We start from the raw sequence: 71,427 nt of genomic DNA on the forward strand, positions 1-71,427 counted from the left end.
TATAGTATTTTGATCAGTTTTACATGTATTCCCTACTATAGACCAGGCCTCAAATCTAATCAGAAAGATATTACCCTCCAAACAGTCATATGACAATTTTACCGGTGGTCATATATTTCCTGGCAGGTCAGCATATAGGATCCACAGTTGGGTAAGATCACTAATGAGTAGTCTTCTACAACAGCCTGCACACAACATCCTGGCACTATGAAAGCTAGCCAGGAAAGACGCTTCCAAATCAGTTTCAACTTGATTTCTATATGCCTTGCAACCAAAATGGGTGGTTTCTTAACCAATAGGTTCTTACTATCTAGTCCTAATGGGCAACCAAGAGCAATTGCTGTATCCTGTATGATTTGGGGAGCTAGTGGGGCTTCCTTGGCCAACAATTCATAGAGAGGTATTTGTTTTTGTTTTTGAGACAGAGTTTCATGGAGACCAGGCCAGCCTGGTGTTGAACTCTATAGGTAGCTGAGGATGCCCTTGAATTCCAGATCTTTCTGTCTCTACCTACGAAGTACTGAAATTACAGGAATGAATTTTTTAAAATGAAAGGGGTAGAGAGATGGCTCAGCAGTTAAGAATAGTGATTGTTCTTCCAGAGGACCCAGGTTTGATTTCCAATAGCTACATGACAACCCACATAACCCCAGTTCTAGGGGACCTGATGCCCTCTTCTGGCCTCCATGGGCACTTCACACATGTGGTGCACAGATATATGTGCAGGCAAAAATCCCATGCATATAAAATAAAATTAAGTAAATATTTTAAAGAGTGAATCATTATAGGAAATAAGAAATATAACATGTGAATACAAAATAACAATGACGACAACAACAAAACCACAAAGTGACTCAAGTTTCAGCTTATACACCATAACAAGGAGTAATATTTTTCAAGGTGTTTCTCAATGCCTTTGTACTGTGTTGTAGAAATAAAACCACACTGTGCTGCATTGGATATTCTCCTCCTCCTGCTCCTCCTCCTCCTCCTCCTCCTCCTCCTCCTCCTCCTCCTCCTCCTTCTCTTCCTCCTCCTACTCCTCTTCTTCCTCCTCCTCCTCTTCCTTCTTCTTCTTCCTCTTCTCCTTTTCTTCCTTTTCCTCCTCCTCCTTGTTTTCCCCCTCCTCCTTGTTTTCCTCCTCTTCCTCCTCTTCCTCCTCCTTTTTCTTCTTTTGATACAGAGTCTCACTATGCATCCTAATGCTATGTAGACCAGTCTGGCTTTGAACTCATAGACCTCCACTTGCCTCTGCCTCCTCAGGATTAAAGGCATGTATCAACATGCTAGGCTCCAATATGCCTTATTTTCATGCAAGCCATATTTCCCTCTTCCATTTAACAATGTGATGTATAATTTCTTGTATTTAACTTGAGATCTAAAATCATCATCTTGATCAGCCAGAGTATCCCATTATAAATGTGGGATATTGTTATGGTTTTGAATGTGAAATGTTGCCTATGAGTGCATATGTTAGGACACTTGGTCCCCAGCTGGTAGTATTATTTGGGGAGGTTGTAGAATCTTTGAAACATGGAGCCTAGCAGAAAGAAGTCATTAGGTACAAGTTTTAAAGAACATACCCACACTGGGTTCCACTCCTGTACTCTCTATTTTCCTGGTCCATACTATGTGACAGGTACAAGTTCCCAGAACCTCGGTTCTGCTTTCTTCCCATGATGAACTGTTATCCTTTGTAACCATAAGCCAAATAAACCTTTAAGTTGTTGCTGCCAGGTATTTTAAACCTATTAATTAAAACTTGGTGGGTTTTGTTACTGTTGTTTGTTTTGTTTCAAAACAAAGTCTTATGTAACACAAAGTCATGATAGCCTTGAACTCCTGATCCTCCTGCCTCTGCCTCCTGAATTCTGGGATTACAAGCTTATACTACAATGCTCAGCATAAACAAGACTTTGAAAATACCAGTGGACAGTATTGTAGTGAGAATACCTGTGCTTCATTTTCCTCACCATGATGATGCAGGTGCAAACTAAGAATAAATATCTAAATTTATAAATTTAGGAACTCTTGTAATAAACATCTTGTATTCACTGTACTGACAAATATAACACATCTGGCAGTATCAAGTGTTGGCAAGGATTTAAAACACTAGGAATGCTGGGGCAGGAAAATTAGTATTCTATTGTCAAGTCAAACAGGTTTAGTACAACATCAATTTCAACAAGATTCTCTAAGCATTCTTGTTTGTGTGTGGTGTCATTTTAGTTGACACATAATAAATATGCAAATGAAGATACTGGAAAAAACATGAGATCCCAAAACCTGGAATTCAAGGAATGGGCTTGAATGAGAGACTAGAATTCAAAATTTCAAAGCCATCATTTTCTAGGTACTATTTAAAGCTACACAATGGATTGAAGTCACCATTGAAATGAGTATAGTAGATAAGAATTCCAAGGATTGGGCTGGTGAGATGGCTCAGTGGTTAAGAGCACTGACTGCTCTTCCAGAGGTCATGAGTTCAAATCCCAGCAACCACATGGTGGCTCACAACCATCCATAATGAGATCTGATGCCCTCATATGGGTGTCTGAAGACAGCTACAGTGTACTTACATAAAATAAATTATAAAAAAAAAAAAGAATTCCAAGGATTGAGTCCTGGATACCTCAAAATTAAGAGGGTGTGGTCTGAGGAGAAAGGAGGAACTGAGAAGGAACTAAAGGAAATAGGAGTGACTGGTCTCAAATGACACTGGTGTCCGGTAAAATATGAACTTTAAAAAGTAACCATTGGATTTAGCAACACAGCAGAACCCAGACCTTGACAAGAGCCACTTTTGTCTAGTGATACAAATGAGGAAAAGAACAGAAAAAAAGGAGAGCTAGAAGCAGAAAATGTAGATGATTGTCTGAAGGGAAGATGGGAATCAAGAGAAAACTGGCTTCCTGTGGTGAGAATTACAGAACACTCTCAGAATGGCCTGGTTAAAAGGGACTAATTGCTAACCCATGAGGAAGAAAGAAGTGTATTATGTGGCAGGATATGGGATGTATACCCTATAAGTTGGCCTTTCATCTGAGTCAGGACAGGTCATGCTCCAGCTCCAGAACAGAGGCTACTGGCATGGACAGATATGTATATGTATCATGTTATATATAATATGTAAGTATGCATATATTATATCACATACTAAAAGGAATCTGTACATGTTAGTACTTCTGGGTATTTTCCATCATGTGTTAATTGGCAGTTGTTAAGTTCTCTTTTTCCTATAGTCTGTCCCATTCTTTCCTGGCCTATTTTGCTGTTGGGTTAATTTTAAGATGAGAGCTTGCTCATCTATCATTTCTATAATGACAGTTATGGTGGGTTTTGCTGTACAGAAGTTTTTCATTTCTCCATCTTTTCTTATGGTTTCTGGTTTTCATGACATACTTAGAAAGGCTGTCCCCACCCCAAGATTCCTTTTAGTGCTTTTATGGTTTCATTTTTACATTAAACCTCTGAGCCATCTGGAGTTTATTTTCATGTGTAGTATGAATTGGGAAACCCAGCTTGCTGTTCCAACATGATTTCTTGGATGATAATGCTTTTAATGTACTGATTTGAAGTGCTACCTTGGTCATACACTGCATTTGAAATGAACCTTTCTTGCCTGCCTTCCTTCCTTCCTTCTTTTCCTCCTTCCTTCCTTCCTTCCTTCCTTCCTTCCTTCCTTCCTTTCTTCATTCCTTCATATTTGCGGGATGTCCCTGTGTGCTCACTCAGGGCTGACTTGGGAAAAAGGCAGGGTGAAGGAGAAATGGACGAAAGAGACAGTGATTGTGCCAAGTAGTAAGTACTGCTATAAAGCAGATAGAAGACATCTTGCCCTGGATCTTACTGGTTAAGAACAACTTCCTGTGGTGGGAGGTAGAGGGTGGAGAGGGTGTGAGGGACCTGGGAAGAAGAGAGGAGGGAGGGAGAAGGAGGGAGGATCGGGGTGGGAGGAGATGGGGGAGATGTACGGAGGGTCAGGAAATTGAACAGAGGTGTGTAGCAATGGGGATGGGGACCTGGGGGTAGCTACTAGAAAGTCACAGATGCCAGGAAAGAAAGAGGCTTCCAGGACCCAACAGGGATGACATTAACTGAAATACCAACAAAGGGGAGAGAGAATCTATAGAGACCAAATCCAAAAGTTAGGCACAGTCCCTGGTTGAGGGATGGGGCCACCTACCTTTCTAAAAAAATGTTAACCCAGAATTGCTCCTGTCTAAAGGAAATATAGAGACAAAGAGTGTAGCAGAGACTGAAGGAAAGGCCATCCAGAGACTGCCCCACCTAGGGATCCATCCATCTGCTGACACCAAACCCAGACACTATTGCTGATGCCAAGAAATGCTTGCTGACAGGAGACTGGCACAGCTGTCCCCTGAGAAGTTCTGCCAGAGCCTGACAAATACAGAAGCGGATGCTCACAGCCAACCATTGGACTGAGCACAGGACCACAATGAAGGAGTTAGGAGAAAGACTGAAGGAGCTGAAGGGGCCTTGTCTGGCATCAATGGAAAAGGAGGCTCTTGGTCCGATGAAGGCTTGATGCCCCAGTATTGAGGAATGTTAGGGCAGTGAGGTGGGAGTGGGTGGGTGGGGGAGCACCCTCATAGAGGCAGGGGAAGGGGGATGGGATAGGGGGCTTCTGGAGGGGAAGCCAGGAAGGAGGATAACATTTTAAATGTAAGTAAATAAAATAGCCAATAAAAATGAAAAGAAAAAAATCAACTTCCTGCTAGAAGCAATGAACTTGCCTTGAAACCTGAGCAAATGAGAGAGACCTCAGTCAATACTAAAGCTTGGAGACGGGGTAAGTCTTGGATGTGAACAAGCAGAAATCCAGTATGAACTAAGTGTGAGCAAGAGGCTGGGGCTATAGCTTGTACCAGTCCTGAATCAGAAGCTACAGAATCTCAGAAAGTGTCCTGTTGCCTGCTTGCATAGAGAGCACAGAAATAAACCCCTCTGGGTGCTTTGCAATGAATGGATACAGGGGATTGACACCAGCAGCCAAGAGAGCAGAGAAGAGGTGAGGACACCAATCTAGACTAGGATGGCAATGGGAATGGGTGTTGGTAGGGAGCACTCGAGAAGGTAGAGCTGCAGCAGGACTTGCTGATGGTTGGATGTGGAGGAACCATTCTGATAATGAAGTCAGGGAGAAAAGATTGCTTTGGAGGGCAACAGGGCACTATCTGAGAAGTTTAATCTCAGACTGAAGCATTCCATCTCCAAGGAAAGCTCCTTAAAACAGAAGGTAAACAACTGAAAACAGCTTCAGTAAGTCCTGAAAACTGACCAGATTCACTAGGCCCCTCCCTCCCAAGAATAAATAATAAAGACTGCTGAGACTTCATCTCAGACAAACCAAGATGCAGACAACACTGAGAACAGACCAGCTGCCTAAACACTCAGAAACCAGCTAAGCTGCCTGAAAGAAGTTTAGGCCAGCTTGGAGAGTCACTTGGAAGGAACACTCTCTAAGCCCGCCTGCAGGCTGTGCAGTTTCTCCAGGTTCCCAGCTTTGTGAGCTGTCACCCATGCTGGGGTGGGCCTTGGTAATGCAGTTGTCTTTGAGTCATTTCTGATTCTGTAAGTAATCCCTCACCCATGCTCCTGTAAGCAACTCCAATAAAACTCATTGGTTCACCAAGTTGGACTTGGGTAGCATTCATACTTTGTTTGATCTGTTATAGTCTCCCTATCTGGGATGAGGTGTGTGTGCGCGTGCGTGTGTGTGTGTGTGTGTGTCTATGTCTGTGTTTCTGTGTGTCTATATGTGTTGTGAAAGTCTGTCACAAAACAAGGGCTTAGAATGGAGGGACAAGAATATTTTTGAACATGTTAGTTTTAGTTGATTCTTAAACATCCATGTGGTGAATTCAAACAGCAATATTTGCAACAGCAAAAGTCCATTGAGCGCTGCCAAGAGACAAACTGTAGTATAAACAGAAGGCAACTTTACAATGTTTTCCATGTCCCACAAAGGCAAGTAATGGTATTCTTAATCCAAGTGTAGAGATATGAAATTGAAACACAGGGCAAGTAACTTGGCTAATTTGTATATCTAGTGTTTGTACCCACATAATCTAGTTCCAGAGACAGTGAACCTAACTTTCATATCTCCTGATAAGTAGAGTGTCAGAGAAGCCACATAAAACAAGTCTTTCTAGAAGGAAGGAACAGTCAGTTGTACCTATGAAGTAAGGGCAGGGATGTGAACGGTGAGTTTGGCAATATGAATTGCTGACAACAGTGATTTTAAGCAAGTGGTAGGGTTGAAATCCTGATGGGAATGAGATTGTGAAAGAATGGGAGAAGTAGAGGTAATGAGTCTAGAAAAGAAGTAGAGGTGGCAGTGGGGTTCACTGACTGATGGTGGTGGTGGTGGTGGTGGTGGTGGTGGTGGTGGTGGTGGTGGTGGTGATGATGATGATGATAGTGTTGATGGGAAATACTCCAGATAAGAGGGGTGAAATTTTTGAAATGCTAGGGATTGAGCTCATGGCCTTGAATATGCTAAGTGGGCATTCTACCACTGAACTGCATTCCCAGTGAGACAGACATTGTTATAGTACAAAAGAAAAGGAGATGGTTCTGGGAGTAAGGAGGTGGTTCTGTCAGTACTGTTTGCCATATAAGCATAAATACCTGAGTTCAATCCCTGTAAACTCTGTTTAAATTTTTAAAAAGCAGGTGCCTCTATATACACCTATAATCCCAGCACTGGGATGGTGCGGACAGGAGGGGACAGAAGGATCCTGGCACTCATTGGCCAGCTATTCTAGCTGAGCCAAAATGCTTCAGGTTCAGTTTTTAATCTTGTTTCAAAAACCAAAATGGCCAAGTATAGTGATATTTCTGATTCCAGCACTCTGGAGCAGAGGCAGGTGAACCCAAGGCCAGTCTGGTCTATATAGCAAGTTCTAGGCCAGCCACAGCTACATAGTAAGACCCAGTCTTAATACATAAATATAAACAAACAAATAGAGAGCAGTTAAGGAAGTCTTTGAGAAGAATTTAGGAAGGTGCACTGTTCTACACAGTTCTATGACCTTTGAAGCCCCTGTTCATTGACTTGGAACAAGTGTTTCAAAGATGGAGGAGTTTTATTTTGCACATATTTGATGCTGATACAGGGGTGGTAGAGGTGACAGAGGAGGATTCGGATGTTGTAAAACACTGTGGATGAAAGGATGGACTGTGAAGTTTATTAGCTTGGGAAACAAAGGAAAGGCTAATGAGTGAAAAGCAAAGAGAGAAATCGGGTTTGGAGTTCTGCAAAGCTTCATGGATATTTGTCCCTGAACCAACTGAACAAACCCTTAGAAATAGAAGAAGTTGTAAAAATAGAGGCTTATATTAGAGATTCTAGAAATCCAGACACCATGCCCGGTGTTTGAAGTGGACTTGACAGAGCCTTTGGAGACATAAAGGTAGGGAAAATTGGGAGCCTGCAGGTTGGTGATGGCCAGGCCCAGATATGAGTGACTAGTGTCACATACTTATTAGCCTACTGTTGTTCTCTAGTCATTTTCCCCACCTTCTGCAAAGCAAAGCAGACCTAAGTTTTTATTCCAGAACAGACTAGCCCATCTCAAGAAATATGAGTGTGGGGAGATTCTCCTGGAAAGGGTTTCAATTAGGAATGAAGTAGAGATTCCCTCCAAGGGGAGGTGCTCACTCAGAGCAGCATCTTTAATGATGGCTGTGGCTTCTGTCTGTGCTTTCTAACACAGTAGCTACCAGTCAATCCCATGGGCTGGCTGAACATTTGAAATGTGGCCGAATGACAGAAGAACATAATTTCCAAGAGTGACTCATTTAAATTTTAATAGCAGGGCCCCTGAGTCTAAGCTGCTGTACCTTAGAGGACGAATACAAGCATTTAGAAATGAGCATTTGTATGCACTCTGTAGCTCTCTGCCAGGTCTCCCAACCTAGGACTCCTGTCTGCTCAGGGATCCCATGACCCTCCCCACATCCCCAATGGAGATTGATGCCTATCTTAGTCAGTACAGCTCTACAGATATATATTCGTTTCAGGTTCCATCTTCACAGACTCCTAGGCCTGGAATGGGACAAGAGGAAGAATGGAAAGTACAATACCAGCCTAGAGCCATATGTTCAGTTCATGATCCACAGATACAGGTTACTAAAACTATATGCCATGAACAGGAGTGAAGAGCATCCCCAGATAGGTCTGTCTGATACTTTATGATGAGAGCCAGACCTTTGCCCCAAGCCTGCTTTTACATGTAGGGGCCAGGAATCTGGCCAGTGGTAACTTGGACAACAACAAGAAAGATGCTCATCTCAATTGAAAGATGGGATGGGTGAGTCATGACCCTGCTCAAATGGATAAGGAGCAAAACCCTCCACTTCTTCTGTTCTCTCAAACGTTGCTCCTCCCAGCCCTGGGAAGTCAAGGCAGCTAAGCATCCAGAGAAGTTTCTGAGAAAGATCAGAAAGGGGGCAATCACCTGCCCCCTCCTGGGTGCAGAAAATGCACTGAGGCTTCAGAAGTGTGCTGCACTTCCCTTTCCAAGTGTGCTTTACAAGTACAAGGAAAGAGCTCAACCCAAGAGCAAATCCACAGCTCTGGTACTTGAAAGCACCTCGAGTAGCTGTGACCACAGCTCTGTCAGACAGTGGCTTACCCCAGATCTGAGGTACCTCTTTCTCTGCTTTCCTGCAACAGATGAAGTCCTTAAGAAGTTCAAGTATAGGCTGCCAGGCCTCCTAGTGCAGGGCTCATTAAACCAGGAGCCCCACAGAACCCAGTATGGGCTATGCCTTCCTGTTTCTGAGCAGGTAGCAACTTCCAGACCTTTCCTCTTCCAGGCACTGGTTCACAATATCCAATAAGCATCACTCCTATGAGAGGGTCCCAAGAGCCAGAAACACTTCTGGGGAAATAATGGGGCTTCCTGGGAACTGATTTGGACTGGCCTCCAGGAAGAAGCTCCCAGCTAAAGCCAGACAGCCCCTGGGCTCCCAATGCTGACAAGCCCAAGCCCTCAGCATGGCCCCATGCTGGCCAGCAGTGGCTAAACTAGCTCAGGAGATGAGGGGGCGCTGGGCAAGGAGCCCACTGTCTCCTCCTCATGACTTTTCTTCCTCCTCATCCCAGGAGCCTCCTTGCCGGCCAACTGTACTAAAACTCCGGAAAACCATGGCGGGGAGGTTTTCCAATTAGAACATTCTTTTTCCGATCTGTGGATGATTCTTAAAGCAGCAAAAAGCCATTCTTCAGGGCATGTGAGGATTATCTGCCAGCAAGGCCTTGGCTCAGCTTGTGCACTCGTGCTCCGGAGGCCTGGCCTGGGGCAGCTTCAGAGCCAAAGAGAAAAGGCAGAGTCTGTTCTGGGGCATCAGGTCATGCAGACAGACTGCTGGTAGAAAGTGCCCTGCTTATTCCGAAGCAGTGCATTTGCAAGACAGCATAGCTTTAAGTATAGGGCTGGAGAACATTCCAGTCCCATTACTGGAAGATAAGCTCAAGATTCCCAGCAAAGTTGCAGCCTTTGAAGCAAACAATTCCTGGGCACAGAAGCTGCTCCTCAGAAAGGGACTGTTCTGTCTTGGCCACAAAACTGGGAGCTACTTTTTCCTGGGTAAGATAGAGGTGGGAGTGGAGTGGAAGCCCTTGACAAGTATGAGTGTTTATGCATGCTGGAGAAGAGGTACAACCCCATAGTGGATTGGTAGGGGGTCACTGAAGGCAAAACTCTATGTGTAAGGAATTCACCCCAAATGCTGAGAATCTGGGCCACCTCCTGGCAGGTGAGCTGATTACAAACACAGAGTCCTGGGATCACAAGCTCAGGCCTTCATAGGTCCATTCCTGGGTGTGGCTCTGCCTAGCTTGGGGACCCCTAGCCCCAGGGGACCCACCCTGCTGAGAGTCAGCAGTCACCCAGCAAGTGTAAACTGGTTGAAGAGCTTAGCAGGATGAGGCAGCAGGGTGGGACCTGAGAAGGAGGGAGGGGGAGCAGGGAATTAGGGTACAAGCAAGAACCTGGCACTCCCTATATAACAAACTCGAGCACCCCAGTTTCTACCAGTTGGACACATAGCCCACTCAAAGCCTCTGGAGTCCTGCAGCAGACTATTTGTGGGATCTTTAGATACAGTCCCTCTCCCTGCTTCCGTTTCTGTGTGTGTGAAGATGCATGGTTCAGGCCTTTTATCTTCAATATACTCTGGTATAGGAATCCTGCCTGCTCCACCTCTGTGTCCTGTTAGCTTTCAGTGTACCACCTGTTGTTCCTTTCCAAGCCTGGGAACTCATCAGCTAAATAGGCCTGCCTGAGCTCTGCTTCCAGCTTTGCAGATGAGAAGGGCCTACCCTGGGGAATCTAGTAATCCTGCTGGCCCATTCTCTCAGATAGTCACTTGTCCTCTGGCCCATCAGTTGGCTTCAGTTTGGCCTGCCAGAGAAGCTATTTTGGTTACCTACTCCTGAGCTGTGGCCCCTCTGAACAAGAATATCACCTACCATCCCATGCCTTTCCTAGTAGTCCAGCCTGCTCCTCGAGCCTTCTACACTTAGAACCATCTTCTATGCTTTCAAAGTAATGCCTTGTTGGTGGCATTCCTGGAGGCTCCTGCCCAGTCCCCTTGGGCACTACTACCCAAGCTGGAAGGATGCCAGAGCCAGAAGGAAAGGGTGGAGGGAAATATTGCAACTCTGAAAAGGGTTGGCTTCTTGGCCAGTCTTGGAGCTGAGTCAGGGGCTAAGGCACAATAGTGCAAAGGAGGGCCAGGGCCAGGTTCAGGCCAAGCATAGGTACATTTGAGTCTGGGAGACAGTAGCCACCAAAACCTTGGGGTAGAACTTAAGGGGAGTCCAAGGAAAGCTTCACGACAACTGAGAATGGGTACAAGATTACTGAATGTTCCTAGAGAGATATGTCATCTCAAACGAAGAGTCTTGGTCATATGACAGCACTTGGTTTATGTGAGTGCATAGCACCTGTACACACCTGTATCCTAGCACTTAGGGGACTGAGCCAAGAGGATTGTTGTGAATCTGAGGCCAGCATGGACTTCATAGCACCTCTCCTCCCCCAAATGGTGCCTGGCTAAGGTGACTGGAGGTAGCTCTGGAAGAGGTGGGGGTGGAAAGCATCATTGGAAGATTCTGTTGGGGCAGTGAACAGGTGGGCAGGGCAGGGCAGGGCAGGGCACGGCACGGCACCTACCATTCGAGTCAAACCCGTTTGCAGGCAAGATCCGCTGCAGGGCATGGCAGCCTAGCTAGGAGGGAGGAGTCAAAGCCTGGTCTCTTTGCCTAGAGCTGCCATGAGGTATCTGTCATGGACAAAGCCTGAGTCACTTTGGACAAGGAAAGAGCTCTTAATGGCCAGCTAGGTTATTGGATACCACTCTCACTCAGGCTCTACAGCTGGCCCATCCTGATTCAAGTCTCTGCAGCAGAGCTTTCTGTTTTCTGGAGAGCCTTGGGAGACAAATACTACCACCACTGTACTCCCTCACACCCATGGTGTATTACTTTGTGTTTTACATTCTGCCTCTTTTGGGGCTAGGTCCAAAAGGGTCTTGTGTTCCATCCTAGGCCATACAGTTAGTATGTTTGGGAGCTAGGATGCCAAGCCAAATGGAAGGCCTTGGTGGGGAAAGGGGAAGAAGCATTAGATGCTGGCCACTGGCCTGGGACTAACAGAATTGGAAGGAGAAAAACACCTGTTGGCAGGAGACAAAGATTAACCACTCCTCCAGAACACACAAGACACTTCCTTTCTGTCTGATAAACCCCACAAAGGAAAGAACCCTCCTTTCAGAGTTGCAATCTCGATTCTATCCCTTTCTTCTGCAAATGCCCCAGATCCTCTGGGCTAGTCTCTATGATCCAGAGATAATGAGACAGGGCACCAACCTCACAGAGCTCACCACTGAGAATAAAGGGTTATATACTGTCATCCAAGGGAACAAGGAGAGTGAGTGCACAGAAGGAAGTGGTCAACTTGACTAGGTGGCAGGCAGGAGAGGATGTCATTTGAAGAATGGCTGAGTTCAGTGGCAGAGGGATATAGGAAGGGCACCACAGAGTGTGGATGTGGGAACAAAGGTCTGAGGTGTGAGGGCACGGATGTACTCAGAAGACACAGGGAAGCCAGGGAGATTACAGCGGAGTGCAGGGTAGCCGGTCTTACAGACAGAGGTTGACCATAGTCAAACATTAGGCCTTCTAAAGGCCTCTGCTTTCATCCCAAGAGCAACAGGACGCTGTAGGAAAGAGCTCTAAGTAGGTAGCATCTGGTCACACACCCAGTGAAGATGCTAACTGTGTAATGGCTGAATGGGAAGGAGGATAAGTCACAGGCAAGAACACCAGTGGGTAGATTTGTGGGCCACTGCTATAAAATTGGCAATACTTAAGGAAGCAGGACATCCCCCTTCTTTTCTTTCTTTCTTTCTTTCTTTCTTTCTTTCTTTCTTTCTTTCTTTATTTCTTAGCCTATCATCCTGATAGGTTTTTGTTTAAGCTGGCTTAACTATCTCCTCTATTGGAAGGACTCCCCTACCTCACAGTGAGGGCTAGGAGCCTTTGTTGGATGTTCTCTTAAGTTCGACACCCCTACTACATCCTCAAACTTAGTGCCTTGCACACACTAAGTATCCAAAACCCGCAAATGAATGGCATTTATCAAACTGAATGTGTGTGTCTTCTGGCCTGCCCTGAGAGGTGGTCGTGCTTTGCCCCGCCGGCTCCAAGAATAACCTTCCAGGGTGCAAGTTTTCCCAAGCGCCAGACAGAAGCTTCTTGCTCACTTTTTTTCTCCTATGCCTGACTTCCTGCATGATCTCAGCCATCAGTCAGCACCAAACCCCCGCACCCCCCCAAGCTTGGTCCTTTCCCCGCCCCTGTCTGGGATCTCCATCTGTAAAATGGATCTAGGCACAGTATTTCTCGACAAACTGACCCGCCAGCATCTGTGTAAGTCGTTGTCCCAGAGCCTGGGCCAGATCTCGCAGGGCGCAGACAGGGACGCCACTAGGCTGCGGGGCCCCTTCACTTGGTGGAGTTCTCCTGGCCCCAGGGCAGGGAGCCCAGAGGAACTAGCCTGGAAGTTTTCCATGGCGGCAAAACTTCTTGGAGCTCTCTCTGAGCTGGGTGAGGGGAGCCCCAGCCTTGATTTCTCCAGCAGCTCCGTAGGGCGGAGCAGGGAAGGGGTAGGAGGACCGAGGACACTGGCGGGAGAATGTGCGGAATGTGCCAGGCGCATCTACCTACCCCAGGAGAGGGCAGAGGAAGGGGGCTGGCCAAGGGGAGGGGCGAGGGGCGAGGCTCCCGGCAGCCGGAGAAAACCTGTTTGTTCTCGGGCGGGCGGAGCCCAGTCCGTGCCTCGTTTCCCTGAGCGCTTCCCTCTGCGCCTTGCTCCCCGCGCCCGCTGACGCGGCCTCTCTGGGTCCAGCGCTGCCCACCCGAGGGAGCCCGCACACCACGCCCGCCTGACCCTCTGCCTATCACACAAGCCGGACACCTGTACCAGGTAGGGTTGTTGAGTCGCCGTCCTAAAGAAGTGGCGCGACATTCGGGAGGCAACAAGGAGCACCCAGTTTGTGTCCTCCTGGACACAAACCAGGGCCTCAGTTTCCCTACGGATAATTCATACTCTCTCCAAGCATCCCTCTTCGGGTTCCGGTCAGGGAAGCAGTACCCTCAGTTTCTGCTTTTTACAGCAAGGGAAGAAATAGGCAGTGTTCCTCAGAGTGACCAACAAAAGCAGGTGGCTCTCTAGCTGCCCTAGTCCCTCTGTCCTACTCATTTGTGGATAAGACTGATTGTTAGTAGACTGCCAGCGGGGAGGGGGCAGGGTGAGCCTAGAGTTGGTGTGTTGCAAGCATCACAGAATCCACATCCTCAGTCAAATGTGCCCATTTTGTAGATAAGGAAACTGAGGCAAACTTACTCAAGAATCCCCTCACTGGCCTGAAGCCCAGAGCAAAGAGACTTGATGGTGGTTTGCGATAGACATGTACTGGGCACTGGGCAACCTCAGGGCTGGGAAGGGAGCTGCTCATACTCAGACAGAAGGCGCCGAATCAAGTGTCACTGTGGTGTTATCAGCGGGATCTGCCGTGCACAGTCTCTGTGACTGGATTGTTTGTGCGGGAGCAGGGGGAGCCAAGAGCCTTGTCCTCTTTGGAACTGCTTAGTGATAACTTGGCCTCTGAGAAAGGCTGAAAACTCAGATCCTCCTGTCTGCTGGGACACTTCCTTCTGCACTGTGGCACCTGGCAGCTCCACTGGTGAAAAGGAGAAGCCTCCTAGGCCCACCTCCCCTCCAAGGCTGTAGAGTCCATAAAGTTTGTTGGGAGTTGGGTTCTTCACAAGCCGTTTGTACTGAGTTTTGACATTAAGGCAGGTGGTGACACCTGCTATTGGTCTTGTCTTGCTCTTTGGATTTCTAGTCATGGTGCTTAGACAGGGGCAGGAAGCAGGTTTCCACAGACCAATAAACTTGAATAGTGGTGAGGGGCTCTGAATTGGAGGAGGCTTATGAAGTTTTCATCTTCCCATGGCCTCAACTGGCTCATCTGCACAAACAGTGCCAGCTTGGGTGCCAACAAATCTCCAGGGCACAGGTGCACACACCAGGTATAACTTGCTGGAGGGCTTTGGAGAATGTGCTGTTCATTTCAGCACCCTCAGCCCACTCGCTACAAGATTGGAAGGAACAGAACCATCCTAACTGACTCGTTCCCATCAGTTATCATCGCTGGCTAGGGCTCTGCACTCAGTGGAGCGGAACTGATAGAAGATGCCTAGGTCAAGTCCAAGTCCACAACAGATGCTCCAAATCTGTTTATTTTCATCCTCTGGACACTCATGAGTAAGTGACAAACATGCATGGCTCATGACCACAGAGGGTGCTGCAGCTTTGAGAGTGAAACGCATTAATAGACCCCTAACCTGGATCAGGGGTGCAACCCAAGCTGGAAAGATTAGCAAGGCTCTCTGGAGGAAGGAAACTTTGAATGAAAGTTGAGCAGGTCAAGAGGGATAGAAGAAAAATTACCAAGAAGTCACCAGAGAGATAGGCTACTCCAGAAGGAGCTGCCATCTGGATCATAACAGGACAAAGCCCTCCCAACTTGAGAATAGTGGTCCCAGGAGCAACTAGAATGTAGCAGAGTCCTTCTTCAAATTGCGTTGGGCCTTCTAAGACCTCATGGGGCAGGGACTCTGGTTTCCTAGCACTTGGGACCTGGCTGAGGTGGACATTGGTACCTGTTCCCTGAACTGTCTTCAGTTGTATGCCAAGAAAACACCCCCCCCCCCAATTCTGGCTTTGATGCAGAAGCCTGTCCTTCTTTCTCATTAAAGCCTCCATATGCGACTGATCCCTTTAGTTTAGTTATGTTGCCTCAAGCTATAGCCTATATTATGCTGGGTCACACATAACACAGATTTTTTTTTTTTTTTTTTTTTTTTTTTTTTTTTTTTTTTTTTTTGCTTGCTAAACCCCGAGGCCCCCTGCATTGCCAGCCCTATAGTGACATGGAATGGGATCATTGCTGCCAGTCTGGGAGAGCTGCACTTTAGGGATGCGGTACTTGGAGAAACTTCTCATATTATGCTACAGACTTTGGGAACCTATGCTTGGTACTGGGCCTGGGTGCAGACAACTTGTCTGGCTTCTTTCTCCCAAACTAGGCCCCCACTTCACCTCTTGCTCCAATGACCATTGAGGAGGAAAATATTATCCTAAGTTAAACAAACTGCTTGAATACAAGGTGGGAAATCAAAGCCATAAGAGGTTAGGTGGTATGCTTAGGTCTGTCCAAGTGGATGGTTGCTGAGCTGGGCTCTAAACTCAGTGTGGTCTCTGGGCCTTTTTCTTACCCATGGTACTGTAAAAATACTATCTTCACTGACCACGCACCCTGCTACAGGCTATATGTTGGATAGTTTTATCACCCTGATCTGCTGTCAGAGTCCCTTTACCACACTGCCCTGGTCCTGGTATCAGCTGGTTCTCCATTGGCATAGCTGGTGTCAGTTCATTTTTCCCAAAAAGAAACTGAGACACAGCCGGGCAGTGGTGGTGCACATGCCTTTAATCCCAGCACTTGGGAGGCAGAGGCAGGTGGATTTCTGAGTTCGAGGCCAGCCTGGTCTACAGAGTGAATTCCAGGACAGCCAGGACTACATAGAGAAACCCTGTCTCAAAAAACAAACAAACAAACAAACAAAAAACCAAAAAGAAAAAAAGAAACTGAGGCACTGAATGAAGGCTTTACCTTCTTTTGTGGATCCACATAGAAACATTTGGCGGGTCTTTTCAGCTCACTGTCCCTGCTAGGATAAGCAAAGTAAGAGGGTGTGGGCAGGGAAGAGGGAGGGGGTCTGGGTAGAGAAGAAGCTGGAAAACGCAAAGCCTAGAGGCCCTGTGTGTGTTGTTCTCCAGGGCTGATGTGCAAATTCAAACTCAGAGGTGAGGAGGCTGGAAGGAATCTGCAGCTTAAGAAGATGTCCCTGGGAAATTTATCTGCTGAAGAAACTAAAAGGCTGCTCTCAGAAACACTGTCTGGTCTTTTCCTATGGGCAGTATGCACTTCTTGTTTTGAGGGGAAGCTGGGAATTTGAGGAGTACATGGAGCAGTTTTTTACTTACTTGTTAATGTCTGCTTTGTAGTCCCTCTTCTTGCCCTTGAGGTTACTGCTGGTGGCCTGGGGAGACTGTGGAGCTCTGGAAATACACCCAAGATTGAGAGAAGACTTGGCCTCTGGGGCCAGTAGTGAGCAAACCCAAGCTACTGGTGGTGGCTGTTGGTGGTCTCTGTCTTTGGTTCCATCTGTGGGCATACCTCAGGCATGAGGTTCAGCCCCTTTGGTCTGATCCCTGTGATGGTTTGCTCATAACACCACTTTCTGATGACTAAGTCACTTTCCCAGAGAGCTTGATGTGGCAGAAGGTTGCTATGGAGAGAGGAGGCACCAGGATTCCAGTCACACGAATGGGGATCCCTGTTGGAAATGCTGACATCAGGCATTGCCTGGTTTAGCTTATAAAGAAAGAGAGAAAAAACACACAAAACCCCCAAAGCAGAATTTGCTTCACCATTTCTGAGCATGAGCACACTCAGCTCCCACTCATTCTCTCATAGTTTAGGACCTGATCCAAGGGTGCCTCCTTGATCTAAGGGAAATGAAGCACTCTGGCAGGGGCCATAGGGCCTGTCTGTCTTCCTCTGACTCTTGTCTATCTCCCCAGCACCCAGCCTGACCAGTAGCTTTCTATAGGTTCTTGTTGCAGTAAAGAATGTGACCTTGGGGAAATGCATTCTCCTCTCCTGGCTTCCATATTCTTATCCCAAAATGGGGGTAGTTGTAGAAGCAAGGATGGAGTGAAGGGGGCTTTGGGCTTGAGCTGGACAGGAAAGTACAAGACAGTATAGAAGGCTTGGTGGGGAGAAGGCTGGAGAGAGAAACATTTTTGGGTGCTAGCGAAGCTAGTGGGTATTTTTTTTCTTTTTTCTTTTCTTTTCTTTTTTCTTCATTCTCAGGAGAGGATCACTTTCAAGAAGGACAAAAGCAATTTGGCCAAAGTTAGGAGCAAGTGGGGCTGAGTTCTTTTCATGAAGGATGGAGAGTTGTTGGTTGCAGGATACCCAGCCCCTTTGACCTCATGACATGTCCATCTGCAGATGGAGATAGCATCTCTGAGAGAGTAGGGCTAGCTTCAGACCTTAGATTTCAGGTTGCAGAAATAACTGTTGTGATGTAAAGATATGAGAGAGGTGCCCAGGCCTGTGGAGGAAGACTTAGGAGTTCCTCTGTGCCCCTTCTTGCAGGATAGCTGCAGAGGTAACAGCAGTAACAAGCTCATATGGGGAATTGGAGCCGAGATCTTGTTGGGAGTAAGATGCTTTCCACTATGCTCAGCAGGCTGGCCTCACCCAGATATCTCAGAGGCATCTCTAAGAGCTCTTCCCAGCAGCCCTTAGTAGTCCTGTAGGCCAAGGCACACCTGAAGTAGCCCAGCATCTTCAAGCATTTTTAAAATACCATTCCTCTGAGAGCCAGAACATGGTTACATGAGAGTCAGGGGATTCTAGGGTCTTAGGAATGGCAAATAGCTAAGGGTACTCTTTTCCCCCTTGGGGTTTCAGCTCCCTATCCCATTGGAAAGGACCTGGCCTGCCTCAGACATCTTCCTCCCAGGATTCCTCTAGCACAGACGCCAAGAAGTCTAGAATCTGGAGTTTGGGGATGGGATGGTGGGAGGTGAAATTCCAGACTTTCATGCAAAAGTCATTTACCTGTAAAGCACATTTGCAAATACCACCCCTCCCACCATGCTTGCTTTTTTCCATATTACATTTTTCCCTCTGCAACCCAAGGCTCTTCCAACTCTTTTTTTCCACATAGTATACCTCCTTCCTACTGCCTTGTTGGCTTGCAGGCAGGAGCTCTAGGGACTAGAGCATTGCAGACAGGCCACATGCTCATGCCAGAGGGGCCCAGCCTTCAATTCCTGGGACCTGTACACTGAGCAGCAAGACTCAGGAGCTCAGACTAGAGACAGCTGCTCCTCAGCCTCTACTCTGGTAGAGCCAGCTTTGTCTAAGGTCTCTAAATCACTTGCAACTAGATCTCAGCACCTCCTGGACCAGCGACAGTAGTGTTGGAAAGCAACCTACTGCTTTGGAACAGATGGTTGGAAAGCAACCATCTGCTGACTACTGCTGAGACTCCAGTGCAGGACACTGGGAATCCAAATGCCCAGGGTTACAAAACCTGGCCACAGGGAGCCTGTTTCACAAATGGAACATTTCATGATTCCAGTCCTTTTGGCCTGGAGAAAGAATCAAGTTGGCAGCTTGAGTGCTAGTTTAGGTCAGCCTGGGTTCAGTTTGTGGGCTAAGTGCATTCCTTGAGAAAGGATTGGACTAGCACAGCTAAGTATGCCGAATGCAAGTCAGCGGGGTTGAGGTCATGTTTCCTGAATTTTAGCATTTCTTAGCCCCTCAAACCCCTGTCAATGACCTAGAGACTGAGAACCCAGTGCCTTCTTTCATCCTGGCAAACCCAGTATACCTGCTCATCCTTGCACTTCCCTGTGCAGCCTCTAGAGGGAGACTGCCAGAGCCAAGATTTTCACTATTATGCTAACCTTCTACCACATAAAAAGCAGCAAGCTCTTCTTGGGCTGCATTGATGAACAGAGAAGCTGCTCTAAAGCCTCAGCTTTCCCCACAGGAAAAAAACATACAAGGGCTCAGTTGCATTTTGGGAACAGGGCTTCTCTAAAGCCATCCTTGCATCTGTTGGCATAGGTTGGATTGGGCAAGAAGGGAGGGGTGGAAGTACTCTGGCCAAGAAGCTGCCTAATCTGACTGGGCTCTGGGGCTCAGGAAGTTTGGATTCTCAGATTTGTCGAGCCCAAACCAAGCTCTTACAGGACAGCCATAGAGAACAGCTATAGCATCAAGGGTCTATTTCCTTGCAGATTTTGATTTTTGCAAGTTTGGTCCTGCACCCATACATGGTGGTGAGGAACCAAGGTGCTATGTGGGAGGATGGTTTGTCCAGGGTGATAGAACTAGTATGAGGATGCATTGTTCTTTCCACAGACCAACTAAATCTCTGAGAGTTCTCCTGACCTCCAAGCAGTGCTCATCCAAGAGATTAGCATTTGCTGCCTTCATCCATCTTTGATAGCAAGTTTCTGGGAGACTGGGGCTTAGTACCACTTTACTACTATCCTTATGATCAAGCCTATACCTCTTGAAAGCAAGTGGAGCCTTTGCCTTCAAACAACACAAAAAATGCTGTGGACAAAACTTTTCTATAACATGGCCCCAATGTAAGGTTGACATTGGGCACCTACTGTCAGAATACCAGCCTGATTGGATTCCTACAGATGTCACTTGATCCATCTGCAATTAGCCACTGGGTCACATGCTCTTGCTCTATCTTGCTAGTTTTTTCATGCCTAGGGAGTCTATCCAGGACTCTGTACTAGGAAACAGAACTGTAGTATGATCTTTGTAAACCTGGCTACTCTCAGGGTCCTTGCCTGGCAAAACCAGAGACTGACCCCTGCAAAGGGTTTGCATGCTTGGGGAAGTGGAGTTGGGCTTCCTCTCCACTCCTGGGCATAAAGTATCACAGTTTATCTTTGGGAATGAAGCTCTTCTCCCTCATACCTCTTTCCTCTTACTTGCACTCAGACCAGTGCCTAGCACACAAGCATGGAAAGAAACCCCATCACCTATAACCTTAGGCAGCATCACACTGCACTAAAATAATCACTATTTTTCTCAGTTGGTGGAGTGTTTGCCTACCATGAAGCTCTGGATTTAGTCCAAAGCACCGCATAGACCAAATATTCCCAGCACTTGGGAAATGTAGGCAAGTGGACAGAAGCTAACCGTCATACTTGGCTACATAGTGAGTTAAGACCAGCCTGGGGAAATGAATGGATGGATGGATGCCAGCCTGAGAAAATGAATGAATGAACGAATGAAAACAAAATAATGTTAAAGGCTTTGCTTCTTTCTCACTCCCAGTTAATCTCTACTTGACATTTACCACCAACTTCAGTTTCTAAGACTGGGAGCAAATTTGGGGTATCTTGACCTGGCTCTTTCTTTCAGTGAGCTGCCCTAGTCTTCATTCTATTTCAGCAGTGATCTTTTTTTTGTTGTTTCTCAATAGAGAATCTCAAATAACCCAGGCTGGACTTGAACTTGCTGTGTAGCCAAGGATGACCTTGCACTTCTGATCCTACTGCCTCCACTTCCCCTGTGCTAAGAATACAGGAATTTATGTGGTGGTGAGAATGGAACCCAGGTCCTCTCGGATGTTCAACAAGTACTGATCCAACTGCACTACATTCCTAGGCCCTTTCAGGTTTACTGTCTTATTAGAAGGAGAATTGGATTTCTGAGATGTAGTCAGGTCTGAGGGAAAGCCAGTGACATGGAAGCACCAGCCCCAGTTCTTTCTGGCACACATCCTTGCTCCGTTGCCTGGGGAGTGTCTTAGTTTGATAAGTGGCTTATTTGGTTCTAATGTCTTAGGAAACTTCTAGACAACATGACTATTGGATCTATCAAGGGGAAAACTCACAAGTTCTGGGTTTAATACAACACCTAGCATAGATGTGGCTGCTTTAGTAGGCATGAGAGTCACCTGCTTGCCCAGTTCCTATGTAGAAACCAGTGGCCACAGTCTCTGGGGTCTTAGTATGTCCTTGAGATAGATACCTTACAGAAAATAAGTTAAGACAGCAAAAAATGGCCTAGTATAATTTGAGGGACCAACCCACGGGGTGGGGGGTGGGGTAGGAATTTGCTTTCATGCAAAGAGGAGATGGACTGTTCAAGGTTTTCACATTTTCATTTCATAGCATGAAAAGACCTAGGGACTGAAGGCTCAGGCTTTAGTGGTCTGCGTACAGGCACTGACTCTACCATGCATTTTGGCTCATGTGGTCACTACACATGTCTACTAGGATGCAGACAATTGAGTTTATGCAACCATAAGAGCAATTGAACTCTGATATGGCAGCTTCAATGCCATGATGAGGTTGCATTCCTGGCATGTAGAAGGTTCAGCCTGCCTGGACTGCTCACTTGGTACAGTTTATGGGAGAGCAGGCTCTTGCTGATGTGGCTAATTTTGTTTGGTGTTGGCCTCCTTCCCTTCCTCTTTAGTGTGTCCCCAACTTTCATGGAAACATATCCAGGTCCTGCCAGCTGGCACCATTACTGAACTGGTCAGAGCCTAGCCCTGGAGGGACCCAGAGGGTGGTAGACCCCAGGGAGAAAGGCCTTTCTGCCTTAGCATCGCCAGGGCCTTGGTTTCTGTCCTTTCCACACCTCTGAACCTCCTAGGCTCTTATGTCCAAAGGAGCTGGTGTGGTTATTAAAGGCAATTTGCAAACCCACAGTCTAGGCCTTTCCTCTTCCTTGGCTTTGGGTCTCTCAGCCTAGAGAACAGACTATGAGGAACCTGTTGGCTCTGATCAGAGTCTCCTCATCTGATGCTAAGGCCACTCCTTAACACTGGGACCCTGTGACGAAATAGGATGAGGAGCCCACCTCAAATAGGGCTGCAAATACCCACTTTGTCCTGTACTGATTAGAGAACACTGGCTGTCTTTCCCTTAGCAAACAGATTTAAAGTCACTACGGTTGCCGGTTGCCGCCTGCAGCAACAGCTGAACGGGTTCACCTGCAAGAGAGGCTGAGAATAGGGAAACGGGTGGGAAGAGATGAAGCCAAGACAAAGTTCTCTGATCAAGGCTCGAAGTTTAATAATTTGCTTTCACATATAAAGGGGAAGTCCCACCCCCCAGAGTCTCTTCTCGGTTCAGCCCAGAGGCTGGGCAAGGAGATAGCAGTCTGGAAGGTGTCAAGGCTAGCTCAGCAGGCAGTCCATTCTTCCTAGCTCAGGTAGCCGGCTCCAAGGCGCCAAGGCTGGTAATGCAATGCATCTCTTAGGTCCTACTGTTGCTTGGTCTATTGTGGTAAATGACTTGCAGGCCTTCTCAGGCCTGGGGGAAGGGCACAACTACAACTTGGCTTATGTCCAGCTGCCAATGATATTCCTGACTTTCCTGACTTTACAGGAGTCCAGAAATGTAGATCATTTCACTCTAATCTTACAAGGTGAAACTGAGGCAGCCCAGAGAGATTGATTTGCCCAAGGCCTGATGGCTAGTGAAAGAAAGATGGTCGAGCCACATTCATCTCCATGACAGTGTTGGAACTTCCTTATTACCACAAGCTCCTTCGCCAGCATCTTTCCATTAGCAGTGTCTGTGGTCTACCCTTAATAACTAACTAGAACAGACAGTTCTTGACCACCCACATGTTTCCGTATTCTCCAGGTGATCAGCCATGGCTGTACAGGTAGGTGTAGCACCCAGCAGTGGAACATGTGCTTGCTTAGTCCTTGGCCTCTCTCATACATTCTGAATTCCACCAATTCTAGTCACCCCTGATACCTGAAGGGAAACCTGCATGACCTTGGTGTGCTAAGATTATACCAGGTTCATTTCTCTATTATGATGTCATGCCTGAGGCTAGGTGCTAGGCTAGAGAAAATATATTCAATTACTTTTGGAGACCCAGTGGCATAGCAGTAGCATCAGCTTTGTTCAGGTAAGGGTCTCATTGCTGGTGGCTTTACAGTGGCAGGCAAGAGAACCTGAGTTTGTGAGATGGAAAACCAGGGAAAAACCAGAGCTGGGCCAGACTTGCTTTTTGATAGCGAACACTCATGAGAACTAATCAGTTTCCCTCAAGACATTGATTCCATCATACAGAAGCTCTCCCAATTATCTAACCCAGCCTTATTTTGTGTGAGGGGTTAGGGATGGGAATGGGTGTGGATGTGCCGGTGGAGGGGGTGAGTATAGGTGCACATGTGTGTACATGTTCATATGCACACGAGTGTGCATGTTCATATGCAAATGTGAAAGTCAGAGGTCAATATGAGGTGCCTTTATCACTGTTTGCCTTATTTTATGAGATAGGGTCTTCTAGACTGACTGGCCAGCAAGCCTCGGGGATCCTCTTGTGTTTGCCTTTCCAGAGCTAGAGCATAAGGGTGTGTTACCATGGCCAGCTCTGACTGAGTCATTTTCCCATTCCTCAAAATTTCACTTCTTAAGTGTCCCTCTTAATACTGCCATATTGGGACCAAGCTTCCAACACAAGAGCTTTTAGGGGACAAACCATATCTAAACTCTAATGGTGACCCACAAGCCACTACAATTCATATATTGACAGATCTGTGTTTGTCTTTGTTCCCAGGAGCTCACTGAATACACTAATTACAGAATTGAAAGATAAACATCATGAGTATTTCTTCGTTAGGAGGTATTGGGAAAGGTGAGCCTGGGTTCCATGTCTGCCTGAATTATCCCAGGCAAACCTCTAGAGGGCTATGGACACTGCCCATGCAGCTAATGGATGACCTCATAATGGGTGGGCTGGCAAGGGCCCTGGGACTAGGGGCTGTAGTTCCCTGTTTAAGGCTTTTAGCCTTACCCCTGCCAGGGAGGCCTGTACCATCTGGCGAAGAGGAGCGCAGTAATATCCTAAAACAGATGAAAGTACGAACTACACTGAAGGGTGACCAGAGCTGGATCACCAAGCATGACGACTCTGAGGACCATACCATGTAAGTCCAGGACACAAGGCCGGAGGGGAAGGCAGCAATAGTGGAGGTGTGTGACCCAGCCTTTCCTGGGGATGCTGAGGACATTCCACCATTTAGCACTTCATCAGGCTGTGTGTCCTCTGGCCAGCCAGGTGACATGAAAACTTGAAAACCTGAACACAGCCACAAATATCACAATCCTATGTGCTGAGAGGCATGTGTAGTCAAATACCTACCTGTAAAGTGGGTCAGGAAAGGGGAAGGTGAGGTGCAGTGGTGGTACACAGCAGGCTAACTTTGGGATAGAGACACAGGGGTAAGAGGTGGTAAGGAGCATGGGAGCCACTATCTTCAGGGCCTGTCTTTCTGCAGAGAGCCACTCTCAAGTCAAAGCCGAGCCACACCCTTCTCATCCAGAGCCGAATCAAATGTCAGGTAAGAGGTGTTACCTAGCTGACTCTTATGTGGACCCCAGGAGCTCTTCTGCAAGGAAGTGTAGAACTCACAGAGGGAACATAGAGGGACCAAGAACTGAGAAGGGCATGGGGGATCTTTAATGACTCATTTGTAATGTTCTTTGAACTCACTTTTTAGTGTTTTTGCCCCTTCTCTCACTATTTCTAGCGTGCTCTTCTTAGTGCTCCCAAGACTTCTGAACCCCATCTATAATTGACAAGCGACAGGCCCCAGTACTCAGCCATTAACCAGGCCTTCTGCTTTCACATTTCCATTGCTGCTTGGGAATGAGTGCTCCAAGGATCAGAGCAGGAAACATTCTAGAGGAGTGGGGAGGGAAGGTTGTAGGGCTTTACCTTCTATCAACACAGCTCCAAGTTGAGGTCAGCCTGGTCTCTGACCAAAGGACTTTCAGGTGATACTGGAGAGAACAAACAGATCTCTCCTTCAAGTGCTCTGGTGCCTGACAGATCAGAAACTTCTGGAACTCTGCAGTAAATGTTCAACCATAAAGCAATCCTGGCCTGGTACCTGCTGTAAGTTAGGCTATGCTCACATGGTTGTGGAGGAGTCAACCATGGCAGTGTTCCTGGAAGAGACTGAAGGAGGGATAGGCGGGGCAGAGTGGGCACCTGGCCATTGTATCAGGACACCTATCAGCTGTTGTAGTTGGAAATAGGATGGAATAAGTGGTCTGAAATCCATAGTAAGGCTACAATTCCCTTTATGTCTTTTCTCTTAGCAGGTCTCCAAACACAAAGGCTCCTGCTGGTTACATCATCCGGTAAGTGACTTCCAGACCCTACCTGCATCCTCGTGCCACTATAGCCACAACCAGACTTTTGAATACCTTCTGCTGTCTCTTGTAGGGGAGTGTTCACCCGAACAATAGATAGCTCTTCTCACTCCCAGCATCGCCCCTCTAAGACCAACGGCACTCCAAGAAGGTATATCCTGGCTAGATGGCCAATAGGAAGGTTGGGAGATCCTTGTCCAGAGCCAAGTCTGAGAGAGGGCTAGCAAAGCAGTAAGGGGATGTCCTGTCTGGCTTTTTCCCAGGGATAGTGGCTGGGAAGGGAGGTCCTCACCCAGGAAGAGGGGCTCTGGACAGACATGTGGATTATGCCCACACATCTTCATTTTTCTTACCCTTCATCCCCTTGGTCTCACAGCAGGCACCTTGCACTTGCTGAGGGCATTGAGCCATGTGCTTAGTTCACCTTTCCAGTACGCCAAGGTGTCATGTTACCTAAACACCTTGATACCAGTCAAAACCGGGGCACTATTGGAGAAGATATGGAAAAGAGCCCAGTGGGCTCTTTCCTACTCAGTTGGGTCTGCCCTGCTCAGAATGCCTGGCAGAGCCAACAGGAAGACAGTCACCCAGTGGCCTCTGTCCTGTCTTTCCTGGGCTGTGTTGGTAAACCTAGAGGCAAGAGGGAACCTGTGGTTGGGCAGATGGAAATGACTTGCTCTTCTAGTGCTTCTGGGAAGCTGGGAACAGCTAATTCTGGTCGTCCTCTTCAGTCTGGCTATAAGATGACTACAGAAGATTATAAGAAGCTGTGAGTATACAATGATGCCAGATACTGGACCTGCTGAGGGCAGGTGGACACTTACCTCTGAGCACAGCCTGAGGAGAGCTATTCTTAGTGGCTTAACAAACTCTGCTACATATAGATGTGGCCTGGAACAAAGGATGACAAAGCTCTAGAAAAATGAATGGCCATACTCAATACACTTTTTATAGGAGGCAAAGCAAAAACTGTTGGAAGCTTCTGGAAGAAGCATATGGGTCTAGACAGTGGACTATGAGCCATTGCCATGGGGGCTGCTGTTCACTCTCTGGGTTTCCTAGATGAGCTCCCCTCCCTATTCAGGTCTCAGGTTCTTAGGCTGGGCTGGGCTGGGCTGGGCTATGCTTTGGGGCATGATATTTCTCAGGTTGCCACTGTCCCCATAGACTATTGGTGTGGGTATTTTATACCTAAAACTGAGCTTCCCTTGAGGTTCCTTCCAAGGGCCCCTAGACTGGTAGGGGGCTCTAGACAGATGTCTGGATTGTGCCAGCACTTCCCAGGAGTCCACATCTTTATACAGCTTTATCCTTGCCCCCATCATCCTGTTTCATAGCACAGCTGGCTGTTGAGGGACCAAAAACTGGAGAAAAGAATGCTGGCTTTTAATTGGGAGCAAGTGGCATGAGCTAAGACTCAATGTTGCAACAGAAATGTTAGTATTATTAACAGTCAACAAGTCAAGATGCTGAGGGTGGTAGCTTGTAGCAGGGAACTGGAAGGACATGGAGAAAGAAGAGCCATACCTGCATCTCTCCCCCACAGAGCACCATATAACATCAGGCGCAGTTCCATATCAGGGACTGAGGAAGAGGAGGTGCCATTCACCCCAGATGAGCAGAAACGGAGGTGATGGTGTTCATTATGGGCATACCCATGGGCAGGGCAGGGGCCAGAGTCTTCAGAGATTGCTGAAAAGAATCATATGAGCCAGAGTACAAAATGCATAACATAAACCATGAGGACACCCCCTTGTCTTTCCAGAAGTCTAGGAACTATCTCTCAGTGCTAGGCCAGCTCAGGAGGCATTTCTGAGAAACTTCTAGGGGTAGAATCTAGGAAACACAGGTCCACTAAAAAAGGGTCATGAATAGATTCAAAAGGTCCCAAGGAACTTGAAAACTATACAGGGCCAAGTGCCCTAGTAGAGGCCATCTGCATCTTTGGGTGCAGGAATGGATCTAGAGTTTCAAATGTCCCTTGCTTACAAAGAAGGAGTCCAGCTAAAGGTCAACATCTGCCAACCCATATGTGGTTTAGGAAGCATAGTGACAACCCCTTGCTAAAGGCCTTGGAAGACTGTCAGTTCTGTGCGAAAAGACCACAGTTGCAAGAGGCCTGAAATCTGGATAGTGCAGGGGCAGGCCAATGAATAAGAACCTCCGATGGTGGCTCCTGCTGAATGCTATTCTGTCACCTGCTTAAGTGTGTGCATTTAGTCAAATCACCAGAGCAGTAGCCAGGCTCAGTCACTGATAGAGTATCTGCATCTACTTGCCTGGGTTGGGAGAGTCAATGAACCAATGTGAAGATGTCAACATTCCTGAGCAAGGCTGGGTACATTCCACATGCTCCCTAAGTAAGGGTCCTCCCCTCAGTATCTGTTGTCCCTCTGAATAGTTCTTAGAGAAGTCCTACCCTGGCTTATCCTTCTCAACCCCATGGTGTACTCCTGAGTCAGCCAGTGAACATCCCAGGCTAGACTGACAGAGAGGCTAGGCTAGACTGATACGCATCAAATCCCCCCCGCCCCCCGCTTATACCCCAGGTCCCAGGCTGCAATCGGTGTTCTGAGGAAGACATCCCCACGGGAGCACTCTTATGTCCTTTCAGCAGCTAAGAAGACCACTAGGTGAGTTTTCTAGGAATGAGGTCCTGTGGGCTTGAGCCTGCCTTGGCCACTACTGACTCCATGTTCTGGACTCCTTTGCCTGGGGCTTCAGATTTCCTTTGACTAGTGAAAGAATGAGTTGAGTACCTCCATGAGAATTCCAGCTTGAGCTCCAGGGCTCTCAGATGCACTTATTAGAAAGATAAACAGACTAAAATTAGGGAAGATCCTGACAATTGGTAAGGTTCAGCACCCTCTTGGGAGAGGGGCTAAGATGACACCTGCCCTTGAGCTCTTCCAACATGTCCCCATTCTGCTTGCTTTCTAGCAGTCCTACTCAGGAGCTGCAGTCGCCATTCATTGCAAAAAGGTAAGTCTCAGCAAGGAAAGGTGCTATCCAGACAGTAAGCCTGCTGTCAGTAGGGTTGCCGGGGAGAGGAGGGCAGCTCTCTCTGAGCAAAGAGAGTCATGTGATGCCAAGTCAGGCATCTTTCTGGAGGCCAGGTGAAGACCTGGGTGACTGGTGACACATGTATCCCTTTTAGCCAGTTCTATGCAGTTAGGAGCCTGGCTGAGAGAATCCTTTTGCTTAGGGCTAAAGTGGCCTTAGCAGATGTCCTTACTTCTTCCACAAGGTGATAGGCACCAAGGAACCAACATAGCAAGAGTCCTTTCTCTTTCCCTGCTCTGTGCTCTTCTGTCACCCAGAACTAGGACAAGAACCACCAAGAGAAACTTCATAGGAGCTGACTGTGATGTTACTGATTGGTCATATGGAGCAAATGGGGTGAAAGGCAGAATAGGTCCTATGTCAGGAGACTAGTTGAGTGAGGTAAGGGTCTTATTTGATACAAGTCAACTTCTGTAAAGATGCAAACAGGGGAAGATGAGGTTATGCTAAATTAGGATAGGCCCTGAATCCAATGGCAGTGCCCCTCTGAGACCAGGAAATGTGGACACAGACACAAAGAAAAGTTCACATGAATGAAGACAGTGGCATAAACTTGAGTGAGGCAAATACAGTTTGTCCCAACCCTGGCAACACCTCAATTTCAGATTTCTGACCTCCACTTCTGGGGTTTTAAAGCCATTTAGTTGGTGGTACTTTGCTTTAGTAGCCACAGCTAAGAACTCACTATTCTTTGCTATTTTGTCTAGGGGGGGGGATGCTGCCAACAGCCATTTTTCCCCACTGCTTATTGTATTTTAGTCAGCCACTTTCGTTCAACACAGCACTGTATGCTCACTTCTGGGCCTTTGCATTGGCTAGGCCTTGGGCTTGGAACATTTGGAATGCTGGTTTCTTGTTGACTTTCTACCTACAGCTTACCCTCTTTGCATCTCTTAAGAGCCTATTTCTAAATGAAATCAGACTCATGAGTTCCAGGGAATATTCCAATGGTGATATCCTTCTGAGCTGGAGTGGCCATGGCTTTAGTCACCCGACTCATCTGGACACTGGTGAAAGCATATCCTTCAAAGGCCAGAAAGCACCGAGGTAGCTGAGAAGACCCCAAGTGCCACTTTTTCACCCACAGGGTTGATGTGGTAGATGAGGACGTGCTTCCTGAGAAAAAACAGGAACCATCTGCGCTGGCAGGACCCGATCCTGACTTAAGCAGGTAATCAGTCACTCACCTTGGGCTGTGAGAGACTGGCCACTGCAGCAGTAGCATCCCATTGTTAAGCTTGCAACTAGTACTTATATAACTTGGCCAAGTTCACCCTACCTAGGAGACACACCTATTGTCTCCAGCACTTCTCACATCTGCCTTCTTTGCCAGTGTGGATGGAGATAGGAGCCAAATATCTCAGGAGATTCTAATTGAGTGCATGCCAAATATGCCTAGCCCCTCTGGAAGCTAGGAACACAGGTACATGTCAAGAACCACGTCTAGACTATGAGCTGGTAATATGGTTTCTCACTGCTGGGTTTGGCAAGCAGGGAAGGTCTAGGAGTAGGATAACAGTGCAGTGCTGTTACTTTCAGGCTGCTACCCCAGTGACCTTTCTAAAATGTCAGACTGACCATGTCAAACCCCTTACCTCCACTTCAAGACCATCTTGCAGCTTCCCCTCACCAGGCACATGTGCTAGAATGTCTACCTAGAAGCTCCTTCATTGTCTGAGGGTAGCCTAGAATCATTTCTGGGTGGGAGACTGGTGATATCCATCCATGGCTACAGTACCAAGAAGACTTAAGGACAAAAAAAGAGATGAAGACAAGGTGGGAGAGGTAGATGGGTCTGGTTATCACTCTGCAGGGAGGCCCCAGAGGGCAAATACCCATGGATGCTAACACAGAGGGGAAGGAGAAGCATCTCTCCCATACATTCTCCAGTCTCTCCTTTGGCTTACAGCTTGACAACTGAGAAGATTGTCCATCTGCAGATCACAACCCCAAGAGCAGGACTCCACCTGGTGGCCCCAGATCTGGAAGCCCTGAGGTACTGAGGCCCCATTGCTGTCCTGTTTCTCTTTATACCTTTCTCAAGATAAGAGAGAAGCAGGAGAGTGGCTCTACCACTATAGGGATGACTAGTTTGTAAAAAGGTGTGGCAAACCTGGGTTCTCCATCACTGTCTTGATATACATTTAAAATAGTTATGTAATGAGTAATTATGCAATGTAATTTTGTGAGGCCAAAGACCTGGCCTTGGGATATAATGGTGATTGGGAGTTCCTGGGCCAGAGCTATTGACTTCGTCTGATGAAGGAGACAGATAGATGCTAATATGAAGGAGATCAGCCTGTACCATGTACCTCAGTGCCCTCAGAAAGTGACAGGACTGGTCAGCAGAGCTGCGTGGGGACACTGTGTCTGTCTAACTGTTTATTAAAACCAGAGTTTTAATTATGTTGCTTATGGGAGAAGGCATTAGGAACTGGGTGGGGTTCTTGGGTCTGCCTTTACAGTTGCCTTTACAGTTCACAATGCAACAATGCCCTGTACTTCAAATAAGAATAGATGAAGGGCCTGCATCCATCAAGGGGCACAAAGATCCAAGCTCCTTTTCCTTGAGGGTGGGCAGGCAGGAGACAGGCCAACTCTATCATCAATCTTCTCTCTGTCACCTATCTTACTGTCCCACTCCCCATGCTACCTTCCACTCATCTACCTGGGGACATTAAGTTGATAGCATGAAAGGACTATAGCAGGCTATGCAGACTGGGAAGAACACGCTTCAAGGACAGACAAGGGGGAAAAGATAAAAGGAGACCAAAAACATGTGACCAAGAAAACAGAAGGTGTCATAGAATTGAGGGAAGAGGTGGTAAGTCTGAGGGAGAGACCCACTGGTGACCCAAAATAGTGCTGAAACTGACTTCTGGAGTTGGTAACACAGGGATTCTGATGATCTCAGAATTGACTGAAGGGTTAGGACAAGAACTCAGAAGAAAGCTGAGTTCCAGTTCTTGATACTTGTGAAACTTGGAACACACCACTCAGGCCTTCTGAGCATCAGGTGGCTCATCTGGAAAAACAGGCATGGATAATGATATTGAAGTCGATGTGGAGAATTAATGTGTGGAAAGTTGGAAGAACAGAGTCTGGCCCCTAGTCAACAAAGGTGACTACTAATGAGGATTTGGGAGTTGGTCAGTTCATCATTAGTACGTTTTCAGCTCCTTCAAGGCAGCTGGCATTTAAGGATGAGGTAACTGCCTCCATCAAAGTGTGGGTGGAGGAGTAAAGTCATTTCTTACCTCGGCAGGTCTTCCCACAAAGCCTTGTGCACTTAGCCTAAGGGTTTCTGGGAGTCTGGGTCCAATGCTAGCAACTGACATACAAACCAGCACTATACTACTGCTACAGAGGAAGAAGTAGAGTGAAAGAGAGGCTGGGTCTATAAAGAGCAATTCTATATTTCCCCAGAGGCGCACCAACTCCAGACCAGGCTATCCCTCTCGAAGTCCTTGGGTCCCCACTATAGTGTCACTGGGTAGCCCTAGACCCACCTCCCCATTGTGGAGTGATCCCTGAGATTGAGTTTTCACATTTTGTTTCCATTCTTGTTTGTAAGGTATTAAATCTGAATAGAAATGTTTGCCTAGAGTCCACAGGGGCTTGGATTGGCTCTGATCAGAGCAATTTAGAGAGGCAAAGATTTCTGCTTCCAGGTCATCTAAACTACACAAGGTGCAGCATGATCAAAGTGCTAAAAGAGACATCACCAACAACACCACATCCTTGGCCTGTGGACGTTTTACTTCATGTTAGATTTTCTTTTTTTCAGTCTAGCCACTTGCACACCTCCATCATTCATTTTCAAATTCCTGCAGAGCAAATAGAAGCCCCTCTCATAGCTATTGGCTTATCCCTCAGCAAGGACTGGCCTTGGGTACAATGAATATGTGGGGAAGGCAGAAAAAAAGAACTAACAAATGACCTAATGATAGAGGAATCACTGCCTTCTTACAAATTCTGCCTTCCCCTCATAGTCATCTGTATAACTAGCCTTTGTCTCCAGGGATGACTTTGTTTTGGTTTGGAACCATATTAGGATAGGTACAACTGTCACTTTTTTGGTTACCCCATTTCTGGAGAGAAGTAAGCAACATGGTTCCAGACTAAAATGGAGTCATCCCTGGAAACAAAGGCTAGTTAGGCAGATGTCGGCACAAATAATAGTACAGTGCTAAACTGTGCTAGCAACCTTATTGTTGGTATGAAGAGAACTAAAACTTCTGAAAGGCTGGCCCATCCTCATGACCTCCTGAAGTCTACCCATGTGAATCCTCTTCTGGCTGCTTTCCCAACTGGTTTTCTCAGCAGGTTCATTTTCTCACTAATTTACCTAGTTGCAGTGGGTGCCCGAAGCCTCACCTCTGTAATCTCTATTTTTAAGAGGTTTAGGAAAGGCCATTGGGTCAGGGACTCAATTCTTTGAGTTACCACTAATGTATCTTTTTGCTGTCTGTGCAGGCATCAGAACTATCTTCTCCAAATAAACCACGATGTGTTATCCCCCTCTTTCAACTTCCCAATGGCTCCCTACGTCCTTGAAATTAAGTCCAAACCTGTCTCTAGCTCCCATGGTTCTTCATGACAGTGGGGACTCCCTATCCAGCCTTTACTTTCTCCTGTACCACAATGGTGCAAACTGTCTCAGAGTGCTGCTGACTACTGTAGAAGACACGTGACCTAGTCCGGCTCCGGTGGCTTTCTCTTTGACTATTCATTGGAATCATCCTTCCTGCTTACACACCCTCATAAAACAAATCCATTTGTTTTACAGTGAAGCTAAACCTCAAACTCACTTGCAAAATGATTTGTAGGATTTAATGTCACAGTTATCTTACTTATACTAATTTAGTTTTATATGTATATGTGGGTGTACATGTGTATGCATGTCTGTGTGTCTGTGCACATGTGTATGCTCGTGTGTGTGTGTGTGTGTGTGTGTGTGTGTGTGTGCACATGTGCGTCAACACCAGAGATCAACTTCTAGTGTCATTCCTTAGGCACCACATATCTTGTTTTGTGAGACAGAGTCTCTTATCAGGACCTGGGACTTAACATGTTCCAAAGCATAGAGTAGCTGTAGACTAATGAGTGAGGAGACTGTAGATCAGGGCCTTGTTCCATATAATGAAACTTTACCAATCAGGTTTTAATTCAAAGAAGAACTGCTATGGTTTATGGACTTAAAGATGAATAGATATTTGAATCTTAACATCACACTACAGTCACCTTTTTACTTTAAATCATATGCTGGGAAGTGGTGTGGAAAGTGGATCTATAAGCTACAGGCCTTGTTATGCACCACTTTTTCTTTTAAATTTTACTAACGATTAGCACTGAATGAAAATATTAGCTGATGATACAGTATGTTACCTTTACATTATGTGTCCTTTACAGTTGCCTCAATAGCCCTGTGAGATGAGTAAATGGGGAAACAAACAGAAAGGTTAAGTGGCTTATCCAAAACCATACCTGTGGCAGCTGAGTCCTAATGAACAGCCTCAAAGAAATACCTTCAGAGAAACTTCAGCAAAGCAGTTGATGAAGTGTGATTGAAGCATAATGTCACCTTCCAGCTGGTGTACTGATCTGCTATTATCATTCCCCAAGCCAACAAAGATTTCTAATTGTGCGATCTGATAGAGAAAACTTGGCTTCACTCGTGTGATGAGCAACTAGGAATAAACTCTAAATCTGCCCAACTGCAGAGCCCAGGTCTAGACAGTAACATTCTGCTAATATTTACCAGCTTAAAAAAATCAATGCGAACATTTCTGATGACACTGTTTAATAACTGGCTTTGTTTTAATTGTTTTTTTTCCCATTTAAATTAAAAAATTATGTGTATGAGTGTTTTGCCTCACATGTATGTTTGCACACCACCCATTGGCAGTGTCAGTAGAGGACAATGGATCTTCGGAGGTGAGTTAGAGACTATTTTTAGCTGTATGTGAGTGCTTGGAATAAAACAAGATTTCTATAGAGTAGACAGTGCCCTTAACTGTTGAACTATCTTTCTAGCCTCTCGCCTGGGGAAGTATTAATAACAAAACACTTCTTGAGATTTTTGTTTAATTTCCTGAGGGTATGTCTCCAGCATTTTTATTAAGCATTCCAATTTCCTCTCTTCTCCAATATCCACTGGAGATGGCAGTTCTTGATCAGAGATTTACCCTGCCCACCCCTACCTTCCTTCGTCATGCAGTAGTAACTGAACAGTTTTTGGTTGCCACAACCGAGGGTGGCTTCTAAAGAAGAATCATGGATGCTGCTAAACCACCCAAAATGTGTATAATAATAATAATAATAATAATAATAATAATAATAATAATAATAATAATAGTGCCTTATTCTTCTCAACACACAGTACCATTATCCAGCCCAAAACGTTAATATTAGGTTGACAAGCCCTCCTCTACCACTTGTGTTCAGTTTGCGGGAACACACACACACACACACACACACACACACACACTGAGTGTGTGAACATAGGTCGAGTCAGACTGTCGCAGACAGGCATCTTGAATAGCGAATGCACACACCCGCGACTGCAGCAGATTTCAGTTGCACGGGCAGATTTGGTTCGCTGCTTGCGCTTGCGGGCGCGCGCATATGCATGAATAAGGTGGCCGGCGTCAGGGTAAGAATACACCTACTCCACGCGGCCATTTCCTGCAGCCTTTAGCTCCGTGCCCGCTATGAAAAGAGAGTACAAAATGGCTGCTCCAGTAACTGGCTTCTAAGGGGCACCTCCTGAGGCAGTGCTAGCTCCAGCCGCGAGATGGCGCTGGAGGATCACAAATGGTCCCTGTTGCCCCAGTGTGAGTCTGTTACCCATCCCCCCACTAGCAATCTCAAAGGACAGTTGGCTACAGTAGTTAAGGACAGTCTGCAGTGACTACTGTGGTACCCACCTGGACCCCAAGAGCTAACTGGCCCTCCACCCACGACTGACCTCCTCCTTGGCTGTGAATTCACAGTCCCATTTGATAAACAGACTGTTTGAGGGGCTTGAGGACAGGCCCAGGTGACAAATTTAATTGTCAGAAGCTGTAGGGGTTTTACCCAATGTTCATAGTGGACTAGACACAGGGATTCTTGAGCTTGAATTGTTTTGCCTTTTTCCTTCTAAGACATAGATTGTTTTCCTGTTTGTTGTGTTGCAAGTGCCTTCTGTGCAGTATGTAGTTAGGTCAAAAATTGGCACTGGCTGTCTTAAGCTACCAGAGTCTGTGAAGGCTTCAGAAAATATAACAAATCTCACATCCAATAGGCCTCTCTCTACCCATTCCAGTTTAGCAGTCACTGAGGCTGATTGGCAAGAAAGTAAGATACCCCCTTCAGGGTGTTATATTGCATAGAAAGGCATCCTGTGAGTGTTTGACCAAATGTTTTTTTTTTTTTTTTCATGACCTATAAAGATTACAATTCCTGAAATTGCAGTTGCCCTGCTTCAAGACCTAGGCTTTCCCCATATTTCCCTACCTTTAAGCTGCTCTTTCTGGAGAATCTTGTCTCTGGTCACTTCTTCCTAGTACAGCTGGAGGTGACAATTGGTTTCTGTCCACTGCAGAGGAGTTTTAGTTTTCCCTTACCTGAGGCTGAAAATGTTAACGTTTTACAACATAGTCTCTGAAAAACATGACCATCACACATTCTCTTTCTTCTGCCAGCTTAGAGCCTCCCTGCTATGGCCTTAACTTCCATAAGTGAGTTCCAGCAGTGGGAGTCATTGATAATGTGTTCTTATTCTGTCCTTAGCTTAGTAGTTCCCAGAGCAGTGCAGGGAGGTTCTAAGCTGGTGGAACAAAGACACAGGAATGGTGATGAGAGAGGTGTGCAACACCATCTACTGTCTTTCTTGTGGCCCCCACATTTGAGTGTACATTGCAGGCAAACTGAGGAAGATGTACCTTCCATGATGGCTTCAGATGTAGCCTGAGCTGTTTATGTCAGAGTACAGTGGGACAGCAAGAGCCAGTGCCTTGGGCCTCTTTCTATATACTTGTTCTTCAGCCCCTCAGCTGATTGTAAGATGAATGTGGCCCCCAAGACCATCGAGGCCTGGCAAGAGATGCCTGCTGATATGAAACGTGGCCAAGGAGACATACTTACAGCGGCTCAACATTCTGCAGATGCCAGCATCCCAGACCTGCAGAGCGGCCCCAGTCAGCTCATCAAACATGATGCTTGTGCCAGCAGGTAAGGTCTTACACTGACCTCCTGCTATCTAGGACCCAAGGTTTCTGCCAAAGTCACATTGGTGGGAACTCCTTTTCTTACTCCAGGCCACTGTCTGGGTTCTCTGAATGTGCTCAGAATGTTGATACCCTGGTCCTAAGGTGGGGTTCACTTCTTCCTGGGATTTGAGAAGTTGGAATGGGGTTGTGATCAACATAAGAAGTCTAGTTTCCTGGTGCATAAGGCAGAAGAGAAGTCTGTTTCCCAGAGTGTACATGGGTAGCTTCTAGGGATGGTGGTGTCAAAGTATGACAGGGAGCATGAGTGACATAGACTATGGAAAAGAGAGAAATCGAATAAAAAAGAAAAGGAAGGACCATGCTTGAGAAAGCAAAAGAAAGTGTGAAGACAGTTTGTGTATGTCTCTGTATGTGAATGATGGATATTGTGACCGTAACTAAAGGTGACTGTGAAGTATAGGCAGATTTTCAAGCCCAGGCTCTCATTTGTGGTTCCTAGATTTTAAAGGGTACATAAAATCAATGACAGGGGAACAAAGGGAATTAGTTGGAAGTGTGTGAAATGAGAGTCAAGGTATATGGGGGAAATGTGTTCAGAATACAAAATGCTTGTTTTAAATTATCCTTATGTAACACAGTGTACCAGGTACAGGTAAGGTAAGTAAACACAACAAAAAAAAGTTTTAAATAAATTTTTATAAGAACAGCCTACAGATGCAGGAGAAAGTGATCAGTCCTGTGATTTCTAGGGGAGTGAGGTTGAAGTTAGGTTTGAAGGCTAAGGAGGATTTCCCCCAAAAGACATGCTAGTGAAGGCATTACTAATTGAGGAAACCAGAGGCCTGTCAAAGGGAAGTATATGGTGAGAGTCTTAGGGTTTTACTGCTGTTAACAGACACCGTGACCAAGGCAAATCTTATGAAATATAGCATTTAATTGGAGTTGGCTTACAGATTCAGAGGTTCAGTCCATTATCTTCAAGATAGGAACGTGGCAGCATCCAGGCAGGCAGAGTACAGGAGGAGCTGAGAGTTCTACATCTTCATCCGAAGGCTGCTAGTAGAAGACTGAGGATGAGGGTTTTACAGCCCACACCCACAGTGACACACCTATTCCAACAGGGACACACCTACTAATAGGGCCATTTCCTGAGCCGAGCATATACAAACCATCACAGTGAGTGTAGACTCAGAGAGACTACAGGGAAGAAAAGCTAACTGGTGCCCTTGCCAGGAAGCCTGAAAGGAAACTAAACAGTCACTTGCTCCTGAGCTAGTGACTGCAAACTATACCCTGAGGAGCCAAGGGGCCAGCAATTCTTTTCAACTAGGAGAGAAGTTCAAGAAGATGAGTTGCAGGAGTGTCAGGCCAAGGAGGCACACAGCAGCACAAGGCAAGAGGCTTGTACAGAATCTGTAGCTCAGGCTGAGAGTGACCTGATAAGGATGTAAGGGTTGCTGACTTTAATTAAAGGTAATGGTGATGGAAAAGTGGTACCCAAGGATGCTTCCAGATTTGTTTGGGGTAACAGGATGGATGCTGAAGGAACTAGTTGAGCATGAGAAAGTTAGAGGAGTTGTTGTGCAGATGTGACAATGTTAAGGTCATTGGGCCATGTTGACTTTGAAGGGGCCTGAGGAAGATCCAGGTGACAAGAAGCCTAGTAGGCTGGAGTTGAATTAAGATCTGACCACTGACTAGAGAGCTGAGGGTTGTCAGTTTATAGATGACAAGGTAGGGAAGTGTACAAGAACAGTCTGGAAGTCAGTGCACTCTCTTCTTTTCTTAACAGAATTCCCCAGCCAGTTGTCTGGCTAGCCTGAACCATGAATCTGGCTCATCTAATTTGGCTGCCTTGGGAGAGGCAGTAGGGTGGCTAAGATGGGGTGTTATCTGTATATATAGTGTACTGAGAAGGGAACATGTGCTAAGAAGGTGCAGGTAGTATGGGTGCTGTCAGAGGTTGGGTATAAATTGGAAGGTATATGGAGGATTAACTGGATGATTGTAGCTACAGGATAATGTGGAGGGTTTGTACAACAGGAGAACCTCTATACATAGGAGTAAGGAGAAGAGTTCATGTGTTGATGAGCTCATGGTGTGGTCTTATAACTGTAAGAAAGAAAAGCCTCAGTGTCTAAGACAGTTACAGGTGGACAAAGGAAGTCAGTGATTAGAACTATGTGGGGACCTGGATTTTTTCTCAATAAATTAGAGATAAGTCACATAACTAAATCAAGTTATATTTAATGACTCCCCTGTACCAAACCAAATGTCCAGTACTAGGGACATGGGCAAATATAACTTGGTTCCTGCCTTCTCGGCCTTGGCAGTGTCGAGTTATAAGTATGCTAGAACACAATGGAAGCTTACAAAGCCAAGAAAGTCTAAGAAGAAATGATGAGGTTTTGAACATGCTGCTTGCTAGGGGATTTGGAAATTATAAAATAAAAGGAGGGGAGCTGTTACTGGACGGACACATCTGAGGCTTTTGCTTGGCATTAGCCATAAGCGTGTGTAAGACCTCCTCATCCCAACACTCCTATTTTATTTATCTTCTCATTTCTTGGTGGTTCAACTTAGGACCCTTTTCAAAACTGCTTGCTTTCTGGGAGTTGAGGGCTGCTTGTCTCTTGAGATGGGTTCTTCTAATGCCCTTGGGAAGTAACATTCAGATTCTGGAAATCAGCAAGGGTCAGGCCTCTGCTCTTCTCTGCATATGATATACAATATTCATTCTTTCTCAGCACTCCAGATGCGTGTGAGGAGAAAAATGCAGCCCCCAAGATCAAGGCCTTACAGGAGATACCTGGACAAGGTGACCCAACTGTGGCTTCCCAACAACTTGCAGATCTCAGCATCCCAGAGCCACAGAGTAGCCCCAGCGGACCTGAGCAGCAAATCAAAGTAGAGGACTGTACCAACAAGTAAGGGCCTGCATTAGTCTTACTGCCCCTGGCCAACTGTCAGGGGCCACAATGCAGGTCAAACACATGCACTTACACCACAAGCCTATTTCTCTTCGCAGATATGAGAAGCTAAAAAAGCAGCAGGAAGTAGACCAAACAAGATTTGAGTGCAGGTGGTCTCTTGCAGTCCTAGCATCAGATCTATTTGAACAAGAGCACCATGTTATCTATCAACCAATTGGAGCAGGAAAAATGATGTGGGTTGGAGTTAGGGATACGGGGTGTTTTACAACCCCATGAATGGGGTTATAAGGTCTGAGAAAGGTAGAGCCTGGTGTGAACGAGATTATTGCCATAACTAAAGCTGCCAGTTGGATGAGTTCTTTCACTGCTACTACCACCAGGATGGCCAGAGAGGAACCAGTGAGTCAATAATTCACCTCTGTGGTGCTGACCTAGGAGTGTGAGGTGGCTGAAATAGGCTGACAGCAGTAGTTTGAGGAAACAAGAGTCATAAGATTTTTGTGAGAGTCCAAAAGACCAAGGTGTAAGGCACTAGGAAATAAACAACAGTGTTTCCACTTTTCTGTGAGCAATTCAGGCCTCCCACAGGTCAAGCTTTTTGACTCCTAGTCTCAGAAGAGCAGGGCCTGTCCACACCAAGGTTGCTCATATAATATTTTTCTAAAGTATAGTATGATTATTCTCTATTCTAAAATATTCTGTTACTTCTTATTTATAAATAAAATCCATTAGAGGCTGGGATTAAATCAGCACTCCTCAGTACTCTGTAACTTTAATTTTTTAAAGCCTACTTTAGTGATGGTTCTTAAATATTTTAACCTCTCTTTTAGCCCACCATCCACCAGAGGTAGTGGGAAAGAAAGTATATTTAAAAAAATAGATCTGTTTTTAAAAGTTCTTTAAAACAAGTTTTGTCTATATTGTCTAAAAATCAACAATTTAGTTCATAGGTTAATAACACTTTATAGATACACCAACAGTTTAATTCAATATAGTTGAAATCACAAACACAAATGAACAGAGACAGCCAGGCCTCAACCTCAGCTCAAGTCAACAAGAGACACCCAAAGAGATGCCAGGAAAATTTCTTCACTGTGTCTCTCTCAAAAAAACCAAACCAAACCAAAAATCAACAAAGACATGAGACCAACAAATACAACTAGTTCTATAAAGAAGCCAAAATCAGCCTCTGTCACTGTGTGTAAACTTCTTTTTATATGCCCTCCAAACATCAAGTGTCCTGCATGGGTTTTGCACATGTGTCTGTCTCAGTTGACATCATTTTGTCAATCAGCCACAAAAGTGACAAAAAACTCTAACACATAGCCAAAAGTTTCTTGATATGTTTCTCTCTATAGAATCCCAACAAATATAGCTTAATATAAGACAGACAGATATATATATATATATATATATACATATATATATATATATATATATTTAACAAAAAGTCCTTTCTTTTATGTGTGCTTCAGCTAAACATTCCCTTACAAGTCTCTTAGTCTTTCACCTGTGTCTACTTTAAAAAAACACTCCTTCACATGTGTGCCCCAACAAAACACCTTTCAACATAACTTTCTAAAGAACCCTTATGTTTTCACTTCAGCACTCCTTTATTTCTTGGGCTTTCCTGCTATTCTTCTGCCCCTAGACTTGATTTTGATCCACTGTTTTCTTCTCACCTCTGTTTTCCATATCCCAGTTCCAAGAGTCTTAGCGAGAATGAGGATACAGTCAGAGACTAGAGCCTGTACTGTTCATCAGCAGACACCCATACCCACCATGACAGCAGTAGTTTGAGGAAACAAGAGTCATAAGATTTTTCTGATTGTATAAGCCAAGAAAAAATATTTTGTAATATAACATAGAGGAATTCAGACAAAGTGTTATTTATGAGGAAGACCTGCAGCAGCTGGAAAGAAACAACCCACACAAAAAGAAGGGAGCAGGAAAGTCCCATAAGATGGACCCTGTTGACAGGAGTAAGGCGAACAGGAGAACAGAAAGTGGGCTTTTGTAGCTTAGGGAGAGGAAATCATTGGGAAGGAAATAAGAAACCCCAGACCTGCAAGAGGCCTCCACATAAAAAGAAGGCTCCACCTTGTCCTGGCAGCTGAACTTGGTAGTTACTCTGGTGGCATTGGATTTGATGTCATGGAGTGGTGAGTCTGGACGGCAGTGGGGGCTTAGCACTGTGTGGCTGGACTGGAGACCCTGAAGAGAGGCTGGGAGAGGCTATTATTGGTGAAAGTGCAGTCCAGTTGCAGCAAGAGACCCCATTTGGCTTAACAGCAATATGTTTGTGTGTGTTTTTCTTTTTTAAAAATTTTATCTCTTCAGTGCTGCTGTTCTCTCTCTCTCTCTCTCTCTCTCTCTCTCTCTCTCTCTCTCTGTGTGTGTGTGTGTGTGTGTGTGTGTGTGTGTGTGTGTGTGTGTGATATGAATGAGGCATACTTACCTGTGTATGAGTATGTAGAGACCAGAGGACGGGCTCAGGTATTTTTATCGCTCTCCACCTTATTAATGTGTTGGCTGGGTATATGTGCATGTATAGGTACATGATGGGTATGGGTGCATGTATGTAGGTCCAAATTGGCATCAGGTGTCCGATAATTTTCTTTTTGTTGGGGCCAGGACTCTTGCTGAACCTGGAACTTGCTAATTTGTGCTACTAAGCTAGCCACTTTGCCCCAGGGATCCCCTCACTGGAGTCTACTTCCCCATGACTGGGATTATAGGTGGCTGCCACATTGCCTATATTTTTATGTGTATTCTGAGGATCCAAACTCTAGTCTTCATACTTGTGAGCTACCTAGGGAGCCAGTATTCAGGATCAGGGCCATGTGCTGTAGCCAAGGTAACTGGTATCTTTCAGAATGAGGTTCATCTGACCTGCCTCCTCATTAATCCCTGAGCCTTTCTACTCTTCCCATGGTCTGCAGTTCTCCAGAGTTTGATATAAGGTGAGGAAGTTAATCCTACAAAAGGACTGTTTTGTCTGGTTTCCTAACTAGCAAACTAGACTGCTTTCCCCTGCTTCTTCACCCTGGCTGTTACACTCCCTGTAACCTGATGGGCAAGTTACCAACACCAATGCCCTAGCCTACAGTCCAGAATTCAGAGTAGAAACTGGAAAATGGAGTCTCACCCATGAGTCATTATGAAGAGGGCTGTGTCGTCTCTCCTCATCAAACCTGGATTTTCTCCTCTGTATAGAGACAGGTTCCATTCACTGATCTCTGAGTAACATTCAAGAACAATAATAAAAGATTTGCACCCACTGTTCCCAAAATACTGGCATGAGTTTAAAGGTCTTGAAGTGGCAAACTTTGGGGTTAGGCCATAAAGGCCTATTTGAATCAGGAAATAGAGACATGTTCCTTCTTTTCTCCATTTTTTTTCAGGCAAAAAAGCCCTTCAAGCTGTATGGTCACTGTTACCATCTCTGACACATCCACACAGTCTCAACTGTGTGTTCCTAGTGTCTCAAGTGAGATGGACTCCAGCTCAACTGTGTAAGAAGGACCATCTAGCAAGTCTTGGTGTCCTTGAGCGTGGGGGTTCCCTATAATCTCCTTGCAAGTAAAGGACGCCACTTTCCTTCTCTGTTGCTTTCTCTGTGATGTCTTCTCCAACTCCTAGCATCCCAGTAGCAAATGGGCTGATATAGTATAGTCCTTAGTCCCTCAAGTATAAATTTTACATTCCTCAAGCCTATTGGCAGGACTGGACATGGTCCTGTAGCATCTCAACAAGAAGCTGAAGTGGAACATTTGAAACTAGCAGATACAACCAGTGGCAGGCTTCTATCTGTATGAAAGCCAGGGAGGCCAGGCCAACCTCTTCCACCCTCTCTTTCTCTGCTTTACCTGTACAGTTGAATACCTTTAGCTTACAAAAAGGGATGCCATTCTAGGGAGTCTGCTGAGTAAGCAGTATGTGTAAGTTCTCTACTGATCAGGCCAGGGGACTGAAACATGGAAATGAGGGTCAAGGATGGGGCTACACTGAGCCAGCCTGAAGCAGACCTTGTTTCCAAAGTTTACAGAGGCTTTCCAAAGCATAGATTAAAGTTACTCATAGGCCCTTGGAACCTGATTGATAATGGGGTGTGAAGTGTAGTGGGTGACTACTGCAGAGAAGGCACTAAGTGGAAAGAGCTAGTCCACATGTACACTGGCATCGGCATCCTGCCATCTGTCTGCAGCTTCCCATGAAGCCTGGCTTGTGAGCTCACTAGTCCCTCTACCCTAGGCCTGCACATGAGTTTCTGCATTTCCTTCACACTGGGCTAGTGGCATTGACCCTCCTCTGTGGGCCAGGCCCAGTTTCCTAGAATCTTCTAGTACACACCCTATTCTGCTGTGCTCCTTCTACAGCAAAGGGCTTCTCTTCGTGAAGGAGTATATGAATGCTAGTGAAGTGTCTTCTGGGAAGCCAGTGTTCTCACACTGTGACAGGTAAGAACAGGTTTCAACTGCTCTGTTGTCATAGCCTGTACCAGGCACAGTGATGCCTTTACTCCTACATCCTGTTACCTCAAGCAGGATTCAGTGGACAGTGCCTACTGGGTAATAATTCAGTGAATGACAGTATACAACAAGTGCCTACTAATGCATGACTTATGGATTTTCAGGTTTTCTTTCTAGTTAGGTGGATTGAAAATCTAACCCCCATGTTCTTTCATGCTAGGTGGCCCCACTGAACCCCTTGCCTGTTTGCTTTCCTATGCTATGCAGGAAGTTACTTCCAAGTCTTTTCAGTGTTGTTCCACCCACCCACACTTGTGTCAAGTTGAAATAAAACTAGCCAGCACAATTGACCCTTGTCAGCTTGACATACAAACATATTGTTGTTAAGCCAAATGGGGTCTCTTGCTGCAACTGGACTGCACTTTCACCAATAATAGCCTCTCCCAGCCTCTCTTCAGGGTCTCCAGTCCAGCCACACAGTGCTAAGCCCCCACTGCCGTCCAGACTCACCACTCCATGACATCAAATCCAATGCCACCAGAGTAACTACCAAGTTCAGCTGCCAGGACAAGGTGGAGCCTTGGCCACCTCTGGAGCAGAACTTCTGAATGCTAATGCTGAGGACATACTTCCCAGAGGTTTCACCTCAGTGGTGCTGGTGTCTTCTTGACCCTCACTAATTTATCAGTTCCAGCCAACCAACATTGATTAGCCCAGTATAGGAAAGTTTTTATTTTAGTGCTGATTGTTTCCTGTTAATCACAGTCAATTAGTCTGCTCCAGCTAACTAATACCACAGATTCTTAATGAAAATATGCAAGGCCTCCATAGAGTCTTTAAGTGACCTCAATGACTGCTCTCTGGTACTTCATAAGCCAGGCCTCCATCCTCAACATTCTTATCTTCCAAGCTACCACAAAAGCTCGCCAAGCTTAGGCAGCTCAATGAATTTTTTCTAGCCAAATTTCTCACGTCCCACAACCCTCCCCAAACAACATGGTTAGGTCTGTCACAGCTATATCCCACTCCTGGTACCAATTTCTGTCGTGGGGTTGCTACTGCAGAGATGAAACACCATGACCACAAACCTCTTGGAGAGGAAAGTGCTTGCACTTCCACATCATAGACCATCATCTAAGGAAACCCGGACAGGCATTCAAACAGGGCAGGAAACTGGAGGCAGGAGCTAATGCAGAGGCTGTGGAGGGGTACTGCTTTCTGGCTTGCTCTTTTTGGCTTGTTCAGCCTGCTTTCTTAAAGAATTTAAAACAACCAGCCCTGGAGTGGCCCCACTCCAAATAGGCTGGGCCTTCCTATATCAATTACTAATTAAGAAACTGCCCTACAGCCTTTTCTATAGGCTGATCTTATGGAGGCATTTCCTCAAGTGTTCCCATCTCTCAAATGACTCTTGCTTGTGTCAAGTTGACATAAAAGTAGGCAGTATATCTAGTTTCTTGTTTCTTCAGTGTATGGCACCTGAAAGTTCCCATAGTAACCCATACATATCCATATGTAATAACTGTTTTTTTTTTCTGATGGTCAAAGGAACTGAGGGTCCCACTGCTACATAAGTCTCAAGACTCTTACCACAGGGTGTCTTCTTCATTCATCATGAAAGAACTCACCAAGAAAAATGTGTCTCCTTAGTATAAGTCCCTATTGTACCAAAGGCCATTTCTCATCAGAGTGGTGATGACTGTCAGTGTAGTCATGTCTCTAATTGTGGCCACAAGGCTAATGAGAAAATCATTTTCTATGTATGACTATGATAATGCTGTGGCTAATGTTGTGCTCTCTTCTCCATTACACTTCAGCATTGACGACTCATTGGATCTGGCAAAGAAACACCCACATGAAGGCACTCCATCTTCTGAGAGGTATGTCTGCTTTCTTGACAGACGTCTTCCAGTTATATAGGTGAGAGAGCACTAAGGCAGATCTCCACATGGGTCTTTCTCTTCTGCTTTGAAGCTTTTGATCTGTTTGCAGTTCTGTCATACAGTGGGACACTGCATAAGGTGGTACTATACCAATCAGGATGTCACATTTATGGCAACTAAAGCCTGTAAACCAAGATGAAGAATAGACACAAAAGGTCTGAAAGAGAGCCTGAGGGGGCTCTTGTCAGCAAGATACACTCTTCAGAATAAAACCTAATGATTCATTTGACTAACTTGCATATCTGAATATATGCCAAAAGAAAGAAACAACTACACAAGAGATTGGTGTGTTTTTTGAGAAAGAAACCAAAGAAAAATGGTTTTTTTCTTTTTTTATTGGATATTTTATTTACATTTCAGATGCCATCCCCTTTCCCCATTTCCCCTCCCTAGAAAACCCCTATCCCATGCCCTCTTTTCCTTTTTGCTTAAGAAAAATGTTTTTTTTGTTTGTTTGTTTTATCATCAAGAAGACAGAACTAAGAATACACAGTGGCCTGGAGTCATGGAACTGATCACTAGGTGTCAGCAGTAATAGGATGGCCTTAAGGAAAAAAAGGGCTATTTTTAAATTTTTGTAATAGGAAAGAAAAGAATCTGCATCAGAGAGTGAATCTACCCAGGTTACAGTGAGGAAAAAAGGGGGAGGAATAAGTCACAGGAGGTTAGTTACTGGCAGAGCCAGAAATGAATCCTGGGGCCTGACTATTAACAGGTTATGGATGTTTCTCCTCTGTCATATGTCTTCTCACTTATAATGAGATCTAACTTACTATGGTTTACACTCAGAAGACACAGCTAGACTGGGGAGAAAGTTAAGATGAAGCAAATCTTAACAGTGTGTTCCTTTTACCCCAACACAAACAAGTACAGGGATTTGTATATAGACAGGGTGACAGATGTTCCTTCCATTATGCCAGATTAATGAATTCTGGACAGTCACAGATCACATGAGTAATCATGTCATCAGATAATTTTATAGTCTGTATATGCTACTTTACCAAAATGCCCAAGGTTAGATATGGTGGCACATGCCTTTATTCCTAGGACTCAGGAGGCAAAGACAGGTGGATCTCTGTAAATTTGAGGCCAGCTTGGATTACATAGCAAGTTTTAGGCCACCTAGGGCTACACAGTGAGACTTTGTCTCAAAAACAAACACACAAAGAAGGAAGCACCCACAATGACTTATTTACCTCTTTCTAGGCCCTAACTCTTAAGTCTTACCACATGTCATATTGCTACATTAAGGACAAAACTTCTAACACATGAATCTCTGGAGGATACACTCAAGCTTTGTATAAACCATGGAAGGTAGACTGCTGAGATGCCTGGAAATTTTTCAATTGTATAGGAACAAATGAAATACATCATATTCTAGTAGCATGACAGATCAAATACCATTGTACTGTGTCTCTCCATTGTTCCAATATTAACTCTAGAATCTAATATTACTAATTAATCACTGGACTTAGTCACAGGACTGGGATCCTCTCCAAGGACAACCCTAGTCACTTGTGCACAAGTGTACAAAAAGAACACAACAGAAACAAGGATGCACTGAGAAGAGGATTCTTGGGTGATTCTTATGTCCAGAGAGTCAGCTATAGGCTGCCAGCAGAATGGCAAGGTGCCTTACAGTTTCTATTGTTGTGAAGAGACACTATGAACATGACAACTCTTATAAAGGGAAACATTTAATTGGGGCTAGCTTATGATTCAGAAGTTTAGTCCATTATCATTATGTCAGGAATCATAAAAGCACACAGGGAGCCATGGTACTGGAGAGGTAGCTAAGAGTTCTACACCTGGATATGCAGGCAGCAGGAAAAGAATGAGACAACAATAGGTGTGGCTTAAGCATCTGAGACCTCAAAGCCCACCTGTAGTGACATAGTTCCTCTAACAAGGCCTCCTAATAGTGTCCCTATGGGCCTGTGGGGGACATTTTCATTCAAACCACCACATAGGGCTAAAATATCAGTGCCCATGGCAGTGCTAGGTCCTGGTTACTAGTGACACCCTGGCTTCTGTCAGAATCAGGCCTACATCTCTGGAAGATAGAACTCCTAATTTAAGCCTCCTGTAGGATCAGAGAATAGAGCTTATTTCATCAGTTCCTGTTGGGGGAAGAAAAGAAAAGGAGGGAAAAGCAGAGTTGATTCTCAGAAATAAAAAGGAATCTTGTAACAGAGTATACCAAGAAGTAAGTATCTTCTAGGACTTTAACATGAGTTTTGAGCAGGCTATACAATCCTCCATGGTCCCAGTCATGCAGAAGAGACTATCAAGACTGGTTTAGGAGAATAGTGACAAGTTGGGGAACCACTTTGGCATAGGTTATGCTCCCAGTTATACAACACAGAACACATTGAGAAGCTGGGAGTACTGGCAAACCTAGAAGATCTGCTGCATCATATCAGAAGTGTGGGAACCAGCCTGACTGCTTGGTCCTTGTTTCCATCTCCTAGACCAACTGAAGGGGTCTGTACTTACTGTAGCCATGAGATCCAAGATTGTCCGAAGATTACCCTTGAACATCTTGGCATCTGCTGCCATGAGTATTGTTTTAAGGTAAGAAAGAGGTGTGAATATTCTGAAGAGCACAGATCTGATGATGACATCAGAGAGTATGGAAGTGTAGAGGGGACTGGATTTCTTTTCACAGCTGTAAACAATCTCAGAGGCTCAGCAGGGCTCTGAGCTGAAGAGAGGAGTGTTGACAGTTCCACATGGCTAATAACAGCATGGAGGCAAAAAAGGGTGTTCTGAGAAAGGACTATTCCTCATAGAGGGCCAGTAGTACAAAGGACCCAACACAGAAATACAACTCATTCTAACAGTCATGCATAGGATGACAAGAATGAGAGGATATTGGATTAAATTTTCCTAGGGGACATGTGAACAGATGTCCTAGTACCCCCATATATAGCACCAGAAACAGATAAAAGAAATTATTTCACTCAAGTCAAGTTGGGTCAAACAATGAGTTTAATTGGAGTTAGTTACAGGATATGTAACTTGTGACCACCAAAGAAAAGTACCCTCTCCGTAGCAACCACTAGCTGCTTATATATTCTTGGGGTTGAGTGGGGTGAGGCCTCCTGCATCTAGTAATATGCTATGCCTCATGCACCACTTCTGAAGTGCCAGTGACCCTACAAGCTGCCTTGTGAGCACTACAACTGAATGTTACTGGGCCCAATTTTATAAAGATCTCACACAGGTAATCACATATGCTATGGTTTTTAAGATGCAATAGACATGTTTTGCCAAAACCACAGAGTTCCACAGCAATTTACCCATTCCTCTGAATTCTACATTTTTTTCTACTCCATCTTCTCTGATGTTTCCTGGGTTGTGGAAGCTAGTGATACAAATGTATGATTATTTTCTCTCATTTAGACCTAAGTACTGTGCTACTCTAAGGTCTCCACGAAGGGAGGACCTCACCCAAGCCTCAGGAATTTGCGGCCACCCAATAACTCACAAGACACCGAACTTGATGTAATTAGCAAGAGGTATATTTCGATCAACATGTTGAGGTCAAGACCCATGACCCACACAGGGGCAATGGGGTCTGACCCTGGGGCTTTGGAGACAAGAGAAAATTTAAAGGCAAAACCCACAAGGAAAAAACCCTAACCCAGGGGGGGAGTGAATGGGGGTCATTGGAGAGTACCTGTGGAAAGTCCCAGCCCATTATTCAGTTTGTGACAGGGCACAAGGAACAGTCATGGGGAACATTTTATATAGGCTATTCTCAAAGAGCCTATTCGTAATCAACCATCTATCTTATGGTCAGCCAAGTTCCTGAAACACAGAGCTCACAGCCAAGGTGACCTGCACTCTTGGTTCTGCTCAGCCTGCTAGGAGTTTTTGAAAAATTTTAACCCTTTCACTACCATGCCTCAGCAACAATCATATCAGTCAGCACTGTGAAGCATTAGAAGTCTACAGTAACCACCTCTCACTGCAAAAAGAAGGTTCCCTGATGAAAGTTAACAGCAGCATAGTCTGTAGCCATGAACAGATGTCTATTTAATAAAACAATAGCAGTGTTTTCCATAATAGGGCCTATGCACTCCCCAGCAAATGCCTTTGATAGGGCTTACAATTTGGGATATGAATTCCCTTCCATGAAGCTGGCCTTAAATCCAATTGAAATGTTCTTGGTTGCACCAGTGTACATACCTGGGGTATTCATAGTATAACATTCATGATCCTTATCCAGGTAGATATGTTGGTGACAAGTCTCCATCAGCAGCATTTTCTTAGCCAGTAGCTACTTCAGTCTTCCATATCCCCAGTTGTTAGGAGTCTCTGCTAGGGGTCACTTCCAAAGACTCCCAGGAGCCTTCTCCATCCCAGGGCTCTGACTCGTCCCTGAGATGAACCTTCCCAACAGATTTCCTTTCCTTTTTCTAGCCCATTTCTGCCCTACCTCTCCCCACACCTGATCCTCCTGCCTTGTTCACCTCCCTACCCTGTCTCCCATCCAGTTCCCTCCCTCCATTCACTTCCAATGTCTGTTTTATTTCCCCTTCTGAGTGAGATTCAAGCATCCTTATATGTGGGTGTAGACCTATTTTTTTAAAACAAGTACAAGTTGTAGGGAATTAAGATACCAATGTATAGGTTTTTTATCATAAGCCTTTTATTATAACTTTAAAGCTAAATTTTGTTACAGAATTTTAACCATACCTAATGAACTTACAAATCCTGAGATAGTTTACAGAATTGTCTTAAGAGGGCTTTTTTTGGGAGTAGAGAGCAAAGAACTTTTAGAGATATAAGAATTTTAAGAGTAGAAAATAAGCCAGGCAGTGGTGGCACACGCCTTTAATCCCAGCACTTGGGAGGCAGAGGCAGGCGGATTTCTGAGTTCGAGGCCAGCCTGGTCTACAGAGTGCGTTCCGGGACAGCCAGGGCTACACAGAGAAACCCTGTCTCAAAAACAAACAAACAAACAAACAAATAGTAGAAAATAAAATCAACCTTAGAGATGAGAGAACTTTTGGAGTATAGAGCAGAACAAGTTAAGACTTAAGATTTTGGATTCATTTGTGCAGTGGTAGAAGTTGTTGAAAAATCTAATGTGCCATTCTTTGGCCATTGATTGATCTGTACTGAGGGCAAACTGTTTCTTGGAAGACAGTGAGGTTTCAATAAAATCTCTGAGTCCGAGGAAAAAGAGAGGAAGGACCAACCATACAAGGCCCAGGAAGGGATAAGGGGAGATAGAGCAGGTAGCTTTGGGGGGAGAGGAGGCAAGGAAAGGGTGGAAGGCCCAGGAGTGTATAGTGAAGCTGTGGGATTGCAGCAGGGGAGGCAAGGAAGCTCCACGAAGGAGCTGAGAACAAGAAGAGAGCAGGTAAGTGTAGTGGTGTAAGAATTTCAATCCAGGGTGTCCCCAAGTAGAATGAGAGAGCTGTCAGAAATGTATCAAACCACAAAGGAGAGGCATTCCTTTCTACAAGACAGGGGCCCAGTAGGATAAGAGAAGCATCTCAGCACACCGCTGTGACTTTTGTAGTAATAGACAAAGCAGGCAACTCTGGGGCTACATTTATCCAGTAGAAGAAGAAAGACAGAGAAGGTAGAGGAGAAAACTGCTAAAGAGATGGACTGAGAGAGACTTTTGGGGAAAGAGAAGGGGTATCTTTAGTAAAGAGATGCCCACATGGGCATAAGATGTCAGAGATATAGAGAGGTGCTCAGGTGATAGGTATTCCAGAAGGATATAGAAGGCTCCAGAAGCCAGAGAGACCAAGAGATGCATGATGAATGCACAGGAGGTGTAGCAAACTGCAGGAGCCAGAGAGACACCGAGTAGACAAGGAGAGACAAATAGATAGAGCTGGTGGAGAGAAGATGTGCCTGAAGAAGTAGAATATGGAATTTGGAGTATAATATGGTAGGTGGCAGGAGCCAGCAGAAACAAATGATCTATACATACCTTAGGAAAGTCAAATCAGCAGGTTAGTTCAGAGAGGCCATGCCCCTTAGAAATGAATTGATATATGCCACTCCCATGGTTTTGGCACCAGATGAATGAAAATGAGGACATAATTGCTCCTAGGTATAATTGTGGAGAAGAGTTTGTTGCAGATATGATGGAGAGAACAGCCAAAAGGCATCTGGAAAGGTCCAGACTGAACTAAACCACGAGAGGGGAAGGACAGGTGGGATTCAAGAGAGGAAGACATAGGCAGGGTGGGGGAGCTAAGAGAGGAGCTGTAGACCAAGAGGCCAAGGAGCCAAGAGAACCAAGACAGCATGCACCCAAAATGGCTGAGCTTTATATTTATAGGAAAAGAAAAACTGGATAAAGGACCACAAAGCTCATGTCCTGGAGAGGTTTTACATAGGAGATAGAGCTAAGAATTTCTAAGAACTAGAACTCTATAACAGGTACTGGGAAGCCTGGCTGCCATGTCTGCTTTGATATGTTATAGGTATCTCAGCAATTTATCCTGGATTTCTTTGATACCTAACACTTAGCAGTCTAAGGTAGTCCCCTAAGCTTTATGGAATTCAATTCAAACCAAACTGAGATTTGTGGCATTAGTATAGAATTTGAAAGGAATTTTAGAACTGGCTTATATAATAAAGATATTTTAGTACGATCTTAATCATGAATATTAAAAGAAAAATATGATAGGTAGTGTGGATCTAATGTTTCAAGTGAAAGTGACATGGGAATTTTAATATCTTAATACAGGCCACTGTCCTCCCCTTTGATATAGAATCTCATTGTTAGGAGGTAAAAATGAAGTGGCAAAGTCAGAGGAAAAGATAAACATAGACAGTTATCTCAGAAAGGATGTATAACCTTGATATAACCTCTAATATTTTTATTAATTTAAATTCATTTTAGTGTCACCATTGCCCTTACATATAAGTTTTATAAATTACTGTTATGAATGAACAATTTTATCATTTTGTTACAGATAATTTTACATTTTAATTTATATATCTATATCTATCTATCTATGTATCTATATATCTATATCTATATATATCTGACCTATGGCTTTTAATTAAGTGCTTAAAATAAACCAATTTAAGATGATAAATTTCTCCAGTTGAGGGGAAATCTTACCTATAGTTAGGGTTTTGGTTTGGTTTTGGTTTTACTTTTATAAGCTGAATTGCTACATTAATCAAACATCAGACCCGCTGGAGTTTATTTATTTATTTATTTTTCTCACAACAAAGAATTCTATAAATCAAGATACTTTACCAACATTGGTGGAAACGTTAAGTACACACTTAGCATTTGATTGGTTGGTTAACTTGCTAGATTCCAGAAGGGTTTTTATTTGTTAAGATGTGAGGTCTTTTAGTGAGAGGATGAAAAGCAAGGAATTGCTGTTTAGTAGGTCAAAGGTAACCCAAGATAATTGTAATTAGGCTTTTGGACTTCACTATTCCAGCCCCTCTGCATCATTAATGTTCTAAGCAGCCAATCAGATTCTTTCTAGGAGTTCTCATTCACAAATCAATCTAGAGAGACTGGTCACTTGCTGAGGTGTTTGACAATAAAGATGGTAAGATGGTAATTGGATAGCTCAAAGCTGCCAAGTTGTGAGGATTCCAAAGATATCCCAGAGTTTTGTGCCTAAGCCTCCTAGTAAAGGAATGTGATATTATTTGTTAACATGAGAAAGACTGAAAAGGTACAAGTTAGGATGTAGATGACACTAAAATGCATTTAATGGGGGCTGGCTTACAGGTTCAGAGATTCAGTCCATCATGACAGAGAGCTAAGAGTTCTACAGCTTGATCCAAAGGCAGCCAGGAGAGGAGTACCCTCCTCATTGGGCAGAGCTTGACCAAAGGAACCTCAAAGCCCACCTCCACAGTGACTGAATTCCTCCAACAAGGCCACAGCTACTCCAAGGCCACACCTCCTAATTGTGTCACTTACTCCCTGAGCCAAGCATATTCAAATCACCATAGTGTGTGTTGTATAGGGAAAATATGCAACTTGTAGCACCAATGAAAATGCACCTGCACCTGGCTGGTATCTGCAGGCGCTGAGGCCCTGAAAGGTAGGCTAGGGAGTGCCTGATTTCTAACATTCCTCCGTTTTGTTATAAAAGGTCAGGAAACAGGACAGGGATAATGGTGAGGTAGGAATGGGGGTGCTGGGCTCTTTAGACTGCTTCCTGCTGTCTGAAGGCATTGACATCTTTGAGGATCCAAGAAAGTTGGTATGCTGGCCAAGTCCAGAAAAAGCAGGCTGTTTCCCTCAATGTCCATGCTCTCTGCAGGACTGTCTGGGACTAAAAAAGTGCAGGCTTAGTTGAAGCAGTCTATGAAGCTGGACCACCTGGGGCTAGCTGCTTTGAAACTCTCTTAGATGCATACTTTGAGGGAAAGCTGGGAAGTCCTGGTAGTTGAGGGAAGGAAGTCCGAAGACCAGGGAAATGGTGCAATCTCACCCTCAGGAATAAGTGAAACGGCAGAAGTAGACCATTGATTGACAGTATTTATTTGGAGTCCATTTGACCCAAGAGAGGTAGATTTAAGCTGATTCTCCAAAGCTTAGAAGAGGTTTTTTTTTAAGGTTACAAAAGAGATAAGTCTTATATTATTATATTATAAGCATTACCATTGCTTATAATCTGTACTGAAATCCACGCTGGAGAAAAAGCAGTAGATTCACACCTTTGTGTCATAGTAGAAGCCTGGGATATCATGTTAGGTTAAAAGCATGAACACTTTTTAAGGCAAGTTCAGGGAGGACAGAAACCTCCCGTGGAGCAGAAGGGCAAAAGCTCACTTGATCTTGATTTTTAGTAATCCAGACCATGAAATCAGGGCCTTTTTCCTCTGTCCAGAAGACCGGGTGTATATAGATTAGACAGACATTTTTAGCACAGTCAAAATGTATAGACTTTTAAGTCTATACTTATAAGACAACTAAAGGAAATTTAAAATATTGAGCTTGTAACTATGATAACATTTTGAAGTGCTTTACCAAAACTAGATTAATAGCTTATCAGAACTTCATTGATTAGTATTTAAAAAAAAAAAACCCTCTGAGCTTTTGAAGTCTTAATATAACAATAGCACAGAGGGAAAGAAATCTGAAACAGTTTTCATTTTTTTTATACCTTAAGTCACTCTCTTAAGCTTTCACATCCTCAGACCTTTATAGCTTTGGTTGCCTGAAGCTAGAAGCCTCAGACTGGAAACATTGAGAGGTCTGGAAAACCTGGCACTTCTTGGTCTCTTTTTACTCAACTCCCAGGGTTAGGAAGTCCTGCCACTGGCATTCATTCCCAGGGACACAGGTTTATGGGAGGGACTGGGCTACTAAAACATCCTCTTCTGTTGAACACTATCACCTTCTTCTGGACCTTAAACATTCATGTCCTTCAGCCTCTCCCAATCTTATAGGTAAGGAAATGGAGGCTGGGAAAGCTTCAGTAACTTGCCCATCTAATTCAGCTAATAAATAAAAGTCAAGATTTTAACCTGGGCTGATTGTGAAACTGCAGCTCCTAGCCAAGATGCTAATCATCCTGCCAGTGTGTGTGTGTGTGTGTGTGTGTGTGTGTGTGTGTGTGTGTGCCAGATAGCAACAGTGGATGTCTTCCTTAGTTGTTTTCTGTTATTTAAGAACAGGAAGATTATTCAGAGCCCTAGAAATCCCATGCCTGCCATCCCAGCCTTGGGATTACAGGTTTGTTCTTCTGCACTCAGCTTTTATATGAGCTCTGGAGATCAAATCTGCAACAAGTGCTTCATTGACTGAGCCATCTTCCCAGTGCCTACCAGCTTACTTTTGGTGTTTTATTGTGTGTTTATCTTGTTTTATAAATCACATTTAATAGCTATGTTTGCAATGTCTTATCTCCTTGGAAATCCAGGATGTGCCATCAGCTCATAGCATCTGCTTTGAGTGCTGACCTCCAGTTTGCTTTTTTAGTGTGGTATTTGCAATAAGCCAATGGGTGATCTCCTAGACCAGATCTTCATTCACCATGACACCATCCACTGTGGGAAATGCTATGAGAAGCTCTTCTAGGTGAGTGCTGGAAGCTCATAGGATGAGTATCCAAGAGCCCTATTAAACCCTGGTTTGGACGTGGGTTTTACTTCAGGACCCTGCTATGCTTTTCAGTCATCTAATTAGAGAATCTCAAGTTCTTGTCCTTTGTCCTATGCTTCTTTGAGATCGTAAGTAATGTATGAACCCCTCCCCACCCTCACCCCAACCCCGGGACCCTTTCCAAATTGCTAGAGTCATAGTCTCTTCCTTTACAGAAATACCTCTCCCATCTAGAACCTCAGCTGAATCTGTTAACCCTGGGACACCTGGGGCTATTTTGTGACAAGGAAATAAAGATGTAGAAAGGGAATGGTTCTGAACAAACGTGTAGTCGGTATATGGTAAAATCTTGACCTCATTTCAGGATTTCTGCCATCTTCCAGCATTATTTGCATAGCTTTAGATTCAGGCTTAATAACTAAGATGTTGACTAAAAGCTCTCTCTGGGCCAGTAGCCAGTGGGATTATCCCAAGTGTCTGAACACAGCATATTTTCCCTAAGGTTGCCTTCTCTCCAGGAAATGCTTTTGTGTTGGGCTTGGGCTCACAATCACTGCAACAAGGGACCCTGGTTGTAAGTGATTGATTGGATCCTTACTTCAAGTCTCATTGGTTACCTCTATTTCTTTTTTTGGTTCCTCCAGGCTGAACAGAAGCTGATGATCCCCAGCTGTATTTGGCTGTCCAGTTGACCCAAATTGTTGGCTCCTCCTCCCTTACATCCTCCATGGTTCCACTGTACTTCTGTCCACCTTCTACTGAAGTATCATACATCTAAGATTGTATCACAATGATGTTATAATTACTTTTGTGTAGCCGTTTATACCTTAGGAGTATCTCAGTTCAGGCTTGAAATCCTTGCTTCCAGGATGAATGAGTTCGCTTTGACTTCCTTAAGACATGTTGGCTTTATAATGAGTGCAGTTGACCTAGTATGTTAGACATGGGTACAAGTCTAGGTATCAGCATATGCAGACTTGCTGAGTCTTTTGAGGGGCCAAGCCAAAAACTGTTGACGATCCCTGGTAGGGAAATTACAGGCATTGAATACTAAGGGTTGGCAATAGGCTAATGTTTAGCTTGTCTATTCAGTGTGTGTGTGTGTGTGTGTGTGTGTGTGTGTGTGTGTGTGTATTTTAAATTTTCTCACAATTTTTAAAATAGTTCATTGTTTTTGATTGAATTATGTAGCAGATTTAAATTCCCTCCTCCCATTCTCCTTTGAGTTTTTCCAGTCAGGTATGTTAGTACATGTTGGAAAGTTTACCCAGGTTTAAATTTGATAAGATACAATATTAGGAGGCTTCTAACCAAAGGGTATCTATGTCTGTGTCAAAATTCTGTTTGAATTTTGATAGTTGGTTAAAAATCTTTACCCTCAGTATTCCTGGACTTTTATTCTCTGAACTGCTTTTAAGGTATGTAGATTTCAAAAGGCTAAAGAAGAAAATAGATGAGGTTTCTTGAAACATCACCACACACCCGGCATCGCCAGGACGAATTGGCTTTAATCTCATTAATAATCTCTAAGACATTCTCATCTCCATTTTAGAAATAAAGACTAATGCTCAGAGAAGTGGGAAAAAAACCCTGTAAAACCACTGTTGTCTCTCTCTGGAGCACAGACTTTCTCCAGAAGCAATAACCATGGTGGCATTGACCAAATTTGTTCCTGGGTGAAAGCCTCTATTTGGAGAGGGAAAGGGAGCAATTAAATTACTGTAGTGTTGCAAGAAGGGACCCAAGAAGCCCAGAGATGGGGTGAATTTCACACTTTTCAAAACCATTTCTAACACTATGCTTCAAGGAAATATTTTACAGTAGGAACAGGGGCCCTTCAAACAGTGCCTGTGAAATTTGGCTTCTGCAACTTCTCAGTGAAATGTGCAGTAGGCTTTCTTCCCGGATCACACAGCCTTTTGTGACCTGTTTTCTAGACCTGAATCTGTCTCAAACTAACATCAACTTTTAGGTCCCCAGGTACTCAAAACACTAGCAGTTGATGTCTGGCACAGCAAAGGCAGCTTCATTCCTGCAGTTTGCTAATATGCTGCTCTGAGTTAACCTCGCCCTGCTGCCTTTGGGCTCAGCATTAAACTGGAAACTTGTTGAAAGGAAAAATAGACCTCAAGACTTGGGGATACAAAATGGAGGCCTCTTTGTTGGACTTACTTATAAGATAGCTCTTCTCTTTCTCCAGACTTTGAACCCTAAACACATTTGACTGTCTACTTGTACTTCCTATAGGTAATCAGACAAGAACATTCTATTTATTTGACTACTTATCTGTTACCTGTACTCTGAAGGGGAGGTGTTTATTGTGCCGCACCCCAATACTAATTATGAACTCGGCTATCTCAAGTTCAGCTCTAGGATAGGGAAAAACCCTGTAAAACCACTGTTGTCTCTCTCTGGAGCACATACTTTCTCCAGAAGCAATAACCATTAGCATATGGTGGGCAAAAACATATGTGTGCCAAATGAATTAGGAAGAGAAAACTAAGTCACTCCCTTAGTTACCTGGGCATTTCAGTGCAGGCCTCATAAATGGAGTAAGAAGCTCTAGATCTGATGGATTCCCTACATTAAAGGTGTACTCTGCCATTTAAGGAGTTTTAGAAATATGGAATATACTTAAAGACAGCTTGTAAGGTTACTATTGATTTGAATCCAAAATAGCCCTTTTGAGTCTTAGACACAAAATTCTGCAGTTAACAAAGAGGGATGGTTTTGCATTGATTTACTTCTTTTTAATTGCTTAATGTTTTTAATTATACTTGCTTAATCCACATTAATGTACACAAATTATAATAAATGTTAAGATATTATATACGAGTATTATAATTTTCTTTTTAAAAAATTTTGTGTGTATGTGTACACTTAAGTATAACAACTTGGTAGTTTTGGGCATGTGGTTTACCAGATGCCATTCTTGCTATAAAACAAAACTAGACATGGTAGCTCATGCCTGTAACCTTAGCATTCAAGTGACAGGTCACTCTGAGTTGACAGGCCTAATCTCTGATATAATCTTACACTGAAGGAGTGAATTGTCTTCTTGTTTTGTTTTACTTAGAGTGAGCCTCAAAGCAAGATGATGTGTGGGGCCCAAGTTTGCTCCACCACAGGGCATGGCTGCTTGGGGAGCCCGGATATGGGAAGTTTGACTGTGCTTACCATAGGCTGTCTCCGGGCAAGTGTTGGGCTGAAGAGAAGCCCCAGGACACCGCTGTGGGGTGGGAAAGCACAGTCTGTGGCTTGGACAGCTGGAGCTGACTGGAGTCCCCAGGCCTACAAAGAGGCCGGGGCTATGGAGTTCCCAGGCTCTTAGATACCCAGGTACTATTGGAAGTCGTGGAAGAACTGAGAATGGAATCTGGGCTGGAGTGGGGTGGGGGGTAATCTGGCTGATCCCACGGGGAGAGTCCTTGGCTTGAAGGCTGGCAGCAGGCTTGGGCTTGGTGGCAGTCATGGCTGCGAGTGCAGAGAGGCCTTCTTCAGGAGATCAGATGGTGGCTATATAGGCAAAGGACTTCTCCATGGCTCCCCACGACAGATCCCGATGAAAAGAGACAGTCTGTGGTTCCAAATCATTTATTGCCATGGTGGAAAGTGGATGTGTTAAAACCATACCCTACTTCTCAGGGAGGGCCTGAGATTAAATACCTTTTGCAGGGAGGAATGTCTGGAAAGGAAAGCTTATTGGCTAAGCCCTCCAGGTACCTCATTAGACTGTAGATCTGTCTTGAGCCTATTGACCACAGGTCACGTCCTATTCCTCATCTAGATGTGGAAGGCTTGGGGCTTTGCCCTTATGTGACTGATGGCCACAAATCTATGGGGGGGGGGTGCTACAGCTAGTGACAAGTGCCTGGTACCTGGGAGCAGGCAAAGCTCCTACCGTCCCTTCAGGGTCTTCAGGGCTTCTAGCCTTAGCTCAACCTGGGACCAGGCTACCTTTCACGGTCCCACAGTGATGTGTGGCTTTAGTATGAATTTACTATACATAGACATGCTATCTCCTTTTCTCTCTTACCCCAATGAGAAAATAGTGGTCCACAACCCCATTCTGATAATAACCACTAAAGGAGTATAAGAGGTGTATAATCTGGATTTTCAAGTTAAAGATGATTTTCTAGGGGAAGTCACCTTGGAACTATAAACCTAAAGGAAAGGGAAGAATTGCCTATTCATTCCTGTTTCCTGAGCACCCACTATAGATAATATTGGGCCATGAGAAAGTGATGTAGGGATCTGTGAAAATGAAGTTCTGCCTCCTGATCCTTCCATTTTCATTTGCTCAAGTCAGACCTACCAAACTTATACCACACTGGTTCACAAACTCTGTAGTAACACATATGACAGACATATTCACCCAGTAGCACACATTTACATTCATAGACATGGTTCACATTCAAGACACTTGACCCTCACTAAGTCTAGCCTCATGATCTGACACATCCATTCTCACATAAATAAAATGTCATGTGATCACTCATCATCAGTGACAAACAATTATATCCAGAGATTTTCATACATGAGCACACACACTCCCAACATTCAAAAAGCTCCTACACAATGACTCACATACCTATTCACTGTCCAATAATCAATCAGACATGTACACTAACACCTGTACATGTGAGTGCATGCATGCATGCATGAGTGCACATAAACAGTCAAATACATCGCCACCAAGGGAAAGGAAGAACACTATGACAGGGTGTCTAGAATGAGTCCCTCCTTCCCCTTTTTTCTGTGACATCCAGGTTTGCCAAGCACGCTGTCCAACCAGTCCTCAAACACCCTTCAGTGGAGACAGAAGCTACCAGTCAGGGGGTAGATTGATCAGTGTGGGTGGAATAACACCATGCTCTGAGCTACGCATGACATCTATAGGGGTATCTTTTCATATCTGTCAATCTATCAAATAGATGCCCTGTGGTCTCTACAAGTACAGTTCTGTACCAGAAATCCTGGGGCCTGCCTTCTATACTGCATCCTCCCTTCATCACATAGCCCCTTTATTCTTGTTTGTGCCAAATGCCCTAGAAAGATAACTATTGTGCCCCATACCCACTGGCTACCAGTAGCCTAGTTCCTTCCCACCCAGGAGACCACTATAGCCCCTCATGGTCTCTGACATGCATATATGCCACTGTCAACATAGCCACCGCTGCTGCCCTCCAACTCACTCTCAGCAGAGGCAGAACATAGCTGGAACATTCATGAAATTTATTCAACAAAAATTGTATTAAAACCATTAAAACATAACAGAAACTTTGAGTGGTCACTAGAAGCCATAGGTACTACCCACACAGGGGCCTTCTGTTATCTCAAGAGATCACCCACTACAGTATAGTCCTGCCTTATAGCATACAGAAACCAGGCACAGGTAATTGGTGGGAACATAGCTTGTAACACCCCACCAACCCTACAAAGTAAAATCACAGTAATAACAAAAGTGGAACATCATAAACAGTCCCAAGTTGAAGTCATCAGCCTTGGCAACATCCATGGTTCCAGGACTGGGCTCGGGAACTCTGGGGAGCACCTGATCAGGTTAAAACACACACATCTGCAGGAGAACAAGCAGCAGGCAGCTGGCCTAGATGTACATCAGGAAAGCTGTTCAGAACACCAGGTAGGTGGGAGAGCAGCTAGCATAGCCTAGGCTGGTGCAGAAGCTCACAGCATGTGCCAGGGTGTAGAGGTGTCTGACCAGGTAGCCAGAGCCTCCAGTTGCCCTTGTTAACACACACCTCACTCACAGCTTTGTACAGGAGCAGCTGATGGTGGGTAAGCATGCGAGGGGGGAAGGGACTCACTGGACAGCTGGGTCACTATGAGGTTAACAGATAAGGATGCAAGCAAGGTTCCAGAGCAGGGGCTAGCCTGCCTCTGGACAGCAATGGGAAGGGGAAGGGGCATCCGTGTTGGGAGAGCCAGGCAGTTGGCAGAACCCTTGAGATGGCCTTTTCTGTGGCATCCACCTGTTTGGTATGGTTGGCAGATGGAGGATGGCACCTCAGCAATGCTGTCAGGCCACCTTCCCAGGTCGGCAGGGTTTGGGGCCGGCCTTGGCAGCTGCCTGGCAGTTATATTCACCCAGCTCTCCCTGCTTACTCTCTGGAATTCTCCAGCAGCCCTGGACAAAAGAGAGCAGAACAAACTCTGCCCCCCTCTCCTCCCCCTCAACACACACAGAGTCCTCCTCCTGCTGCTCTTCCACTTCCTGTTTGTTCACACAAAACCTGCCCTGCACACTCCCAAGCTCTCAGGCCAGCTGAGGGCATTAACCCTGTGGTGCCATGTGCCCCAACCTGGGGCTCTTCTTGGGCATTGGGGTCCTGTCAGGGTGCCAAGAAGGAAACTGCCTTGTGTTGGCACTGGCCTCCCAGGTCCTTTGGGTCCAGAGACCTGGGGGTTTCACGGGGGGGAGGGGGGGTGGCGGTGGTGCGTGAGGAGAGTTCACTCACGAAAGGACTCAAGGGTGCTGCCCTCATGGGGCTCCCCTAGAGCAGTGTAGATGATCCTGAAGACAGGCTGGATCCTGCGGCCTCCTCTCCTGGGTACTGCCTTTCTACCTAGCTGCACTTGATCCCAGGCACTGGTGTCCTCTGCACAAGACAACCCTGTGGCAGGCTCTTCCACACCCTGTGCTGCTTCAGTGCCAGTGGGCATCCTTAGCTCAGAGCACCCAGCCTCACCATCTTGTGACCCATTAGTATCCCAATGGGAGTCTGGATCGCCCTGTAGTCTGGTTTTAATATTAGCTCCCCATTTCTGTCTTTGACACTCCCCATGGACCTGCCATCTGGGGGTCACTGAGCTACATGGAACTTGTTCTTGCTTTTTAGAATCATTTCTAGCTAGTAAGAAGTTGGGTGCCTTACCCTGGCCCTGTTGCCCTTCTGCAACAGTCGTGTCCCCTGTCCTTTGTCTGGGCTGCCCTATAATTTTGTCAAAGTATCTCTGTTGCCTGCAAGAGGAAGGAATTCCTGGATGTCCTGAGCCTATATTTCCTTGGGGTTGGGATGGCTCATAGCCCAAGCCCCTCTCTCGTTTCCCAATTCCTGTGCTGTAACACAGGGTTTCTGCTCATCGGGTTCATTTTCAGCCCAGAAACCTGATTCCCTCATATGTCCCTCTTCCCCAGCACTGTGCCTCCATAGCAGCCGCCTCCGTTTCACTGATGTGATCTCCTCTCCTATGGTCTGGGTGCTGATCTCCCTAAAATACTCTGCCTGGGTGACAACTTGATCTGCTGCCTCACATGTTCTGTTTTCCTTTTCTGCCTGACTCGGCTCCTTCACTACCACAGTGGCTTCCCACTCTTCTTCTTCTCGAGTGAGTTTCATTAATTCCAGAAAAGTAGGTGGACATCCTTGCTGATCTAAGAGGGATAGCTTTCCCCGAAGGCCAGTGGTCATGGAGACCCGAGATAAGATATGCTTGAGACGAATTGAATCTGCACTGTGTGTTGACAATGGGCTCTGCTGCATGGCTTTCTGCAGCAAGGGCTCTAAACGTAACAAGTAATCAGATATCTTCTCTGCAGGTTTCTGAGAAGACTGAAGGAACTTGAACTGTAAGGCCTTATAGTCCTCTTTATTCCCATAGATGTGCTTTAGGGCTTTCAGGCACTGCTTCACTGTTAGGGAGTCATTGCTAGCCCACAGTGCCTGCATGACTGACAGGGCAGAGCCACGCAGACTCTCTAGAAGGCACTGCTTCTTCTCACTCTCAGACACCTGCCATAACTGCATCAGCTCAGTAACCTCCTCTAACCAGGTTTCAAAGGTTTCTTCTCCTGGGCCTGGAAAGGGACTGCCAGAAAACACTTTCAGTTTTCGGTAACATGTGCTATTATTGCACAAAGGCTTCAAGCCTTTTAGTTTGTCTTGGTCTAAATTCCTTAACTCCATTCTCTCTGTAGGGACAGTGCTAAACCCGAGGGCTTTAGCCACATCTACCATTCTCCGTCCTTCATCTCTCAGAAAGTATATCAACTTATTGATAAACTCATCATCTGGGCTACGGGGTTTGACAACTACTTCCCAAGCCCCACCTTCTGCTGGTATATGAGTAGGCATCATAGTGTAATCAACAACTTCAGTAAGTTCAATTAAGACTGCCTTAGCTTCATCTTCCCTCCTAAACATCCTGCCTATCACCTTGTGTGCACACAAGGGAGGTAAGCCTTCTTTCAGAGCATCCTTTATCTCAGCTTCAGTGCACTGCATGGGGATGCCCACAATGAGAACAGCCTTCTTGGGGTCCAGATCCATCCCCTTACACCAGTCATCTAATAGAGCCACAGCCATTTTCCCTCCCTCTATGGGCAGACCTAAAACTAGGACTCAAATATTCTAAACCAATGCCATGTAGAAAGGCAGTGATGTCCTGGTTTCCACAACCTGAAATGCAAATGAAGTTAAGATGTTACTTAATGATTCCCATCATATTTCTTCCTCCCAGGCATTCAGTCTTGTGCAACCACAGAAAGCTCCCCAAACCTAACTGAAACCTAACTGAACCCTGCTGACCTCCAGTTGCAGCAATCTCCTTGCAAGTCCAGGGACGTTACTGTGTATTCTGCAATTACCTGTGGGGAAAATGCCAATGTCAGGAGGCAAAGACCAATGCCTGAGGGCACTGGAAAAGACCCAGTGGAGGAAAGGCAAAAAAAGACAGAAAGTAAACAGACAACATTAAGTATGGCCCTACTTTGCAGTCTGTGAATCTTGGCAGGAAACTGGCAGTTCACCAGCGCTTTGCTACAGTTAGAGGTTACTTCCAAAATAGATGCTCACCCTGCTGTTTTCTGTGGAGTGTCCCACTAAAGTGTGGATACGATGACTTTCCTGGCACTGATGCTTGATCCTGGAAGTCTTCTGGCTCTATCCAGACAGGTGGTGCAGGAGTGCTGGTTCCCACTGATCTGTTCAAGGCAAGGCAGAGGAATATTTAGTATGGTCTGTCCTGAATGTCCTTGCCCATGCAGGCTGTGCTAATTCTGAGTCTGTTCAAGAATCTAAAGACAGCCCCTTGCCTAGTAAGGTAGAGCACAACTTTAATCCCTGCACTTGAAGTAGGCTGAGGCTGATCTGTCAGTTTTGAAACCTAAGCTGGAGGTTGCCACTTTGTAAGACCTTTAAAAAAATGTTCCTTGCAAGAATTTGAGCAACTTCTCCAAGAGAGGGAGCTTCTGAGACAGACTCCACTGACCCCACCCACCACGAAGTGTCCCTCCTATTTCCAGAACCTGCTGCCATCCAGCTCCATCCTGGTCCCTGAAACCTGCCAGCTGTCCCAAGCACTGACTGTTCGAGTGCCATTTTAGACCACCCACATCTATCTCAGTTCCAGCTCTGAACAAGACACAGACCAATCCAGGTTCCAGTAACTTCTCAACTGTCCCAAGTGTCACCCCTTCCCAGTTCCAGCAAGTTCCCAGACTTCTGCAGCCATCTCTTAGTCTCTGCTCTGGACCAGGCCAGCCCTTTCAACTTATACCTTTGAAGTTATGTCTCCAGGTCCCATGCCATCCATGTCTCACCACCACATCCTAGCGACAATCTAAAGTCGCTCCTGTTGCCAAATACCTCCTTCATTTAGTCCTAAATTCCCCTACCTTGACCTATTTTAAAACCCAAACAAATACTGGGGATTGGCTGCTCAGGAGACAGGAAGATCACCTGAACCCAGAAATTTGAGCCGAGCCTCTGCAACATAAAAATACTATCTCACAAAGAGAAAACAACCAAAAAACAAATAATCTATTATGCTTCGCAGATATCCTCCATTCCTCATAACCCTTATCTCATATTCCAAAAAAAGAGTTTTACTGAAAGAAAACAGAGGCCATAAAAGTAAAGGACACAAATGGAATAGGTGATGTCTAGAAATGGCAGAAATCCATAGAGTGCCATTGGGAAGGCAGCACGGTACCTGCTGAAGAGGCCTCCAGGCTTGAACTCGAGGAACCGCCGCAACCACAAACGCTTCAAAATGAAATGGGCTCCGAGACTAGAGAACAAAGATCTTATATATATGCTGGTCCCGCCCATGCCCGTGGAGTTGCACACGACCCTTTTGGGGTTGTGCCCTGGTGTCGCCTCCCCTTTCCCTTCCCATTCCCTAATAGGAGAATTCTGTTGCATTAACCAATCCTGTCGGTCCTGGGGGAGGGGCAAGTGGGAGGATCACAGAATTTGAACAGAGGGGCGGAAGGTTTGGACTAAAGTTTCCCATAATAGAGACCACCAAGCATGGCACGTGTCATGCCAGGCCCAGCAGCCATTGGTTCTCCTGTTTCACGGGTCTGTGCCTCATTGGTTACTAGCTGTGACATGGTGGTCATCAGTTACTCTTATTTGTATATTCAAATAGTGAAAGGTGGGTGTAACTGTCTAACTGTACAGGCTGAGCACAAAGTGTGTGTCTGATTCCAAAATATAGGGCCCAGCACAAAATACAAGCCCAGCAAGGACTTCATAAGTTATATATTGCCTGTTTATTCTTTATTAGGTTCTGCTATCGAGCTGGAAGGCCACTATTAAAATTTTCTTGAATTTCTCCAGCGCAAAAAAACTTTTCCAGGTTTACCAAAACATATTTTGATACATATATCAAAAGATTTAATTGTCTGGACTTAGACGCGAGTGTCTGTAATCCTAGCATTCATTCACCAGAAGGCAGAAGGAGGACAAATATGAGTTTCTACTCAGGATACACAGCCAGAACTTGTACATCTTTTTTCTTTTGTTTTTTGGTTTTTTCTTCCTCCCTTCCTTCCTTCCTTGCGTGCTCTCTCTCTCTCTCTCTCTCTCTCTCTCTCTCTCTCTCTCTCTCTCTCTCTCTCTCTCTCTCTCTCACTCTCTCTCTCTCTCTCGCTCTTCCGTGCGCTCTTGCTGTCTCCTGCTCTTGTGCTCTGCCTCTGTCTCTCTTGCTCACTCGCTCCCTTGCTCTCTTGCTTCTCTCTCTCTCTCTCTCTCTCTCTCTCTCTCTCTCTCTCTCTCTCTCTCTCTCTCTCTCTCTCTCTCTGGCTTTGGAGCTTGCTTTGACTCCTGCTGTTGCTCTACCTAACCTGTTCTTGCTTGCTCCCTCTCACTCTTTTTGTCCCTCCCTCCCTCCCTTCCTTTCTTTTTCCCTTTATTTCTCCCCCCCCCCTTTCTCTTCACTTCTGTCTCTAGATTTCCTGGCCATGAATTACCTGCCTAGTACTTTAAACACTTTCCACTGTTTCCTAAGGAAGGCTTCTCCCTCGGTGGGAAGACTCAAACTTTAGTCCACGAACACCAAATTGCTACTCCAAAGAAGGGCATGGGTAGAACACAGCCAGGTTGCAGCAAGGTGAATTATTTCAGGCCTTTGGTGGCAGAATGGATTTGTTTTGCTTTGAGATTTTTTTTTAAAAAAAGAATAAGCTGTTTCTTGCTTGTTCCAACACCTGGGAGATGGGAACAAGAGGATGGAAAGTTTCAAGGCAAGCCAGGTTATACACTGAGTTCAAGGTCGGCCTGAGTTACACAGTTCCCAGCCTGCCTGGGTCACACTGCAAAATCTTGCCTCAAAACACTAAGATAAAAATTCACAAATAAAATGGATAGGCATCTCTGGAATATTTTAATAAAAAGCCACTGATCAAGATATCCTCACCTCTGATTTATTCATTTATACTCAGAGTAGAGGTTTGAGAAGGTAGTTGCAACTTAAGAGTCAAGGGATGCTTTGGTTGGTTACGTATAAGAAAGCCAGGCTTGACGTCTTTAAAAATTCCTTTTCTTTGTATATCATAAATGATTAGCTGAACTGCTCATTCCCCCTGATTAACAAGAACATATTGTTTGCCTGACAGTTTGAACTTTGCCATCATCCTTCATTCCGAAGCTAGCAGATAGCCTTAATTGCCCATTCTTAGAATCGGCAGGCTGCCCAGGTAAAACTTAACATCATGTGTCTGCTCATCACGAGTTCTCTCTGTTTGTTCTTCCCTTTAAATGAAAGCCTTATTACTATAGCAACACGAAGTAAAACAAAAACAATGAACAAACAACAACAACAAAACACCCACCCCTTTTTTTTGCCTAACCTTTGGGACAGTTAAAGATCTTATGACTCACATTTTTTCCTATTGCAACAACCTGCCTTTCATCAAGTGATACTTTATTCTTTCTCCCAAGCTTTACTGAGGTATTTTTAGTAAAGATCAAAAACTGCTTTGCATCTCATCTCCTAAATCCCTAGCAACACACTGATTTTAAGGAAGGTGTCACAATTGCCCCACCTTAGAATTTGAAACAGCACATGAAAGTCTGAAAAGGGGAACACAGCAGAGGTTTTTGAAGGTAATGAAGGGAAACGTATTTCTTCTTGATAAAGTTAAGCTATTTAATAGATTGGGGTTATACATGTGAGTACACTGTATGAATGTATATATGCATATGTATGTGTATATCATGTGTAAGACAGACATCAACATTGAGTGGTCTCAATTGTCCACCTTATCTTTTGGGACAAGAGTCTCCCACTGAACCTAGTGACTGTTGAGTAAGATCTAGAGATCCTTCTGTCTTTACCTCACCTTGTACTAGGGATAGAAATGTGTTATTATTGTACCCAGCTTTTAAACATAGGTGATAGAGATCCAAACTCAGAACCTCATTCTTGCATGGCAGCCATTTTACTGACTGAGTCATATTTCTAGCTCCCATTTTATAGATTAAAAAAGTAATTACACCATTATTTTGTGCATGTGTGTGTATTATGTGGGCACATATGTGACATGATATGCATGTGGAGATCAGAGGACAACTTGCAGTTGGTTCTTCTACCATGTTAGCCCTGGGAATTGAAGTGAAGTCAATTGGTGGCTAGCATCTTTTCCCAATGAACCATCTCACCACTGCATATTTTATAGATTTTAAAAAATACATATTTCTCTTTAACTCTTTTAAATGTAGTTTGTTACATAATATTTTAAATCAGAAAAATTTAAAGGGAAGTCCCCCTCTCTCCTTTTAAGGCTCCCTCATGTTGGCACTGGAATGATGTTCCACCTCTCTCTAATATTCTCCTACTACAAGACCCAACCATGCTCCCCACATGGTTTCAGAGCTCTCCTAATAAAACTCATTTTGAAGGGTAATTAGTCTTAGCTTCCTTTCCAACAAACCTACTGTTTCTCTCCCCCTTTCCCTTTATTTGTTATAACACACTTCTAGCCCCAGGTGGAGACATGACATTCCAAAAAATAAAATATAAAATATTTATTCTTAGTGAGCTTTCCATGGAATGGTGACATTCCAAAATATAAAAAAATTATATTTTAAAGATAAATTATTGACCCCTGGCTGTCTTAGGGTTTTACTGCTGTGAACAGACACCATGACCAAGGCAACTCTTATAAGGACAACATTTAATTAGGCTGGCTTACAGGTTCAGAGGTTCACTCTGGTATCATCAAGATGGAGGCATGGCAGCATCCAGGTGCTGGAGAGGTAGCTGAGAGTTCTACATCTGGATCCATAGGCAGCAGCAAGAGAATGAGACAGTTGGCCTGGCTTGAGCACTTGAAATCCCAAAGCCCACCCTCAGATAATACACTCTCTCAAATAATGCCACTCCCAATGAGATGCATTTTCATTCAGCACAACACATTCTATTTCAGTTCATTACCTTCTCACTTCATTTCCTATGTAAAAAACAACAACAAAAAAAACCCAAAACCAAAAAAAACCACCCAACCCCAACCCCCACCCACTGCAAAAAAACCCAAGAACAAACAAACAAACAAACAAAAAAACAAAAACCAGGGCTTACTTGTTTCTAGAGCTGCTAGGTTTCCGGCTGAGAAAGACACGGGCAGTTTACCTTGCTGGCAGACGTTATGCTGAAAGAGATCAACTCATAAAACAGCTTTTGAACTAACTTTTTACTATTCCTTTATTTAAAGGGAACTGCTTTGCAGTGAATACTCTCATTAGTCAACCACCTATGTCTTGTGGTAGATAATTGGACAGGGAAAAACCATGTTTGAAGTTTATGTAAGTTCTGAGGGTCTGAGAAAAGTGCTGTAAGTTGTGAAAGCTTACTAAGCTGTGTGGGTCTACAAAGTGTTTTAAGATGTGTAAATGCAAGTTATAAAGCTATAAGACAGTGACTTAAGGTATGTAAAAATGTTTCATATTTCTCTCCCTCTCTATTCTATTGTTATACTAAGATTCAAAAAAGTCACAAGCTCAAGATTTTAAATTTTCTTTGGCTATCTTCTAAGTACAGGCTTAAAAGTGCTTCTCGTAAAATTTATGTAAAGCTCCACTATCAGCTGGAAGTTGTAGAAAAGACTATGTTGGGCTGGAGAGATGGCTCAGTGGTTCAGAGCACCGACTGCTCTTCCAAACTTCCTGAGTTCAATTCCCAGCAACCACATGGTGGCTCACAACCATCTGTAATGGGATCTGATGACCTAAAAAAAAAAAAAAAAAAAAAAAAAGACTAAGTTGTCCAACGGCAGAGTGTGCTTGCATCCTCTTTTTCATATACTACCCGTTTCATAAAAAAGGAAGATATCAAAGGGAAGTCAGAAGATATGCATAAAAGCCCCACTATCGACATAGTTTTCATGCCTTTCTGTTTTTTTTTCTTTCTGCACTTTATAATGTTTGTGTTCATGATCTCATTGGAAACACACTTTAAGATGTAAAAGGGGGCAGGGGAGTGGACCAGTTGTTTCATTCAAATTCCGGAGACATAAGCAACAGAAACGGAACATACATATCTGTTTGGTGCTCTGTGTGTTGACTCCATAGAAGAGTAATCAAGCTTTTAAAGCCTAAGTTTTAGTGATCTACAAACCTGTAATGAGCGCAGGCGCATGAATACACCAGGGGCTGTCGCCAGCAAAGCCGGAGACTAAGTAAGATTGCGCTTGCGCAAGCAGCCATTTTCTGCAGCCTTGAGCTCAAGTCGCACTGACCCCCGGGAAAAGCGACAGTACAAATCATGAAATGGCTGCTAAAAAGGACTGGCATTTGCTGAACCTTTCCCGAGGCAGTGCCCAATGTGACCACTAGATGGAGATAGATAACCACAAATGGTCCCAGAAAGTGCCTGCTGCCCATCCCCCAGTCCTATTTCTCCCATTCAGGGAGTAGTTGGCCATGGTGGAGGACCCAAGGGTGTCTTCGCCTGCTGAAGCGACTGCATTATTCGTCCTGATCTCAAAAAGACAGCCCTTCTCCTTCTATCTGCCACTAATGAGTTCATCTCAGCCATGCCACCCCCTCCCCCCCTCTGTTGTGGGAGTTCAGTTCCCTGT

At 45.0% G+C, this 71,427-nt stretch overlaps 2 protein-coding genes across 12 annotated transcripts; one reads left to right on the plus strand and one right to left on the minus strand.

Annotated features, from left to right (window-relative positions):
• The first annotated feature begins 9,391 nt into the window (after window positions 1-9,391).
• Window positions 9,392-58,930, plus strand: Znf185 (zinc finger protein 185 with LIM domain). Of its 11 annotated transcripts, none has more exons than XM_034485809.2 (20): window positions 9,392-9,620; window positions 23,809-23,886; window positions 24,055-24,178; window positions 24,530-24,592; window positions 25,356-25,397; window positions 25,483-25,560; window positions 26,095-26,178; window positions 26,956-27,039; window positions 27,959-28,042; window positions 28,350-28,391; window positions 29,560-29,643; window positions 30,382-30,468; window positions 36,504-36,689; window positions 39,436-39,615; window positions 43,026-43,136; window positions 44,001-44,081; window positions 45,911-45,973; window positions 48,508-48,610; window positions 55,980-56,078; window positions 56,747-58,930. In XM_034485809.2, exons 2-19 carry the CDS (start codon window positions 23,853-23,855, stop codon window positions 56,076-56,078), a joined length of 1,629 nt encoding a protein of 542 aa, XP_034341700.1. In that variant the 5' UTR covers window positions 9,392-9,620; window positions 23,809-23,852; the 3' UTR covers window positions 56,747-58,930. The 11 variants fall into 11 exon arrangements, with proteins under 11 accessions (XP_034341700.1, XP_034341698.1, XP_034341702.1 ...); XM_034485807.2 differs by lacking the exon at window positions 9,392-9,620 and adding an exon at window positions 13,355-13,523; XM_034485811.2 differs by lacking the exon at window positions 9,392-9,620 and adding an exon at window positions 13,355-13,523 and having other exon boundaries at window positions 28,353-28,391.
• A 2,395-nt stretch (window positions 58,931-61,325) lies between these two features.
• Pnma5 (PNMA family member 5) lies at window positions 61,326-66,134 on the minus strand. Its single transcript, XM_034484837.2, is given in 5 exon segments — window positions 61,326-63,037; window positions 63,040-64,522; window positions 64,652-64,710; window positions 64,919-65,046; window positions 66,057-66,134. Coding segments are annotated over 2 exon segments (1,854 nt in total). The 5' UTR covers window positions 64,430-64,522; window positions 64,652-64,710; window positions 64,919-65,046; window positions 66,057-66,134; the 3' UTR covers window positions 61,326-62,573.
• Between the last annotated feature and the right edge of the window lie 5,293 nt (window positions 66,135-71,427).

The sequence above is a fragment of the Arvicanthis niloticus genome, chromosome X, assembly GCF_011762505.2.
Source record: "Arvicanthis niloticus isolate mArvNil1 chromosome X, mArvNil1.pat.X, whole genome shotgun sequence".
NCBI classification, from domain to species: Eukaryota; Metazoa; Chordata; class Mammalia; order Rodentia; family Muridae; genus Arvicanthis; species Arvicanthis niloticus.

Coding starts and splice junctions, on each gene's coding strand:
- Znf185 (XM_034485809.2), top strand. CDS start 23,853: ATGAGTATTTCTTCGTTAGGAGGTATTGGGAAAG. Junction 24,179..24,529: donor GACTCTGAGGACCATACCAT/GTAAGTCCAGGA, acceptor GTCTTTCTGCAG/AGAGCCACTCTCAAGTCAAA. Junction 26,179..26,955: donor ACAGAAGATTATAAGAAGCT/GTGAGTATACAA, acceptor TCTCCCCCACAG/AGCACCATATAACATCAGGC.